At 50.8% G+C, this 69197-nt stretch overlaps 9 protein-coding genes across 9 annotated transcripts, besides 1 other annotated feature; 6 read left to right on the top strand and 3 right to left on the bottom strand.

The window, feature by feature from the left end:
- Positions 1-1191: 1191 nt before the first annotated feature.
- Positions 1192-6573: a repeat region.
- A 7502-nt stretch (positions 6574-14075) lies between these two features.
- Positions 14076-16331, top strand: ETH_00013805 (uncharacterized protein; the record flags this gene model as incomplete). Its single annotated transcript, XM_013378127.1, has 1 exon — positions 14076-16331. The coding sequence occupies one exon, from the start codon at positions 14076-14078 to the stop codon at positions 16329-16331; it is 2256 nt and encodes a 751-aa protein (XP_013233581.1).
- A 6186-nt stretch (positions 16332-22517) lies between these two features.
- Positions 22518-26507, top strand: ETH_00013800 (uncharacterized protein; the record flags this gene model as incomplete). Its single annotated transcript, XM_013378126.1, has 1 exon — positions 22518-26507. One exon carries the CDS (start codon positions 22518-22520, stop codon positions 26505-26507), a length of 3990 nt encoding a protein of 1329 aa, XP_013233580.1.
- A 2611-nt stretch (positions 26508-29118) lies between these two features.
- On the bottom strand, positions 29119-32856 carry ETH_00013795 (uncharacterized protein; the record flags this gene model as incomplete). The annotated part of the gene is made up of 1 exon (XM_013378125.1): positions 29119-32856. The coding sequence occupies one exon, from the start codon at positions 32854-32856 to the stop codon at positions 29119-29121; it is 3738 nt and encodes a 1245-aa protein (XP_013233579.1).
- A 6224-nt stretch (positions 32857-39080) lies between these two features.
- On the top strand, positions 39081-41664 carry ETH_00013790 (sugar permease, putative; the record flags this gene model as incomplete). Its single annotated transcript, XM_013378124.1, has 3 exons — positions 39081-40233; positions 40374-40860; positions 41184-41664. 3 exons carry the CDS (start codon positions 39081-39083, stop codon positions 41662-41664), a joined length of 2121 nt encoding a protein of 706 aa, XP_013233578.1.
- A 1589-nt stretch (positions 41665-43253) lies between these two features.
- Positions 43254-47206, top strand: ETH_00013785 (uncharacterized protein; the record flags this gene model as incomplete). Its single annotated transcript, XM_013378123.1, has 8 exons — positions 43254-44029; positions 44146-44334; positions 44488-44584; positions 44667-44870; positions 44989-45132; positions 45581-45742; positions 45917-46023; positions 46162-47206. The coding sequence occupies 8 exons, from the start codon at positions 43254-43256 to the stop codon at positions 47204-47206; spliced, it is 2724 nt and encodes a 907-aa protein (XP_013233577.1).
- Positions 47207-47783: 577 nt separating this feature from the next.
- Positions 47784-48293, bottom strand: ETH_00013780 (uncharacterized protein; the record flags this gene model as incomplete). Its single annotated transcript, XM_013378122.1, has 1 exon — positions 47784-48293. One exon carries the CDS (start codon positions 48291-48293, stop codon positions 47784-47786), a length of 510 nt encoding a protein of 169 aa, XP_013233576.1.
- A 1031-nt stretch (positions 48294-49324) lies between these two features.
- Positions 49325-52961, top strand: ETH_00013775 (tRNA nucleotidyltransferase, putative; the record flags this gene model as incomplete). The annotated part of the gene is made up of 5 exons (XM_013378121.1): positions 49325-49622; positions 49954-50068; positions 50543-52301; positions 52523-52582; positions 52851-52961. 5 exons carry the CDS (start codon positions 49325-49327, stop codon positions 52959-52961), a joined length of 2343 nt encoding a protein of 780 aa, XP_013233575.1.
- Positions 52962-54657: 1696 nt separating this feature from the next.
- ETH_00013770 (uncharacterized protein) lies at positions 54658-59818 on the top strand (the record flags this gene model as incomplete). Its single annotated transcript, XM_013378120.1, has 8 exons — positions 54658-56034; positions 56295-56353; positions 56652-57030; positions 57213-58526; positions 58730-58802; positions 58943-58998; positions 59249-59285; positions 59439-59818. 8 exons carry the CDS (start codon positions 54658-54660, stop codon positions 59816-59818), a joined length of 3675 nt encoding a protein of 1224 aa, XP_013233574.1.
- Positions 59819-59928: 110 nt separating this feature from the next.
- On the bottom strand, positions 59929-61283 carry ETH_00013765 (uncharacterized protein; the record flags this gene model as incomplete). Its single annotated transcript, XM_013378119.1, has 4 exons — positions 59929-60080; positions 60261-60346; positions 60469-60696; positions 60844-61283. The coding sequence occupies 4 exons, from the start codon at positions 61281-61283 to the stop codon at positions 59929-59931; spliced, it is 906 nt and encodes a 301-aa protein (XP_013233573.1).
- Between the last annotated feature and the right edge of the window lie 7914 nt (positions 61284-69197).

Below are 69197 nucleotides of genomic sequence, written 5' to 3'. Positions count from 1 at the left end.
CGGTTTGATTTTGCGGGCCTGTTTCCCTTCGCTCAGGAAATATTAGCCAACCTCTTGAAAGGCGATGCTTGCATATTTGGAGTTGCTAGAACTCAAAAAAAAATCTATCTGCTACAATGGCGGTCAGTAAAGGTACCGTGAAAAACACATGGAACTTTCCATACTGGTTTCAGCGAGATACTGGCCCGCAATTGGCGTTTTCATACACCTAGCCCTTCTATTGCATAAAGCACTTCCCTGTGTGTAGTGCGCAGGCACTACAATAGGGCTTACTGATGACCTGTAGAGGATAGCTAATTGTTGACCTATCAGCGGTTAAGAGGTTGAGACGAGCGCTGTAACTTCATACTAGTAAGATAGAAAAGCAATTTATTGGCAAACTAACATGTATAAACTAGAAATGTCTACAAATACCCTAAGATTGGGGCTGCCGACAACGTCGGCACCGGTGCGGGTCACATCATCACCGGCCCAACACAGCAAGAACCATGAGCAGCGACTCTTATGAAATATGGTTTATAGAACTTAAAGCAAAACGACCTTTTTAATAAATTGGTAGACGTTACACGACAGCTGCGTCGATAGTAGAGAGGATCTCATAGGACGCCGAAGTTGTGGGCCCGGTAGCATCGTAATCGCTGCAGAGAACGCGGTGTACTACATTTGGGGGCTGTTCCCGGAAATAAAACTATTTTTTCCGTACCTGGGGTTAGAAATACTTTGCTTTAATAATTCGCACCTAGTTCTCTTAGCTCACTTAGCTCAATTAGGGATGTGTAGTGCGCGGCGCCTACTGCTGCGACTACGCTGCTTCCTGCCCCTCTAACAGGTCTACACAGTACGCCTAGTATAGCCCCATTTCTCGGTCTCTATAGCCTTATTCCATCAAAATACGACAATTTTAAAAGTGTTTCAAATCCGTCTCCTCGATTCGCCTCCTTTTCGGAGCTCACCTCCTAGGCCCTATGTGGAGGAGGTCCCTGTTGGTGCCGGCGCTTTCGCCAGCCCCAGTCTCCACACAATTTCCGCATATTTCACGTATTCATTAGAACTAATAGACGGTTTTTCTTATTTTTATCCCCTTAGGTGGGTTCTGTCCTCCTCCAGTGTCGCGACCCCTTGTAGGTCGCTAGCTAGCTATCATCTCTAGGACACAAGCCAGCCCCATTGTAGTGCCTGTGTACTACAACTTCTCCCCCTGCCGGACTGAAAAGACCTATCGCAAACACATTATTATTTTTGCCTTTGCAGTCTTCGTGCCCTTCTAAAACTGACGTCGTGAGCGCACGCGGTGTGCAGCGCTCACTCCCCCCTCCTCATTGAAGGGTGCCCGTGCTGTAGGAGCCGGAACGTGGCGGACCCGTACGTCTACGCCTTGAAAGGACCCATGTTGTTTCGAGCCTGAAGACGTCTTCGCTGGCGGCGGCGCCAAGCGCGAAGCGAAGCCGGGCAGCCAGTAAGGTGATGAGCTGGCTCCCATGTGGCTTGATCTTCAGGGGTCCCGCGCCACTTCACGAGGTGGGCTGCATCTCCCGAGCCGCGTTGGTCCATAATATAGTCGACTTCGTATTCCGCTGTGGGACTGCCTGCTGCATCGTGGATAGGAGGCCAGGCAGCATCGGCTGCCGAGGGAACCAAAGCGGGAGGGCGGGGGCGGTGAGGAACTAGCTGCTAAACGTGGAAAACGTCATGGCATTCATATGTGGGAGGCAGAACGAGACAGTAAGCGACAGTTCCTATGCGTTCGATGACTTCGAAGGGTCCACAGTAGCGGGGCTCGAACTTAGGGCAGCCGTTGAAAGGCGGGAGGTGCTTGCTGCTGAGCCAGACCTGGTCTCCCACCGCATACTCCACTGCTCGGCGCTTCGTGTCTGCGTAGTACTTCTGCTGCCATTTTGACTTCAGGATGTGACTCTGTGCTCTGTGGCAGAGCTGTCGGAAAAGCTTAGTCATCGGAGGAGTGGGCGTAGGAGCTAACGCGTCGACGATATCAAGGTCCGCAGCAGTCAATGGGTTCTCTCCAATCATGACCTCGAAAGGAGAGAGCTCAGTGGATGAATGACTTGTGGTGTTGTAGGCAAGTTGCAAGGCCGGAAGCAAACGCTCCCACTCGCGTTCGTCAGATTGGATATAGGTACGAAGCATCTGCTCCAGTGTGCGGTTCACCCGTTCAGTTTGGCCGTCGCTTTCGGGATGGTAGGGCGAGGACATGCACCGTTTGATGTTAAAGCGGCGGCAGAGCTGGTTCCAAAGATCCGACTGGAAACGGGGGCCGCGGTCCGATATGAGCACCGCTGGAAAACCATGATAGCGGATAAGGCGGTCTGCGAGAAGCTCCACAGTGTCTGCTGCTGTGAATGACTTCTTTGCAGGAACGAAATGAGCCATCTTGCTAAGGGAGTCGACCATGACAAGGATCGAGTCGTGCCCTGTCGTTGTAAGGGGAAGATCTGTGATGAAATCGACGCTCACGTGCGCCCATCGACGAAAAGGGATGAGCAACTGTTGAAGAAGGTCTGCAGGCTTCTGGTTAATGGACTTTGATGCGCGACAGTGGGTACATGACTCAACATAAGCGGTAGTGTAGGCACGCATTCCAGGCCAGTAGTAGTGCTTGCTGAGAGCCGCAAAGGTCATTTTCTGGCCTCGATGGCCGCCTCGATGGCCGGCTGTGACATGGCTGTGATGCGAATGCAGAACGTGAGTAAGGAACTCAGGGAATTGTGGGACGCAGATGCGCCACAGTCCATGAACGCGGATGTGCAGGTAAGGCTCTACGTAGCGAAAGGTAAACTGGCGATTACAAAACTCGATTTGCAGAGCTTCTTCTGGTTGGTTTGCCGCGGCTTCGTAGGGAACGCGAAAGACAGGACACTTCGAGTACGCTTGCGGCCAACAGCGCACATCAGGGGGGTCAGCAGGTGGCTTCGTTGTGAGTGTTGGAGATTCCGGCTCTGGGTTGGGTTCCGGCGGCGCAGGGGAAGGCGCAGGCAGCGTGCTGCGTCGTCGAGGGCGACGCGGGCGAATTCTGGCGAGCTCTCGGTAGTTGGCAGGCGGACCGCGAGAGCGGGGAGCCGCGCTCGCTTGTCCTGTTGCGAGCATCAGCGGTGCCGATGGTGTGTCGTGCGAGCAGGTGCTAGGGAGGCCGGGACGGCGAGACAAGGCGTCAGCAACTTGATTGCGCGCTCCCTGAACATACGTGATGTGCAAATCCGGGAACTCCGCAAGGAAGTCTAGCCACCAGGAGGTGCGTCCGCGCAGAGGCTTCGATGCTTGGAGTGGCTGGAGATGGGTTAGAGCTTGATGATCAGTGTACGCCGTTACCTTGGAGACATGGAGCAAATGCGACCACTTGTCTAGCGCCGTGACCAACGCCAAGAGTTCCTGATCGTAGATCGAGTATCTCTGTTGCGTGGGGTTCATAACTTGGCTGAGGAAGCCGATGGGTTTACCGTCTTTTTCGAGAACTGCTCCGATTGCATAACCAGAGGCATCTGTGTATAACTCGAAGGGTTTCGTCGTGTCAGGGACTTGTAATGTAGAGAAGTCGATTAAGCGCTGTTTGAGCTGTCGCACCGCTTGAGTGTGGAGCTCTGTCCATTCGGAACTGACGTCTTTACGCTTAAGATCAACCAGCGGCCGGGCAACGTCTGCATAGTCCGGTCCCATAAACATGCGACAGTAATTTATGGTACCGAGGAACTGGCGCACTTGCGTTTCGTGCTCCAGCACCTCTGGCCAATGCCGGATGGCTGCGATTTTGTCTTCTGCGGGTTTGATCCCCGTAGCAGAAACAGTATAACCCAAATAAGTAATTGTTTGCCGTGCAAACGTACATTTGCGGACTTTTGGGTAGAACTGGTGTCGAAGAAAAATGCTTAGGACTTGTCGCAGAAGAGAGACGTGCCCAGAGAGGTCAGAACTATAGATAAGTACATCATCTAGGTACGCAATAACGCCCTGGCCCAATAAAGGTTGTAGGTAGGCATTAATATTGGCCTGGAACGTAGCGGGAGCACCCTTAAGGCCGAAGGGCATCATGCGGTACTCGAATAGTCCGAGAACGGACCGGAAAGCCGTCTTCCACCGGTCTTCCTTAGCCATACGTATTTGATGGAATCCTGCTTCAAGATCCAAGGTGGAAAAATACTTGGCGCCTCCCAGCAGCTCCAGAATGGTTTGAATGGGAGGTAGTGGAAAATCAGGGGCTATCGTAAGGGCATTTAGAGCCTGGTGATTGACAACCATACGCATCTTCCGCTCCCCGGAGCTATCATCACGTTTGTCCACCGTGATCGTAGGAGAGCAAATAGGCGAATAGGTCGGTCCGATCCAACCATTATCCGATAGTTTAGCTGTCTCCTGTTTGTGGAAAGTGAGCTGATCTGGGGTCATACGGTAGATTGCAGATCTCGCTGGGAGTTTTCCAGGCGCCAGGAGAATATGATGATCATGATGGCGCTTCGGAGGTAAGCCTTTAGGTAAGGTATCGGGAAAAAACGCCCGATACTCGTGCAACACCTGGGCAACCTCACATGGAATATCCTGCGCCTCTGTCGAATTTATCCATTCGTCGAATAGAGTGTGCTCGAGTTTTGCCATAGGCCAGGGAGACTCCACTCTCCGCTGCCACCGAGGCGGTTGAGGCCAAAGGACTACGGCAACCGGAGGACGTGGGTTGACTCCCTATCAACGCGCAACAAAACGCGCCTTGCCATTCATCCGAGAGCCTTAAGGGCACTGCCGAACAAGCTTCGGGCACAGCCAGTATGAGATGCAAACCGTGCAATGGAGTCCTGAGATCATTAGTGTCGTCCGCCGCCTGAAGAACGAGCGACGTTGTCCGCGCTTTCGCCTTAGTCTTCGCGTGGGGCTTATACCTCCTTGGAGGCGGGCGTAGGAATACAGCTGCCTCCTCGGCTGACATACCCGCCACTTGTTTGGCCAAGATCTCGTATGCTTGCTCTGCTGGGGTCCTTGGGTGGACTACGGTGGGACTATCACGTTGCAGCGTCGTTTCACCAGTCTGAACAACCGGTAACTCGCACCACTGGCCATTCACATAGGTTCGGAGCTTGTCTGACTGGAAATACCAGGCCACCTTGTGTTCCGTCAGCCAATCCAAATCCAAGACTAAGTCGTAGGGAACGGGTCCCACTAAAAGGTCCCAGGAAAAACGCGTATGTCCGCACCACAGCGTCAATCCCGTCGCTACCCGATCAATGTGTAATTGTGCACCTGTTGCAATGGTGAACCTATGTTCTTTTGGTAGCCTCCGCACTTTCAGCTGCAGTCGTTCGACTAATTTAGGATTAATGAAGCTTCTCGAAGCTCCAGTGTCCAAGAGGGCCTCACAAGGACTCCCTGCGAGCTCAACGCGAAGTAGCGCCGTCGCTCCCGCACAACACAACGCTCCCCCTTGACCGTAAGACTCTTTCATGCAAGTCTCCCTCCACCAGTGTGGCACAATCTCTGTCGCGTCTGACCTATTGCCGTCTTCTGTTGCCTCTGCAGACTTCCTGCTGCTATTCTTCGTCGTGTCCGGGGCCTCTTCACTCAGGATCGACTCTGACCCAGACTCCCGTCGCGTATCCGGAAATGGCTGAGTCCCTTCCGCGCGCTCATCGCTCTTATAAGTTCCTCCCGCAGTGCGGAAGAGTTGGTTTCCCAACTCATGGGAGACTGGAATAGCATTAGGGCCTGTCGCTACCGCACACATCATCCCTTTGCCGTGGCTACGCGGCCTAGAACGCTCGTCTCCACCCACGCCTAGGCCCGCACGTTTGATCGTTCCGTCTTCTCAGTGCTAGGACGGGTGGGCGCTCTACTGCTCTTCTCTACCTGCTCGGGCCGGCCTCGTTCATTCGTAGCGCAGTCCCGAGCATAGTGTCCGACACCGCCGCACTTCTTGCAGATTTCCCCCGGACGTCTGGTACGTTCCCCTTTGCTAGGGCAGACACGTGCCGGATGTCCGCGACCCTGACACTCAAAACAGTTAGCGTGGGTTCCCCCAGAACGATTTTCAGATTACTGGCGCCCACTAGGTCCTTTAGCTTGGACGGCCGCCCTAATGGCTCGACTGGTCCTTTCTCGGAGTTCCAGCACACTCTGCTTGGGCTCGTAGAGCCGCGTTGCGGCCGTCGCCGCTTGTTCCCACGACTGATATTTCACTTGTCCGTTATTGGTTATTTGAAGATGGAGGTGTGTCGGTAGCCCGGTGCAATAGTAGTCCGCGAGTTCGTCGGGGGGCAAGACCCAACCCCCGCTCCGCCACAGCCGCAAACTGGTCGGTGTATTCCTTCGGGTTACCATTCCACCGTACTTTAGCCAACTCCGTTAACAATTGACTCTGCGACATTGTTCTGTCAAACCGCTCCAAAAGCCTGCGCCATACTGTCGCGCAGTCGCTTAGGTCGATAGTTCCCCGTAGATACATCCAATACGTTAGAGCCGGGCCCACAAGGTGGTCAATAAGCATGCATTTCCCCACTCGCGCGGTTCCAATCCCATCTGGGTGTACCGGCGCTCGATGCGCAGCAGAAAAGCCTGCATAGTGCTGCCGTCTTCAGGTAGGAGTCTCCTGCGGTGTGGGACCGATGACGCGTCCGTTGCGGAGGTGCACCCCTTACCGAGCAAAGATTTCTAGGTGCGAGGCATTAAAACATGATATTTCTTCTACCAAGTCCGGAAAGAATAAAGATTTCATTCCCGGAACGGCCCCCAAATGTAGTGCACGGCGCCTACTGCTACGACTACGCTGCTTCCTGCCCCTCTAACAGGTCTACATACTGCGCCTAGTACAGCCCCATTTCTCGGTCTCAACAGCCTTATTCTATCAAAATACGACAATTCTAAAAGTGTTTCAAATCTGTCTCCTCGATTCGCCGCCTTCTCGGAGCTCACCTCCTAGGCCCTATGTGGAGGAGGTCCCTGTTGGTGCCGGCGCTTTCGCCAGCCCCAGTCTCCACACAATTTCCGCATATTTCACGTATTCATTAGAACTAATAGACGGTTTTTCTTATTTTTATCCCCTTAGGTGGGTTCTGTCCTCCTCCAGTGTCGCGACCCCTTGTAGGTCGCTAGCTAGCTATCATCTCTAGGACACAAGCCAGCCCCATTGTAGTGCCTGTGCACTACAATTGATGCTCGCAGGAGAACAAGCGCACGCTGCTCCTCGCTCTCGCGGTCGCCCTGCCAACTACAGGGAGCTCGCCGGCATTCGTTCGCAATGACCCAGACAGCACAATGCTACCTTCATCTCTGCCGCCTGAGCCCAACAGAGGCGGAACACCCTACACCTACGACGAAGACGCCAGCTGACCCTCCCGATGTGCACGCATGGCCGCAAGCTTACTCGAAGTGTCCCGTTTTCCGCGTTTCCTGCGAAATCGCTGCAAAAGACCCAAGAGACGCTATACAGGGAGAGCTTCGTAATCGCCACTTCACCTTTCGCTATGTGCCGCCTTACTTGCATAGTTGTATTCATGGACTATGGAAATTCTGTGTCCCACAATTCCCTCAGTTCCCTACACTGGCGGCGATATTCAAGATAAGAATTAATTTTAGTTTGAAAGGTACTTGGAGAGCCCGTAAGGCCGAAAAGCCTGACCTGCTACTCCAGTAACCATTAGACTCAGCAAAAGGCTCTCTTCGACCGGTCTGCTTTGGCTACGCCAATTTTGCTAAAGGCCTGCCTGATTCGAGTTCAAGTGTGGAAAACATTAAACATTCCTGAGGATCTCTAAAACGGCTTAGATCGATGGTGAAGGAAAATCACGGGCAACTATTACAGCGTTTAAAGTCTGATAAGTAACCACCGTATGGACGTTTCGTTCATCAGCATCATCATTGTGCTTGCCAACCATGGCAGTGGGAGTACATGTGGGAGATTATATCGGACCTATTCATCCTTTAGCAAGCAGGATGGCATGAGGTATGTGAATGCTTGTCCGTCCAGGTAAAAATAGTATTCTATGACCATGCGGGCACTTCCGGTGTAACCATGCGGCTAGTTCGCCGGGGAATTCCTTGCTGTGCTCTTTCAGGGCCTCGACCACTTTCATGACGAACTCTTTGGCTTCTTTGGATCGTAAGCATCCGTCAAGCTACGTATACATGTGAGTAACTGCTGCCTATGGTGACTCTTTGTTCTCTGCATTGCTCTTTGGGGAGGCTGTAACTGAAATATGAATTTTATTGTACTATTGGGGTCCCGCTAGAATACGCGACCAGTCTGCAGAACAACAGTCCTTGTTGTTCTCCATACAGTTCGAAGTGTGTTGAAGACTTGCTATTTGGTGAGGCTAGCATGGTGTTTAGGGCCAGTAACGCTCCAGTAACGCCTCCCCTCAAGTTGCTGTGTTGGCTTGCGCTTGTCACAACAGCTGCACATTATTGCTGATTCTGCGGTGTCATTCATATCATTTAGGGGTAAAGCGGAGGAACGTAGTCGCCGCTTCTGCCGACATTCTGGACAACTGTTGGGCCAGCGTCTCGACCTGCTCTACAGATGTCCGAAGTTAGTGCCTTCTGAGGTCATTTTTTCTGCTCTATAGTCTTGTTTGATCTCTTCACTACTACATCATACCATCTGCCATCCATCTAGGTTTGCAGCCTATCGGACTGGTACTCTACTCTATGCTCTGTCAGCCAATCTAATCCCAGAACGAGGCCATGAGGTATTGGCCCCACGTGAAAAGTCCCCCATAGGCAGGCGATTCCATATCACATAATGAGCCCTCTGACGATGAGACATCGATAAGCAGCCACTCTCTCTTAGCTACCATGGAACAGTAGGCCCTGTGCAAATGGAGCACCCGCTATCTTAGCCGCATATGAACTATCCGGCTGACAAGGCTTCGGTATGCTCCTGTGTCAAAGCTCCCTTCACTCTTATGTCCGAGTATGTTGATGGGCACTGCTTTCATGCTCATGCTACACATTATCCCTTAACCCTTGATCACTCTCGCTGCACTTAGCTGCTCTTGCCATCGCTCGGGGGTGGCTTCGGTTCCCTTAACGTTAATACCACCATCTAGATTCCCTCTTTCATCTGCACCACTGCTCCTTGCATTTTCATTTTCTTCCCGCTTCTTTTGTGGTGGGGGAGCCAGCTTCTTTAGCACTTTCTGTACAGTCATGTGCAACGTGTATCTGGCAGGCTCCCCCTCCCGTTTGCTATGGCAACTTTTGCTTTCAGCTAGGGGAGACTTCGACAGCAAATGGCCCTGTTGCTACAATGCACAGAAGGCCTTCCCATATTTGGTGTGTCTAGGATGTTCACCTCCCTTAATTTCTATTTTCGGTCATTTAAATACTACTGCTGTTCTGTCCTCTCTAGAGTCCTGTGAAAACCACTTGTTGCTTTCTTTTACCGCAGTCACTGTGTCTGGTTTATCTGGCGGAGGGCATTCGTTGGCGAGATGGCAGTTCCCCTTACACTCGAAAAACATAGGGGGGATCTGCACACGCCTCAAAGGCTGTCCTTCTCTAGCGGTAGAGCCTGCAGGAATTTTCTGGGTTCCTAATTACTGCCTTACCCAAGCAACTATCCAACACGTTGTGACTCCACTGCCACACCTCTGCTTGGGCTGCTGATGGGTCTTCCAAGGACTTCAGACGTGGCCCTTAGGCTAGGTCTGTTCCTATTTCTTTTTAAATAATCCCAGGACACCGTTTCTTCATTTCCCAGGTATTCTCCTAATGCTTCTCGCCAACACAGTCGCTCCAGGTCTTGTTTAGTAAACCTGGCCTCTACGAAGTGTACTACGAAGTGTAGGAAGCACTGTTTTCCCTTCTCTCTTACTATTGGAGGCAATGCTACGGCTTGTTGCCTTGCTACAAATAGTGGCACGAATAATTTGCTTATGCGAGCTACGTCTTGCGCGAGGTGGAAGATCTTCGAGTTTGAGTCTATGTGGAGCCCGGCCTGGAGCGCGGATTGGAATTTTGGTCTCCTAAGCAACAACTTCTGTGGAGGCGCGCTCGAATCTTGACGATATACAGCAGCTATTTCAGTAACGTTTGCCTTACCTTCTTCGTTAATTTCACGTACACTTCGCACTCTGCGAAAGCCTGCGTCCTCCTCACCCACCATTTTGGTTCCGCGCGTCTGTAACTAATCGGTTCCTGTCTTGCGCGAAAGCTTAGATCCTGGCGTTCAAAAGAGTTATATACTTCACTGTGAGAGGCCTCTGGCTGGTACAGATTCATATTTAAACAACCGGAAGTGCCTCCACATTCTAATGAGCGAAAACCAGCCTAGTCCGTACATTGGTGTCCTAGCAGCCACAGTGGACACAACCGCCCACCGATATCCAAACCACCAAAAAAATAATAAAGTAAAATACAAGTTGCTAGCAACATTTTGTCGTTGCTCAGGAGCTGCCAGTGGTGCTATACGATGTCTGTGAGTGCTGGCTGGGCCAGGGAGACTGCCAGCTCTATCCTCTCATCTGAAGAGGCCTACTCTGGAAGTAGAACCACATTTCTCTATTTAATACTTCTGCGGTTAAGTTTTATAGCTACAATACTGGGTAGTGTAACCTTTTGAGGCCATCTCTGATCAAGATTTTAGTGTCACGCGCTCTTCGGCCTGGAGCCTTTGTGCAACTAAAACAGTATTGTCGTGACTGCTTAAAGAGCAGTATGCAGCCAACAGCATCTGCATATTAGTTTTGGCACGTTGTCCCTGTAAAATTGAAGTAATTAGGAGTCATGCCATAGATAATGAACTGTGCTGCGAGTTTGTCGCGCTACAGCGCGACAGAGTCGAAGACACTGCAGAACTTACTAGTAGGTTCGGAAGAAAAGCTCAATGCTCACAAAGCGCATGAGATCATTCTTTCCCGGGTATTTTGCGTTTCCAGTGTCGTCAAACTCTTTCCAAATGGAAGTATACTGGAGTTTGTCACTGAGTTTGTCAGTGACACGCAGCGACTCCGTCATGTTCAGCGCAAATGCCCACTAGGAATGCTGCATTATCACGGATCTTTTGCACTGCTCGAAAACTTTTGGTTGAAATGTTTCCGGTCTGACGTTGCAAAGAAAAGACGGCGGCTTTCATGCCCAGTTCAACTACGATAACCGAGGTACTAGCTTCTGCAGAAAGCCAATGAGACGGTGGGAATTCGCATACTCCTGCGTGGCTGCTTCCAAGATGTAAATATCCGACGTTGCTCTTGCCCATGACTCGTAGCTCTTAGGAACTGGCATGAGAGGCCAATCGCCAACTTTGCCATTTTACCTCTAGAAGTGCGTCTTCTAGAGGTAAAATGGCAAAGTTGGCGATTACGAGTTTTATATCAGACCGCATTAGGTCAACCATCCTTTTTCGCTGCTCCAGTAGTGCACTCTAGTGCTAGACTGCAGCATTTGGCATTTCCATATGCTTTTTGCACGTCGGATAAGAAATACACGGTTAACTTGTGGGTTGCAAGCCAGCAGAGCCCCGAAAGCAGATCCCTGTGGAGCGACTCCTGCTACGGAGCCATCCGCAAAACATTAACAACTGCATCACACCGCTAACCCGCTTCTACACAGCAAATATGATTCTTTAGCCAGTGGTCACTGCTGACAAACATGTTCTGAGGGACCGCCCCAACCTGACCTGTAATTGCTCTGTTGTGCTACTGCCAGCAGGATAGTAGAGCCAAGTGATACTGCGGCATTCAAGAGGGCTTCACAGGTGTTGCAAGCAACGTCAAACCGCATATCCGTCGTCGATCCCTTGCTAGACAGCACACCACGGCATTTATTGCGCAGCTCTTTACTACACAGTATCCAGCTTCACCACTGGAGTAGGCTATCTACCCTTCTGGACAACTGCTCACTGACTTTACGGTCCTCCCACTACTTCTCCGTTTGCTTGTTAATGTCCATCTGACCTTTCACAAGCCTCAGGAATCTCACCACCAGATCCAGCGGTAGAAGCGACTGAAGTGCACGCTGTTCATGAAAACTGATGGGGAATTCTTCTTTAGAGAATGATTCTTTGAGGGCTGCGACGGGGAAATGAACTGAGGGCGCAGTGTCGAATCGAGAGCCCGCTGTCACAGCTTGTTTCACGTACCTTCTGAGCCGTCTTCCCTTTTGTCCATCAGCTTTTCTTAAGCTATGATCCCCAGTTATAGGTGTGTCCCTCGCGATGGCCCATAACTACGCTCCATACTTGGGAGCAAGCTTCTCACTCGCCTTCGCAACATACACGGAAGGAGGTTTTGCCGACGGGGCGTCAGCATTCAAATCCTTCTTCCAGTAATGCACATCGGCGCCGAGTATTCTGGAGCACTGGGATACACTTCTACTGAGCGCAGATTGTGCCAGAAGCTACAGTAATGTCTACCACCATGAAAAAACATGATAAAAGCCCACACTTTGCAATCCTGAATAAAGTAACAAAGAATTTAAGCCGGTTTTTGTTTGTTAACACAAGGAGCTGCGGCGGCGGCCCTCTTACTAAGCTCTTAACTGCCCGCGATGTTAAAAGTGCTCCCATTACTTTTCCCGTGAGGGCTACCAGGTGCTACTTGAGCTGTTGGTGGGTTTTGAGCATGGAGCAGGAAGTACCTAGAGAGTCTATAAGGTTGGGAAATATGCAGAGAAGAAACCGCATATGATTTTCTTGCCAGGTCTGTATCTCTGTAGCACAGTATTCGACATATGTAGTGTGTTGCGGAAGATTTTCGTGCTCGGTCCGTATCTCTGTAGCACAGTGTTCGACAAATGTAGTGTGTTGCAGAACCGGTCATGGAATATCTAACAGTCAAGGGCCTTCTAGGGCCATGCATTGTAGTCTTATTCACGTAAATGGCTCACTTATGTTGGTTTTGTTGTTTAAATTAGTCGTGAGTACAAATGCGTGGCTAGCAGGATGCTGCCTAAACCACCAGCGGGTACACAACAATTGCATGTAAATTGCAGTCCTTAGCTCATTGCAGTCCAGCAAGTGACCTCCTGCAGTTCCCTAAGGGTTTTATCTTCTAAACAATGCGAATATTTCGGAGGGAACGCATTATTCACTTGTTGAATGGAAGGCTAGCTCGTTGGCCGGTATCGGTGCGGCAACTGATCGAAGCTTCAAAATATTGCCCAACTATCTCGATCCCACGCATCCGTCTTTGTCACGAAAATATTGGGTGCTCCGATATTAATCTAGGTTTCGCGAGATATTATCCCGATACAGTTCTCGCGAAACCTCATATCGCCGAGGGGAAGCTACTGGAGTGCTGTAGGCAAGCAATTGTATGCATTACCCGTCTTTAATGCTAAAGTTGTTCTATGCAGGCAAATTTTGGATATCCGCGATGCTGCAGCAAGTAATATAGTCTTCGATCCTGGTACTCTCCATTAGTATGGAGTTGTTTCGTTTCTCGGAGAGGACATCGTTCCTGATTCTTGTGGGGACGCCGACCTCATATTTTTCGCTGAACAAGACGCTGCCGGGAATTTCATGTATGAAACATATTCAAAAGTATTTGAAAGTGCTCTAATCTCTTGAAGTGCTTCATCCAAAAGCTGTTTTACGTACAAATTAACCGCTGGTGCACCTCGGAGGCGTATCCCTTTCGCTGGCTCGTGCTCCTGACAAAGGGGGCAGTTTGCGGAAGCTAGATGCGGCAGCTCTGCATGAACAGGAAAAATATTCATGCTTAGATTCCACACTGCAGTGCAAGCTTTTCGCTAGGCCGTGCATTGCTTTCTGCGGTCATTCAAACTTGACATTGCGAATTCCGAACAGCGTTGCCTTTGTCTGCCGCACTGCCGAGACAGGCCTCCAACGACAGCGGGCTGCCGATTCCTCTCAGACACTGAAATATCTTTGCAGCCTATAGCAGCTCCAACAACCGTATACTAGGAGACTGTTCATACTTCGTAGTGACTGATCATTTCGCCTTGCTGGCTTCAGCATCGACTCCTCCGCTTTCCCTGGCACATTGAGGTGGCTACGTGCTCATGCATTTGCGATTTGATCAGTTGCAATTCGTGTGGCGAAAATATTCGTGCATAAGTCATGGCTTGATGAGCAGAACCAGGATTAGGGCGCATTCTCACAAAGAACCTCCCCTGTTGCAGGAATGTGGAAGCTAGCATCCCCTGCGCATGTGATGTTCCTCGTTGCTCTTTCATCCACCGAACCATTAAGTTCCAATGAAATCAGCCCGAGTCCTGTTGTTCCTCCAGGCCAGGGCTACCTCGTGGAGACGGTCCCTAGTTGGCTTGTTCCGCCTGTAACACCAGACCAGTCGCAATATTACCACCGAAGCAGTTCCTCTCCTCAAGGATTATTGCCCTTCGTTGGAGGAGTCGCCAGCACCCTTGTACTTATGTACCTTATCTTAAGCTGTTATCTCCACATCCATACTGTTGCGGCTTACTTTACCCATGCCCGCTACCTAGCGGAAGGACCATCTCGAGCGTGTGTTGCTGGAGGGGACAGTGCCGAGGAATTCACGTCTCCGGAGGATTTAAAGGCGGTTTCCGCTGCAAACGGCCAGCTCTTTTTTCTAAGTCTCGCAGATGGCGAAGCAGCGAGTCTCACGCGGGAAGAGCGCTTGTCCGTTGCAGACGCCAAGTGTCGTCTGAACACTTCAGTGGACCGGCTTCAAGTTTTGGCCAAGGAACTCCCGACAGCTTTTGGAGACGAATTAGAGAGAAAGGTCAGAGAGAGAGACGAGATACGAGCCCACCTCAAACTCCTGAACTGGAATCCCGGCCAGGATGTTGCTACATTACTTTTTAGGTCCAGCTCATTTGGCCAAGGACGAGCGCTGTCACGTGACGTAGCTGCAGCTGTTGTTGCGGCGGAGAGAGTCAATAATCCGAAGAAGCGCATGCCGAGTGCGCTGACAGAAAAGGATAAAGAGACTGTACAGCTTCTAGTGCAGCATCTCCACAAGGAAATGTGTGACGTCATCTGTGTGCTTCGCGAACAACGCGGAATTGGGGCTGTCGAAGTTGAGCGTGCAAATGCAATTTCCGTTGACGCGGAATACACGAGCTTGCAACTACGCTCTGCCAACTTGCTTGACGTCTCAGCAACACTAGAAGAAGCTTCGCGGGAGGTGCGAGAGTTGGTCTCCCAGGGCACACGAAAACCAAAAAAGAAGAGCAGTTGGCGCGGATTTATGTCAAGGCTTTCCATTGGTAGTTCTAAAGCTGATTCTAGGCAGAATTTGGCAGAACAAGAGCCTCAGAACCCCTCCGCAGCATCGAAATCAACTGGTGTCCCAACAGAACACGCTCCAAAGAGCATGCAAGGCGGCCCTTCGACACCTCTCTTATCCCGCCAAGCGCCTCTAAGAAGATCCGTCTCTGCAACATCCCGTAAGCCGCCACCCGGTCCAGGAGGTCATGGCAACCGGAGCCGTCAGAAGGCCGACAAACCTCACCGACCCGGACCCTCTGCGGTACCGAGACGGCCACCCCTAAACGAAGACGAAGTGACGCAACAGATCAAGGATTTATTAGTATGGATTCCTAAGGCGCAGTCCACTCTCGACAAGACGTGCAGAGGCGTTGTTCTCGATGAATTCGATGTTATTGTGTCGCAAGGGGCCGAAATGTATAAATTTCTCGCTAGTGTCGAGGTGGAAGAATCGGTTAGCTCTGCAAGAAGATCAGCTTTTACGGAGGCGAGAGCGCGAGTGCACGGTTTGCTAGGAAGCCTGCATGAACAACTGTCAGATGATTGGTTGAAGAGGGTTTTGCAAAGTACCTATGCGGTGAAGTGCGCGCAGCGGGATTTGCTAAAAGCTACGATAAAAGGCTCAACAGATAGGATTCCACATGCAGGGGATCCTTACATGGGTAAAGCACTGTATTTCAAGAGTGCTGTGGATTTAGCAGCTCGGACCTTAGCATCAGTATCTGGCTGTGGTTGCGGTTTTTTGCCTTGCGCTGATGCGGGCCTTTGTGATGCCCTAGACGACCTCGAAGCTCTCCTCTGTAATGCGAAGTCGAATCTGGAGAAAATAGTGAACACGACTGCTTCCGCTTGGATATTGGCTGTACAAGGACGCACACAAACAGACAGGCCAGATGCACCTGACACACCACATACCTCTTCTGCAGAGCCGTCTACAACCAGTCAACAGGACAAAAAAGAACACCTACTAAAAGAGGCAGCAAATATCGTGGAGCTACTCGGAAGCTTTGAGAGGCCCACAGATACGCTTGCAGAACTCGAAGAGATCTTAAAAGAATTATGTCCCGAGCTTGCACAGCAGGAAGAAAGCTCCACAAGAAGCCCAAGCATCCGACGTCTCTTGCAATTCACTCTGAAAAGTCCCTCGTTGCGCAGGAGTAGATCGACACCCAAGTCACTGACGTGACAGCTGTGCCACCTATGCTCCAGTGCCAGCAGTCCTGAGGTCCTTCTAGGAACCATCCCGTTAGGGCCGAACGCCAATTAAAGCTTGTTGATTCCTAGAATGCGATGATGGGCTGGTTAAAGAAGCCAAATGGCGTATTTTTAACTTGGTTCTTTTTGTCTTGCGGCTGAGGCATATGTTCAGTGGTACACGGAAGCTCACACGCGTTGGACAAGGACGTAGTTTCTTTGTAACAGTCCCACAGGAGTGATGCTGTATTGTTGCATCACGAATTGGGTGGCGTTCTGCCGTGGCATCGGCTTTGCTGGTCAGGCTGGATTTTTTCGAGCACGGCAACAGTGCCTGTGAGCAGCGAGCAAGCCGAAAGATAATATGCAGGTCGTTGCTTCCTGTTGAATTGAGCCAGTTTACGTCGCTTTGTGGTTTTGGCTCCTTAGAAACTTTTATTGGACAGTTACTGGGGCAGACAAAGCAGCCGCCCCAACAGTTGGCTTGCCGGCAAACTAGGAAGTATTTTGGGTCCGACCGGGCGTCGGTTTCACATTCCTTGCAAAAGGCAAAGTAGAGTGTGCTTTTGCAAAGCAGAGAGTGCTTCTATAAAATCCTTGTCAAGCAAATTGTTTGTAGTGAATCGGCTGGATGAGAACCCAACCTTTGGAAAATCATTGCTTCGAAGTCCACTGCAAGCAAAGATTTTGAAGTACGTAGTGGCTGTTGTGCACGCAGCTACTGACATACCAGCCTTCCATAAACATGGAGAGCCAGTAGTGCCGTTGCTGCAATACAGCATTTCTGTAGAACACTCTGCTTACAGACAGACCTGATATTGATAGCGCAAGCGCGCTGCAGCAATAGCACCAGACTCCCTCGGCTATACGGTCGCTTCAAGACATTCATATGGGCTAGTTTGGGCACTCAACAGGACACGCCAGGTAGCAGCAGCGTCCGCTAGTCGTTGCAATGCACAAATGTTAAAATGTACAAATTGTCGTTGTCAGGATGGGGGTTCCAAATAGTTATGGGAACAGAAAGTGTTTGTTTCCTGCTGGACCCAGACAAATCCCCAACTACGTAAGTACACTTGCACTTACCGAATATGTGGGAATTTGCTAGGCGGCGTCGTCTCTGGACACGTACCTTACACTGAGCTGCTTTACAAATAGTGATGATTCGCCGCTCATGCAGATACTTTACGCGCAGCCCTTTACCCTTTTCGAAGAAGCATACAGCCTTGCATCGCCCGCATCATCTGTATTCCTCGCAGAAGCAAGTACTGAAATGCTTCAAGAGCAAGTACAGGAAACAGGGAGGCAGTTCGGTCGCAGCAATACGAGGGAAATGGGATAGTCATTTTTCGTGCGCTATGGAGTGAATCCATTAGCATGCCGTAATCGATTCGCGAGAGCTTCTCCCGAATTTCAATTCAATGCTTTTTTACATCCCTCGAGAAAGAGATTGCTGTCCAGCAACAAGTCCTTGGTTTGTTCAATCGCTTTCTCAACAATATTTGGGTTGCATATGCGCCCAGTTCCTCCTGACCTCCAGCAATGACAGCAGGCACGGTCAATTGAATAATCCACGCTGAGTTGATGCAAAGCTTAAAAGATTCACAAAACCCCAGCGCCTGAGTATTCCGAACTACACAAATATTGGCACAAATTGTGGCCACTGTTGCAACGCCTTCGGCACCTAACTTAATGCTTCAGTAGTCCCAAAGATGTGCACTTCCATGCATGTGTACATGCACTGACCAGAATGCGTGTGTGGACGTCCATACATGCCTTCTGGTGAATGTAGGCCTATATAGCATGGCATACGTCGATCATGAGGCTAATGATGTTTCCCTCATGGAGAAAAGTGATCCTCCGATGGCTGCTTGCCGCTTGGCGGGGAAAAATGGTCAGTTGAGCCACCTGCGTCGGGGGCATCAAGAATGGTGTTACGGAAAATCAGGATAATAACACTTGCGTGATAATGAAGCTTCCCATTGTTGTGCTGACGGCAAGGCTTGGCGTAGAGGAACGTCTAGCTTGACCCGACATGCACGCAAATTGTACGCTGCCTAGCAAAAAAGGACAGCGGCATTGTCACTCATAAGGAGATTCTTCGATTGTGGGAAGTTGGCTCGTCAGGCGTTCCGTAGGACGAAGCGGAAGCCGCTGTCGTCGACCCGGTAGCCGTCCTCTCTTGCTTGAAGATGCAGAGCCTACTGCACCAAGGATATAAGAGCGCTGCGGGCGCCAAGTGGCGTCAAAACGTGGAAGAAATGGGAATGGCCCAGGAGACGCATAAGGCGCTCTATCTCTACTTTGCCTTGCGTCAGTTTCCGGTGATTTTACTGAGGCTGGTCTTGGAGTAACGGAGCGCCCCTGCTCATGTGCAGTTCTTCCGTCGCCCAATGAAGCGGGCTCTATCTGTGTAGAAGGCGACGAAGAATGGCCTGTAGAACTTAAAATCTTGTGAAAAATACTTCGCCGTATTGGGGTGTGTGAGACCGGTGACGTGGATAGATTCGAGTGTAGCGACTCAAGAGAAGACTGCGCTTGGCATAGCTTGATGAGCAGACTTCCAACCCTAAGTGAACCCACTCCGGCAAAATTGGCAACCTGTTGCTGCAAGTCAACTATGTCACTGTGAAGCTTCGACACATATGGATAAGAAGTAGACTTGGGCATAGTACAGAAAATTGACGCCTTCCACGTAGTGTAGTCCACTAGTCGTGTAATGAGTTGCTGGTCGGCAACGCTTGGGGCTACATCCACGCGCCTTCCACCTAGAAGAACTGCATCTCGTGCGGCAAAAGCGCGCCATGCCGCTGGCGGTAGTATCCGTCCACTGCCTTCGCCTCTTGCCCTCAGCAGGAGAGCCCTTCCTTCCTGTTGATGACTCCACCCAAGAGCGGAGAGTTTCGTTTGTTCGACTCCTAGCCTAAAGACGAGACCCTCCTCTCGCATCCTACGTTCAACGTCAGACATTTTACCCGCCCCCACCAAATTCCCCAACATTTTGTCTTCAAGTAAATCCTGAAGAGACGTACTTTTCAAATCCTCCAGTTGTACCTCAAGTTTACGAACAGTGTCAATCTGTTTTTGCAATAACCTGGCTGCTGCGTCAATGGAAGAGGCCTCCTCTGGTCGAAGAAGGCATTTAATTTCATTTGGGAGTTGCAACGTAAGTAACTGCTGCTGTATAGCGGAAGCTTTTGTAGCAGCGCTGCGCTGCCCGCTCTCGCTTGGCATTTGAGCTTCTACAGGAAGAACGCAAGGGCTAGCTCTTCCGACTGAAAGTCGCCTGAACTGTACTTCTGGATTGAATCTTTCATATTTTTTTATGTTCCCGGCGCAGAGGGAGATGATGAAGACTACAGCGGCCATGGAAACGATCACTGTTAGAACGCTAAATGTCGGCCATGTCGGAACAGATATCCTCTTCTGCATCTCTCCATCTTGTGACCAGGCATGATCAGAATGCGGAAATCCCGAAGGAAGCTCCTGCGGGACTCTATACAGAGAATGCTCTCCATGTTGATCTGTTAAAGGCACAGATCCCCCCTGTGCTCCCGAAGTAGTCAGTGCAACAGCTAATGAAAGCACCCACATGCTTTTAAAAAAACAAATACAAAACCATTTGTAAGTATAAGCTTATGGGCGTAGGTGGGAAGGGTACTGATTATAATGTAGCCCGGCTGGCCGGTGCAGTACTCGTGACTTTGGGAGGCCAATACACCACAGAGCCAACAGATGCTATTGCACGTGGCTGGTCGACGAAAGCACCCCAATAGCACAAAACCAACCCAAACACTGAAAATAATAATGAACAACGTTCGACAGATGTGATTTTGGTGGTTAACTCGTTATTGGAGTCGAGAAATGTTGGAGGTGGGGCTAGTGATGGACCGAGCAAGCCAGAGGCACAGTGCTTCGACGCAGCGTAGAGGGAAGACCTCTGAATTAAGGGGACAGAACACAATTAAAAGCTTCCCAATGTATATAACTCAATCCGTTGTGTTTTTCAATTGTTTGTTAACGGGAGACTTGCAATCAAAAATGGCTCCTAGCAGTGACCGGATCTGTGGCATTTTGAGTATGCACCTAGCCCAGCTTTCTGAACACTCAAGTTCCGTGAGTTGGCTCTAGCCCTCCTAGCATTTACCGACTGTTAAACATTACAAAAAATAATCGGATTTCTACTTAGTAGGGCAGGAAGCTCTGATCGGGGAAAGGGCATTGCATACCGCGTTGCCCCTCAGGGAAAAGGGTAGCTGCCACTTGTGGGTTTGCTTTGGCGCAGTGTCTTGCAACGCTCAAAGGCCTGCCACATCACAGACTTTACTCACCTTTGTGGCAAAAAGTTCATGGTTCAATTTAGATTAGCCCTTCAAGGTCACTTTCGTGCCTAATCGCAATGCTTGGCACTATATTACAGGCTTTGTTGCCACCGCGTGGGCAAAACTGTGGGCATGTCGAAGCCCAATCTCTTACTCTAGCCATGCGAGGGAGCTGAAGCTCAGCTTTTCATTGTTAATTTGTGAGTATTTGACTCCTTGCGTGGTATCGGAATGTCCTTACCGTCGCGGGCAAGTACCACCGCCGCACGTGCACAGAGTTGTAACTAGGAAATGAGCACACAGAAACATGAACGGAGAAGCTCTTCTGTGGACAAAACGTGATGTGACCTTGTGTGTATAGCGCTGCTGTAATGTTGGGTCTTCCGTTTCCAAACAAAAGAGTGAGATGGGGGTCGCAGACCTGGAGTCGCAGGGGTTGTTTTCTCTACGATTTATGGCTGGAACGGCGAAAGAGAACAGCATTGAGGTAACTATGGCAGCTGAAAGCACAAAGTGAGCTCTCCATTGTGGTGTTGTGGGGGTGCGGAAAAACCTCATCGACTCCCTATGTTTCCCTCTCAGAAGGCGGTGAAGTATTTGTTAAGGCCTATGACTTGTTAGCATGGCATAAACACGGAGAGGTACTTACTGCATAAAGGGGCTGCGGCTGTCAACTCCTCAACTTTTGACAGGCTGCGCCTGTCAAAAGTTGAGGAGTTAGCATTGGACAGGGGCTGCAAAGACTGTGATCCGCGTTCCCACAATTAAGCGGCAGTCGGACCAAAAAGACTGCTGGAACTTGATGTAATCTGAGTGCAGCTTAATGCAGTGGATTTGAAGCTTTACTTCGGTTGAGACGGGAAGTCTTTGTCCGGTATTTTTCCGTGCTTTTTATGAGGCCTGTGGCGGCACGGCAACCGGCTCCTGCGGTCCCCACGTAGACCGGAGCAGAATGGGATCCGTAGCTGGAAGCAGACATATATCTGAGGTTAATTTTTAAAGTCATGGAGATGAGCTAGCAAACACAGTCTTATTCACAGCATTATGTCTTCACCTCATGCGCAGCGGCCTCTGCTCCCACAGTCAGCAACCTTCTCCAGTGCCTTACGAACCATTACCTCTAACTCGAAAACAAAATTCGCTGTTATGCATAGCATTGCTTTAAAGTTTCTTCTGTAGGTCTTCCATTGTTTCCAAGATGAATCCACCACAAAATACAGAGAGATCTTGAACCAGCCAACATCCCTTACCACGTGAGAGCCCCTCCAATGTCCCCTGTCTAATTATTATTCACAGTTAGTTGCACGCGACTACTTCTGAATGGGTCAGGCAACTCGGTTCTTCTGCGAAAAGGCTGATTTCAAGGGAAAGTTCTCTGCCGGGTTCTTCAGGGTGCACACTGCCTACACGGAGGAAGCAGTGGCATGGTCTTCGGCCCCATATTTGAAAAGTACTGGGGCTCGAGGCTTTAAAAACCATTTGCATACCATGTTTTTATTTTATAATGAAATTTCCGTAAAATTTCACTCATATGGAGGGAGTTCTTCCCCAAGAAGGCATGCTCACGAGCGAGGGCAAACCCCCCACTTGCGTCCCTCTTCTCAGAGCCCTCTTCTGTCTGGCCACTGAAACCTCCCGAAGGTTTCATCGCATGCTCTACTTCGTTTCACTGTTAGTATTATAGTTTAAGAATCGTTTCACTGGGCTGTTTCAATGCGTCATCTGCATTGATCTTCCCAATCGACTGTTTTGATGGGACAGGAAGGCAGATGAAGCGCCAACGTTCCGTCCAGGCCCCACCCTCATGACCACCTCAGAAAGAACTGGCAAAGACCTCTTAAACTTTTTCCATATTACCGATGACCATGTGGGCAGAACAACATTTTCCAGCCTTAGGCAACTTAGACATGCAGGAGAGCAGCACGACATTGACAGACAGCAAGGTAGAGGAGACCTCTGTCTTTGAAATCCCTGTGGGTCTTGCCGCACGACCTGTCGAATCAACTTTCTTCGCCGGACGGCGAAGAACATCTCATGTGCACAGTTTTTATCCCCCAGCATGGACGCTGATTCTAGGAGCCGTATTTTTATCCTTGGCAACTGTGGTGTTGCTCATCTCCAGCTGTTTCTGGAGCATGAAACTGAGTGTGGCAAAGCTTTCCGCTGGGAGGCTCAGGCTTCTTGCAGCTAAAGACTTCACCTCTTGTAGTCCCTCTGACGAACGTGGGGCGCCTCTTGACCCGCGGCAGTTGCACCTACTGCAAGACACCTCTGCTCAGCTTCAGCTTGCTGCGCTGCAGCTGCCCCAAACACAGGTGGGCGTATTGACGCAAGAGGAAGAAGAGTCCATTGCCAATGCACGCGAAACTTTGTCAAAGCTTCTTCAAATAATCTCAGTTCTTCAGCATGCCATTTCGAGGCTGGAAGAATCGTATAAGCTACAGGTGGCAACACTCAGTCGGGCAGCAGTTCTGGGTGATAACAAGCAAAGACAACTTGCAGAAGAAAATATGAAGGAACAAAAAGAATCTCTGTCAGCGATGAAAGACGACCTGCGGGCAAGACAAGAAAGGCTTTCTGCCTTAGGGCGGAGATCTAGCCAAGAAGAACGAGTACTGCTGCTGCAAGTGAGAGCTGCTCGCGCTGGGAGAAAAATATCCCTGAGCGTAGCTCGAGCCCTCGCTGCGCGGGATGTCGTCCTCGCGGAGGGGCAAGTTGTTAGCGAGAGACCCACCAATGCGGAAGTTTCAATTGCTAAAACACTAGTGCAAAGAACACTGAACGAGGCAGATGACATCACAAGGCGCATCAGCGCTCGCGGCCCTCAACTAGAAGACCTTAAAGGCCAGGCGAAATTGTGCCTGGAAGAAGTACTCAGCTTGAAGGCAGGGGCTCAGGCAATGGGACTGTCAGGTCACCTGCCTCAGCTGAGAGAAGCACAGCAGAAGTTACAGGCTGCACTAGAGACAGGCAGCGCACAACAGGTGGCAGAACCTGAAAGACGCCCTGCCAACAGCCATCCACTTCGAAGGCATGCGACGCTCCCTCCCTCATTTGGCGAGCAGTGGACTTATCCTGGGAAGCAGAGTCCTGTCAGTGCTCCCAGTGAAAGGTTAAGTTCCAAGCTCAAGTTTTCGCAGAGCCGTGCTGATGATGGGATGTCGTATAGTCCTTCATACAGCGAGCAATCTCGTGGCTCAAGTGGTCTGCCTTCTAAAGCAGCTCCTTCTCTTCCAGTTGGACACCCTGTCCATCCTCCAAATTGGTTGCCCGGCTTGCCTCAGAAACCGCTTACCGCAACCCCTGTAAAGGGCCTTCCTTCAATCCAGTCGTTGGACACCCCGAATGAGACCAGCCATAACGTGTCTAAAACCTATGCGGCTCGGCAACAGCGCCCATCAGGAAGCTCTGATATCTACCCAGCACCCCAGCCTACTCCGTATCCTGGCCTCCCGTCGTACCGATCCCCGCGGCTAGGAAGAACATCTAGCCTTCCATGCGACCGGACGATCCGAAGTCAGTCTGCCACCCCATTTCCAACAGCCTTGCCTCCGCGTCACGTTCCTGGCCCGCAGAGTCCTAAAGGCCAACCTCCTGAAGAGCCTCCATCAAAGCAGCAAAGCTGTGCTACCCGAGCTCGTCAGGAGAGGGAAGCCGCAGGCTCCCGGGACCCCCAACACATTTCGCAACCCCATGTTCCCCCCAAAAAGCCAGTTCTCGGCTTCGTGTCCTCGGATTTGCTCCACCAACCTTCATCAGGTATTGTCGGAACAATTCAAACAGCACCAGGGCAGAGTTCACTGCCTTTGTCCTGTCGTGACAGTTTCACTCGGCCATCTCAAGAAGCGAGGCCGGGTGTGCATCTGCAGACTGGTGGTCAGGAAACAACTGCCTCACCTTCAGAACAGCACTGCAGACATGCTTTGCTGCAGCGGCGAAGTTCCGCGCCCCCAGTGCCCGCCCGCCCACCGTCAAAGCAATCGTCTCCATCTTCATGTGCTCTGCCTTCACATGGTGTTTCTCCCTCGCCTCCAAAGTCCCTACCTGAGATGGCTATTCGTACAAAACGTTCTCCAATTGTAGAGGCTCCACAGAATGACGGCTATGAAGCGTTTTCACCCCTTTTGGGCTCGCTAGCTTCCGTTTCAAAACTCTTTTCCCCCGGACCTGCATATCGTAGAAGTGGCCCTGCTGCTAGCTCACCAAACGAGACCCGGGGGACGGCAGCTAAGCCTTTAACAGCTGGCACTCCCGCTACCGCCTCATCAAGCGACCAAGAGTTTGAAGGTTCATCAATTCCTGAGTCGCCCTCCACTCCGTCGAGTGGTTTTCCTTCTATGAAAAAGCAGTATGCTTTTGGTCCTGAAACGTCTCCTCGAACCCCCATTGATGCGTTTTATCCATCAGATAGAAATGAACGCAGAAGAGCAGATCCCCTCCCACCTCGCATTCCGTTGCCAGAGCTTCAAAAAGAACGCAAGGCTTCAAGTTCAGCCTTACGTCTCATGCCGAGCTCAGACCAGAGCTCTTTGTTAGAAGGCGACAGCTCTACTTCCCCACCGGATACTCCACTTACAGAGCCAGCCACGCCAGGCCCAGCTCTGCGCGACAGCCTTCCATTCCCATCGACGGATTTTTCCCTGCTTGAGCAGGATACATCGTCGCTCTCCGGTAACCTTCCTTCACCTACCCTTGCGCTCTATGAAATATTAGGGACCATCCATTCGGAAACGGCCGGATATGAAGTTTCTGAAGCGGGCCTTGTAGACGCATTTGATGCGGCCAGTGCATCTGGGTTTTCCTTACTAGACTATGCTAATAAGCTTCGCGGAGGCAGCCATCCCCCAAAACAAGAGGTTCCCTCCTCTACTTCCCCAGGATTTCACCAGAAGTTTTCAGATATTCAAACAACCCCACCGTCGGCAACGCTTTTAGGGCTGTCAGACCAGAGTGGGCCACCTCGTGAAGACCCGCCTCCACTGCATGGGCCGTTACCACAAAGCAAAGGCCTGCCTGACAAGCTCACTTCTGAGGAGAAATCGTTCCTCCTGCTCGAAGACTTATGGACATTCACCAGAGCTGCTGGAGAAGTAGCCTATAGAGCCCAAACGAGTCCTTATGTAGTGTCTGAAGCAAGGGATTCGCTTAAGAGAGGACTTGACTTGATGGAACGAGCCAGACGTGTTGTTTCTTTCCCGCTTAAGGACTCAAATGTTCTCAAGGATGTTCTGAAAAAACTGGAAGACTGTAAGAGTGTGTGCTCAACTTTATACGAAGTGTTATCTGAAAGCTGGATGTCTGAACTTGCCAGTGTGAACCAAGCTCTGACTGGAGCGATAGAGAGCGCCAAAATGCAGCGGTCGGGGAGGCAACCGGAACTTCCACGCTCCAAATATATTTCCCTACTAGAAAGGCTCCAGGAAAACGCAAAGAAATCAAGGAGATTACACGACGACATATCGCCATTTGACGTGCCCAGCATGAGTAGCAATATGCTTTCAACTTTTCTCGTTAACGCCCGTGAAGCTGCTATCGCTGCGGAACAAGAGGTGCAGGAGGGAGCAGCATTTTGCGCGACTTCGTGGACAAAGGAGCTTCAGAAGCAGGCTGACATTGCAGGAGGCGAGTCAATTTCAAGCGACCAAGTGCCTGCGAGCAGCGACGACGCACTTCTGGGGCTCCCGGGCTCATCAGAAGAGCCTCCCCTAAAAAGAGTTCTAGAAGAAGCTACTTTTATTGCTGGACGTCTAATGGCAGTGGTCGGCCATACGCCTCAGGTTCGACATCTAATACACGTGACACAGCAAATTCATGATGCATCTGAAACTAGTGATGTCCTAAAGGCCTGAAAACACTCTCGGATGTGGTCGCTGTTCCGAAGTACATTATATCGCAGGTTGGGGGGGGGTTTTTGTGCTGAAGCCCTAATAACCACCAGTCTCTTCAGTCAATGCCCTGGCAGGTAAAACTCCCCCAGTCCTGTGCGGCTTGTGCATCATTCCCGTAAGTGTCGTCGTCTCAGGGGAAAGCTTTGATCTGTCAGCTTTCAGGAAGGACAGCCGGTACTTCACACGGAGAAAACGATTCCTTCGTGCAAAAGCTCCTTTTGTACGGGCGTTCCGAAGGGCTAAAGTGCATCTTCGGATATAATATTCACATTCAAATGGGCACTGCGCTACAGATGAGTTTGCTCGGTATGCTACAATGCGGCCGAGTAAAACGCAGCAATGCATGTACGGAAAACATTCAAAGGCACCGATCATACTGAGCGCCTTAGATGGATATGTGCAGTAGATATGGCATGGTAGCGCACAGCCTTCCTGGGCATTTCGGTAAATAGGACCCAAGCACCAGAAGCTTGAAAGCGGTGCATAAGATCATATTGGTTGCTATTAACCTAAGTACTTCCGCTGGCGAGAAGTATTTAGGCAAATAGCCTCAGCGTGGGCGCTCCTTACCTAAATACTTTCCGCCAGCGGAGTGTTGTGCCATAATTTCCATAGCGCGGTGGAAATTTTGTCGCGACAACTCTGCTCGCCAGGACGCATTTCAGCTTTTCAAGGTACCGTTGTGGCGTGAGCCCCCGGAGACAAAATTATTTCACCCTGCACCGAAAGTGTGCGCTTAAGATTAAGAACAAATATATGCTATCTTGTCTTCCCTTTTCTTTGCTTCAAAGCAGAAACAGCGCGTATCGGCGTAGGAAAGGAAGCAAGTGGAGGTGCTTGTTGTAAGCATGCATCAGGCAGGCTCACCTCGTCATTTCACAATGTTTACAAACTGCAAAGCATTATTGCATTCAGCGGCGCTCCTATGAAACCTTGCACACTGCATTACTATTAAAAATTTGTGCCAGCCATTAGCTGTGTATCGACAACATCCATTAGCTCTGTCATGGGAGCACCATTAAGGGCATGATCAAAATGTTGAATCGCCACCTTTGCGAAACTACTGTCAAACATCGCTTGTCGAAAAGCGTTTGATGTACCTCTGGGCAGGTCGAATATGTTGCATAGGCGGACAGAAATTTCCCTAGGCATCCCACTAGAAGATTGGGATTTCTTTCAAAGAGACAGTTTCAGGCCCGTTTGCCCTATAATTCATTAGCTTAAGGTGCAAAAATAGGGGGCATGCCTTGAGAAATGGTGTAGCTAACCGGAACTGCCAAGCTGCAGCGAGCGAAGTTAATAGCTTAGTTGTGCATTCGGGCTGTTGCGCGTGAACGCAGCGTCTTTAATGCGTTCGGAAGACATGGTAAAATAACTGTACCAGCTGGCTTTGACACTACTGCACTTATGGACCGTTGGTGCGTCAAAATAACTCCCGAATTTCGCATTGAACCCACTTAAGTTTCAACAGTTTCATGGTCTAAAATCCGTTTCCCGTTGCAGGCCATAAACTCTACATGCGCATTTAGTTGCGAAGCACTTCATCAGGGCAAAATTGTCCAGAATCAATACGTCCTCATGGCCGGCAAATATACACGAACTGTGTGTCTGGTCTATCACTGCTAGTATGCTGCTTGAATTTGAACAAGAAAGCCCTTGCTGTAACCTACGTGTCACGAGAAACGGCTAGGTGGTTGATCGTTTCCCTCTCTACTTCATGCTTCGCCTGTCCATCAAACCCTTTCTGATGTAAAGTCGAGCTAAGCTGCTCATACGCATCGTAGGGTCAGCATACCGGCAAGGAGGATTGCCACAAAAGCATAAGTACCTGTTGCTGCTTCTACTCCGAAATAAACTTTGTGAACTCTCGCTCAGTGTAAAGGCATCTCTTAGCTACAAAATATCACAATAGCAGGCAGTCAAGCATTTTGGAAAAGCATGTGCGTCTTGCGTTTCCTATACTAGAGTATGTCCCGGGCGAAGGAGAGGTGCAATTGACAGCTGATTTTCAGTGTCTCACTGTGTAAACACATCGGCTACATCAAATGCATATTCGAGATGAAGCGCCTCTCATGAATCTCATAAGCGTTGCTTTTATTATTAAGGAGTTGTCAAGGCTTACTGCAGCATGAATCCCAAACAGGAGGCACAATATATCAGCTACGCGGAAGCCCACCTGCATATTTGACAAAATCGACCACAGCGTAAACGCTGTTGGTACGGCTAAATGAGTGTGACTTCCAAGTGAAACCCCTATGCATACTTTCTAATTAAGCAAAGAGCAGCTCTCATCAATTTCCTCCTACCGGCCCACTCTCCCTGGCAGCACATTGGACAGCTGATGCATCAACTGCAGAGTTAAAAACAACCTTGACCTAAAGATAGCACCATCAGTTGTATTCAGCACGGGAAAAAACGCCAAGCGTTGTCGTGCTGACTAGAGCTGCTCGAGAGCGGTCTGCATTCAGAAGACAAAAGCGTGCTTAGCAGCTTCGCGGAAATAAAAGGTCTTCTTGAAAATTTCTCTTCGTTCCCATCGCTCAAGCTAAGTACAATGTAGGCCAGGGGCGAGTCAGCGGAATTCGGTGGCAGCTTCCCTTTCTTTTACCGTGGCACTCAGCTTCATGACCTCTTGCTTTGGACCGACTAATGCAACCAGACGTTCAACAAGAAAGCACCCTTCCACTAGTACTTCTTCCACCGAAGGCGCTTGTGCGAACTCTTTGGCTTCATCGGGTAAGCGATGACGGAGTTCTGACTCTTCCTCCCCTACAGGTGATCCCGAGGCTGCAGGGCTAGGTTCGTGCTGCAGTAACCTTGTCCATGAAGCTGCACAAAACTCTGCTGCCTCTGATACCTCTGTCTGCCCTGCAGAAGCTGCGTTGTCAGCATCGTGAAGAAGCTGTGAAAGCTCGCGTGAGTCTAGAAAAGAAGCTTCCAACTTAGACATGTGCTTGCTCAGTCCCCTTGTTGCTCTCACAAGAGCCCACAGCATTTCAGCTTGATCCAGAAAGGAGAAGTTTGGAGATTTTCCATCGAATTCTCGCCGAAAATCTTTGGATAACTGCACTGCTGAATTCACGGCTTCCACAAGCTTTTCAAGCTCCTTCTTCCAGCGCTGGCACCCGTAGCGGAGGCTTGCACACACACGACGGCAATGGTGTCTCGACATTTCAAATTCTGACACCAGTTTCGGGTGCATTTCGAAGTCAACGGAGATTCGTGCAACCTCGTTCAATAATTCGAGGCCTTCAGTGAACAGGCCTCCTGCAATAGGCAAAAAGGCTGCGTCGTACTTCAGTGAGCTTGCAACGACATCAGCAGGCATTGTAAAATCCAACAACTTTCGGGTCATCACAGCCACCTGTTCAGATGTTGCTTGACTAAGTGAATTAGACGACTCTGCTTCTGTAAGCGATTGCCCATCCGGTGGCGGGGCTCCCTCCTCAAACTGCATATCTTTGCGTGGAGGCTCTTGAAGTTGCTCTTCTGATGAAAGAGAGTCCCGTCTTGGCGGCTGCTGACTATAGGCTGCGGATGATAATGGTGGCGGGCCACTTCCAGATGATGTTTCAGCACTCGTTGTGTCAGCGTTGTCAAGTGGAACCTGGGACAATTCATCAGTAATGCGAGAGCTGGACTTCGCTGAGCCTCGAGACACACTTATTTCTGACAGATCAAAGCTACTACCCTTCAACGGAAATGTCCCCTGTGAGGCAGCGGAAAGAGATGTGACTGAAAACGTCGGACCATGTGACTGGCGACTTGCTGACTCTGCAGGAGAGTGTGGCGGCGAAACGCCCCCTCCTGAAGCAGCCTCGCTGGCCGTGTTCGAAGATTCTGCAGGACCTCGAGAAAGGCTCTCCTGACCAGAGGGAAGAACCTCAGGCGAAGGAGAAGGACTCTCAGAAAGGGTGAGCGATTTGGTACTCAATGCAGCTTCAGGCTCAGGAAAGCTGCTCGAGACAACCTCGGCCGAGAGCCCATCTTCCAACAGGGAAGACTTGACGGTTGGTTGGGTGGCTTGACCGCTTTCAACAGCTGCATTTACCAATTCAAAATTGCTTCCCATTGTATGTGGGTACGTTTTGGGGGCAAAAGTTGAGGACATTTCACGGTTACTCGTCTCTGGCGCCTCTGTGCGTGGAAAACTGCCAGCGCTTGTTACAGAAAACTGTCCAGGGGGTGACACTGAGGTCATCCCAGACAAAGCGGAGGGAGAAAGCTCCGCCGCGGATTCTAACTGAGGAGTAGTTAGGGAAGATGGCGGGTCTGCAACTTTTGTGTGCTGTGAGCCTTCCCCATTCTGTAGGGTTGTTCCAGGAATTGGAGTGGGAACTGGCTGCCCAAGCTGCTGCTTAGGCTGCGGGCGTGCCTCAGCTGAAAAAGAGACCCGGTGTTGCACTCGAGGATGCTGGATGAGCTCTGGAGAAGGTGCGCGCGGGTGACCAGGAGGAGAAGTGTGTGGCAAGTGCTGCATGAATTGTTGGAAAGGCGCTGATGGTGCATGGGCAGGCGACCTTGGAGGCAAACGCGCAATGAAAGGTGCTTGCCGAGAGCTATCCAATGCCACACGAGGCGTGGGGCGTTCACTTTGAGTCGGAAAAACTTGTTGGAGGTATTGAGCGGCTGCGTAAGAAGGAAGATGCAGTGAGGTACGGGCTCTTGGCTGACGAGCTCGTGCGAAGAGCAGTTCTTCTGACCTGTTGCGGACTGTATACGCATCTGCATGATTCCACGAAGCGGATCGCGTGAGATCACGGTGTCGCCCCAATGAAACCTGCGCCCTTGACTCCCTTGTTCCCCCGTTGAATTGGAATTCAAGAAGTTGGCCAGGTCGTGTCCGGCCATGGCTGTTCTGTAAACTTTCGTGGAGGCCTCTGAGAGACGGCCGTCTCACTGAAGGCATATCGTGATGTGAGTGCTGCTCACTATCGTGTAAATGTATGTAGTTCATCGAAGACCAGCGTTCCATTGAAGCGGATAGCTCATTCTGCGTAGGGCGCTCTTGTTTAAAGGATCTAGATCGACCTACTGTAACCCTGTGCTGAAAGCCTACGGCCTGGGGTTGCCTGGTGGAAGACCACCCAGAGCGACGTGAAGCGAAAGCGTCCCTCTCAGTTGTTGGTGGCACGCTTATCCTCTCTCTTGGGCTTAAAATACTTGGAATTCGCTTGGCCGCATCCTTGTCTAGGGCAGCTTGCAGCTCATGCTGGTGCTGCTTAACTGTTTCCAGGAAGTCTGTAAGTCCCAAAACATTTAGCTGGACTGCCAACGCCTCCAGCTCTCGTTGAGCCCGTCTCGCGCGGATTAACATGTCGACCGTAGATTGTGTTGCATTTTCGATTGAAATTTGACAGGTCTTCGCCTCGTTGTTAACATGCTTTACAAACAAGCGTATGAGAAAATTATCTTTACCGGAAAGCGCGTTGATCTCTGCCGCCTGTTCTCCAAGAATAACATCTCGTGCGACTAAAGCACGACCTGCAGCTGCTGTCAAGTGCCTTCCTTGAACGAAAAAGTTAGCTCTGAGCAGGAGAGAGCGTCCCTCTTGTTTAGTAGTCCACCCGAGACGTGAGAGCCTCTCCCTTTCTGCACCCAGATGTTTTTCTGTTTGTTGTACTTCCTCGTGGCTCTTTTCTAAGAGTTTTTCAATAGAATTTCTATCGAGATTTCCTTCAACATTAGCAGACCCCAACGTTTGTAGCTGCTCAGTCAGTGACCGATATGAACTTTTCAGCCTCTTCAGCTTAGTTTCGAGCTGTTCAAGGCCCCTCAGCGTATTCTTCAGTTGGTGGCAGGCAAGCTTCACGGAATACTGCTCTTGACGATTTAAGCATGATGCATCTTTTGATGAGGGCTGTAACGCATGAAGCTGAAGCCGATACGGAGAGGAGGATGAGACACTGGGTGGCTGCTGGTCCTTGTTCCCTTCGGGTAACTCGCAGGGATCAGCCCCTCCAGCCGCTAAGCTCCTAACTCGCCCGTGTGCAAGAGGAGTTTTTGGTCCCTTCAAGCTCATGGCGCAGAAGAAGACGAGAAAGATCACAGCTGCAATGGGAACGAGCAAAGCGAGACCGTAAGGACATTGGCTCACGTGACGGATCGTTTGCAGAGGTAATGCAGCTGCTTTGAAAAAGCTAGTGAGGATGTTGACCTCTAAAGCAGGCGTTCCATTAGTGGGAGCGTGTAAGTCGGTTTTGCCATTTGCCTCGGGCAACGCAGTGGCGTCAGCACAAGCAGAACATAAAGCTGCGCTGAGCGCAGCAACCCAGGTATGAAACACTGGTGTTGTGGGCAGCCGCCGCATTCTTTTCACCTGCAGAATACATTAAGGTGTGCAATAGCATCTGTGTGCATGGTCGTGCACTGGCCTTCGCTCCAGTGTCCAAGCATTAACGTGGAGGACTGTACAAAAAAGTTCGGACACTATTGTTCACCACTTCACCTCAAGCTGAAATATGATTTGTTGCGGAACACGGACCCTGGTGGTACTTTGGTGACGCTTGAGCAACAAGACCCTGCGGAGGTGGAAGTGGGGCTTGGTGAGCGCCACGCAGTGCACAGCAGTCTGCGATGGCTAAATACAGCATACGAAGGAATGGTGATCCGAAGAGGGATACTCTTACGCTCTTAGCACATTAAGACGGCTAGCACCAGTTTGAATTTGGTTTTGGAGATTTCCGGCCTCCCCCATCTTAACACAGGCTTTGAAAGGCGGGCACAATCGCTTGGGTATGATCTGGGATCTGTATATGTCAATGCTTCTGCCTCATCTCAGGGGCATATTTGGTCATGGTATTTGGACCAAAATTAATAGCTCATCTTTTTATCTTGCACGAGTTTAGTTTTGCTTACGTTACCCTCCGTATTCTGGGGATTCTGCGTCAACTCGCAACGCTCTGAGGTCGCCTAATCCCACCGCTCCAGACAGTTATTCCCATCCGCATCACCAGCCCGCTTGTGATGTAAACAAAGTTGGCGCTGTATAGGCTATATTTTAGCCGTACTGTGATAGAAATACGGAATGTTTTCGTGACTGTTTCAGCGGACCCGGCCACCCGAAGGATTCAGTGCGCTCACTGCTGTCTCCTACCGTTTCGTGCAGCGTGCACATGAATCTAGTCTGTTCCATGGATTAAAATAGTTTGAAAAGGGTTCAGTTTTCCCTTATAATTGTGTTTGAGTTACCTGTGAAGGGAGATGCACGGCATTGGGTAAGAAAATTGTGAATGCAATGTGAAAATGCATTTCAAGAACAGGTCGTGTTCAAAAGGGGCAGCTCGCTTGATTACCACGCACAACCCCACTAATGCGTTGAGCAGTCTCATAAGCCGAGGGTACATCTATAAACGGATTGTTTTGGTTTTTTATTCGTTTTTGAGTTCTCGTCTTGCATCCTCTCAGTGAACTGTACAATCTTGCTGCACACTTCCCGCAGCACTAGGCGCCATGTGCCTTAGGGGGTCTAACTGGCTACTAAGAATGCCAATTACACCAATATGCACCCTTTCTAGCCAGTAAAACTACTTTCTTTTAGGTGCTGTGCTCACTGAATTGCCGGCGGCCCCAAGATCTCAGCTTGCTCCTGAAACCTGTGTTGAAACTGTTGCCACGTGCAAGGGAAACAGCTGTTTTCTTTGGCTATCAAAAGCCTCATTGCTTTTCAAATAATTTGTTCTGGTCTCCTAGCCTCGAATTAGCTTTATTGGGGGAATCTGGATGGAGTTCACCGAAGTTAGTGGGAAGCGGCTGGCGTGGAAACTCAGCTGCAGCAGTCTAGGCATTTTCCCGCTCCTGAAGCTGTCCACATGCGAAAGTTAGTGTTCAGTTCTTCCAAAAGAGCCAGATTTGTTAAAATGAATCAGCGTAATGGGTGCTTCGTAGGTGCAAACGATGAGCCACGTTCAGCCTTTTTCCTCGGAAGTGGTACCTCATGGAAGCGCCAACCAAGGCACACGAGAGCAGGCCTACAATGAATCGATCGGGGCGAAGTAGCCAAAAAAGAAAAATAACCCCGTTTTGTTCCACCAATACTGGAAGACGGTAAGAGTACTGCAGGTGGTGGAACAGCTGAATTGCTGGGATCGAATACTAAGGCATTCGCTTGAGGAAAAACTTAACGTACCTCCTGCACGGCCACTGAAGCATGATGAGGGAGGCTGGACAAAGTCGTTGACGAATGCTGTGGAGACTCGCAATGCTGGAAATCAATTTTCGGGAAATATCATCTAGCCACGCAGTGCGGAAAGTTGCACTATGATTTCTTGCATTCGTACCGTGCATGCATCCCTTTGCTGTGGAACAGCCATGGTCTTTTCCTCTGCTCAGACATTACGCCATTCAGCTGGCAGATGCTCCTCGCTGACGTATCATTTCTGAAGGTGTTAGCTGCATGCGTCTGCTAGGGCTGTTGGCACTTCGCGAATACTGTACAGCTCCTCAAGGCCTTCGCTCAGGATGTGCAATCACGGCAATCCTTTGAATGGTTGTCTTTCCCAGGATACTAGGGAACTTGACAATACAAACCCAACAGCAATGCTGCTTCTACGGCTCAGCTTCGCTCCGCTAATTCCACACATGCGGCATATTATAGTTTCTAACCAAATCTCCCTTTTATAATACAGTTAGTCTTTTGAGAACTTTGATATCAGGCATCAAGCCGCTGTTCCTGAACCACATCTCAGTAGGTCAGTGGTTCCATGCCGTTCTTTAGCCACGTCCAAATATAGTTGCTTAAATTCAAGTCGATCATATTCCCCAGCAGCTCATACTATCAATCCATGCGGCGAACAATGTTAAAATCATTTCTAAGAACGATTTTCAACGGCCCTCCCCACCGATTCACCACCAGGTTTTGGCATTTAAATTTACTAGTCACCTTCGCGCATTTAACACTTGATGTATCTGCAACTTTAATATCTAGCGATGCTCTGCTCGGCAAAGCACAGGCCGTGTCTGATTCTACAGTGTGAGTAGCATGCTCCAGAAAGAGGTTTGGAGCAATTGTGCTACGGACTTGTAGTAGCGTTGTGTTTAAGTATGAACATGCACTGCAGTTACTATAACTGTTGGGTTTGCATTTATCAGTTGTCGGAGTCTGGCACTTAATCAGTCCTCCTGTAGTACACACGACGCGAGAGGGGCACGTAGGACACTACAAGAGTTGATCAATAGGCTAGAAACGACGGTGGGATTCAAAAGAGAATGAAAAGTCGTGGGTTCGTTGAGGCGCATTTGGGAAAAGTGTAAGAGACGGGAGAGCCTTGGCAAAATGACGGCGTGCCCACGGACATATGGCTGCTGTCGCCCAATGGTCTTTGAGGAGCTTCCGCGTCTCATGGGGCGTTGGGTGAGGCTTCATCGCGGGTACCAAAGCGAAAAAGTCATCTTGTGAACTGGCCAAAATCTCGGGAAGCTCTCTGTGCATGTGTAGTACGTAGTGGGGATGAGATGGCAACGTATGTTTTATGCGCCTCGCGAGTATGAGACAGTAACTGTTGGCACCTGATGACGTGCCAAGAAGCAGTGCGACAATGAGATGCGTTCGACGTGCTGAGCAGCTGTAAGTCAAGCCGCCGATGTGTGGGGCATGCAAACAGTTATTAATCCCGCAGCCGTGCTGCGAATCTCCTTGTTGTTTGTCTGAAAATCCAGAGTCAACCTCTATGGAGCCAGAAATTAAAAATTGGAATTCAGTGAATTGTAATGCGGAATGCATGATATTCCTCTCATATTCTATTCTATTTCGCTCAGCAGCATCCAGCAAGAAACGGAACTGACCCGCAATGCATACTTCGCAACGCTCGATCTGGAGCATTGTGCGCTGTACGGTCTTAGTCCTGACGCGCCCCTGCGAGGCACATATAAAGAAAGAAGGGAAACAATTAGGAGATGAGGCTTGTATCTGCGAGAAGCGAACCTGCATTCTACGCGAGTACGGAGAGAGTGAAAAGCTTTTAGGCTGCCCGCAACATTGGAAAAAGCTTGAGGTAGCTCCGAGTGACCACTGGACCACTTGGCGCACGGAGCGGGCTCCCAAATATTCTGAGGACCTGGCACTGTGAAAAGCTCAAAGAGGCGCGGTGGTTGCAGCCGCCATCAGCAACCCTATTATGCTTGTGGGTGCTGCAGCCACTGCGCAGGAAGGGATACTGTTCGCAATAGGATTGATCAAAGCAAGCAGCTCTTGATCATACATTCAGCATTTGAGTTAAGCATGGTTCATGGCCTAGCGAAAAAATTATTCGGATGGAGATGTTGTTTGTAAGGACTGCAAGCCATCGCACTAAGGTTTAACTCCAATTCTCCCGCCAATTTTCCACATATCTGCTCAAACAGCCCTCGAGCCTTCCAACCCTGCATGTTTTGGTGATGCTTTCCTTTAGTCTTTAAAATCCGCTGTAGCATCCCCAGTGTGGGCGTTGCACAGTTAGACTCGTAGGATGGCAAAAAATTATTCCACTAGCTCTGCTGGCTGCTTGCCCATAGCCCGCGCTAGTATCTCTGTGAAGCTAGCTGAATGTAACTGGAGCATTCCCTGCCATCGATTTGCTTCTATCTGGAACATGACTACCGAATGATTTGGGTTACAAACGTGCTGAACAATGCCCCTCTTCAGCCGTGCCCGGCCTGTCAAGCCAGCCCCATTTTCCGTAGGATAGACCGAGTGCACCAGAGCACCCCTTTCCATATATTTCTCCAAAACCATTGATCCAAGCTTCACTTAGTAAATCTTATCTCGACTAAGCTCAAGAAAATCAGCACGTTGCCTCCCCTCTGACCGACAACTAGTAGCAAGACAGTTTATGTCTGTCTTGCTAAACTCTTTTGCACCGCGAAGCCCCGTTACTGCAGTGCTCCAGTCGGACGATCCCCTTGGTTTGGTTCCCATATGCAGTTCGGTTCCTGCTACTTGTCTCTTGAGTGGAAAATTTTGTGGATGCATGCTGGTGCCTTGAACGTTTGAGGTTATGAGGGCAGAGGCATCCGTCTGCCGTGCTCGACTGGCCTTCCATTCACTGCACGTTCACATACGTTCCCATAATAGTGTTACTTGGACGATTTCAATGTTTAATTTGTGTCTTTAGTGAGTAGTGATTGGTAGGAATCTATGTAGCCAGAACAGGAGAGGTATGAGCACTCCCTTGGGCTACCGCCATCATACATCCTTATTCCATCCTTAATCGCCCAGTCTTACAAGCATGATGTGAAGGGTAGCCAAAACTTCACGGCCAAAAATTCCCCTCTAGGACAGAAAAATAAATCCATATTATGAACTGATGCTTCATGGACAGCACATTGCAGAAAGTTTGCCTATGAGGAAATGACTTGTGCATCAAAACCGAATTACTAACAAATGCAAAACGCTCTGGGCTTTACTCACAGGCAAACCTCGCGACCGCGGTCTCTGACCGCCTTACAACTCGACATGGCAATAGGTGGTTCTCATCAGCCACAGTAAATGCGGCTGCGGTGTTGCACAGAGCGAGGACGGCTTACATGCTTGAGTACGCCTTGAAGCCTCCTGAGCCCATAGCACTAGGGTAGTATGTCGTCCTGTTCCCTTAAGCCTTCGGTCTTAGGTGTAAGCGTCTTCGTTTTCTCATGAAAACCTTGCCTTAATCTGTTCTAAGCTGCACTGGCTTTGTATTATCGCGCTGGCGTTGCATTGAGCTGTGTTTTGGGGCCTTGGGCGCCGAAATGTCGGGCAACAAAGAAGCTCGAAACCATTGTTATGACGCCACTGTGGTGTTTTCCAGTCCAGAAACCATGTAGGAGTACTCAGTTACTGCTTTAGGGACAAAAATGTACCTTTCCATACGGTAGCGTGTTAATGCAACAATCTCAGGCTTGCGTCTCCATATTGTCTACGCTACTCCCGGGTGCCGCCTTGCCTTATTACAGGTGTGACTACTTACGATTAATTTCAATAAACGGGATACGGACGTCATTACATTAAACGTGGTATTCCAAGGACGCCAACGACTCTAATGCAGCTCACCGTTTTCCGTAGGTGCAGCCCTTGCAGTAAAATGAGGCATGTTGTTCCCCCCAATTTCATTTCCCCCAAAAGAGCTGTTTCTTATCTTTCTTTAGCAAGCATAGCTGACAAGGCCTTTCGTCTTAATAACGTGGCTCGCATGCTGCACACTAATAAGTAGTGCGTGGGATGTTAACGGGGGTACTCATGATAAACAGCGGGAAAAAGGAGTAAACAGAAAAATAAAAAACGATGAAAAAAATAATATATTTTCGTCTGATTAGTACTTTTTCCTGGCAGTTTTGGGATCCGACACTAAGGGGGCCCCAGCTGGTACAAACCTCAAGACAGGTAGGCCCTGAGATTCACGGGTACGTGTGAAACGAGGGCCTGTAAAGGAAAAAATTTGCTAAACTAGCATCAAAACGGCTTTCTCATCTTGGTGCATGCTTGATACAGCGGGGAACGGTCCCAGTTTGTTGCTCTATCCAGCTCAGGGGCCCCCCAGCATCTCCGTCGAGGGAGCAGCAACAAATTAAGCAGCATCAGCAATGGTTGTAACAAGACAGGGCACCGTCACCTCTCCAGCAGGACCAGAAGCAGTGCCCTCAGGTGCAACTGCTGGTGCAGCGGGAGCAGGGAAAGCCCCCACTGGTCGAAGCCCCCGTACGGCCGCCGCCAAGCCAAACGCACCCTCGGCGAAAAAGCGGGGGACTCCCTCCCCTGCCCAGAAGGGTGCCCGAGCTAAAGGTCGCATGGCTGATGCTTCTCCCGACCATTCGCCGCGAGCAGCCGGAGGGAGAAGGGCGGCAGCACCACGAGTCCAGCTAGCCAGTAAGGCTGAAGTGCTGGGGGACTCCAGAGTCTCAGGCCGAGGTAGAGATACTACTACAGAGAGGCCGCTGTACAAGGGGGGCATTCTGGCAGACAGACTGCAGACGGGGCCCCTTCCCTTCGTGAGGGGTATGAGCAACATGGGCAACTCCGACGATGAAAGCGAAGCAGAGAACGCCGAGAAGGCTGACGCACACAGTAAGAAATCAAATGTCACACCTCGTGAGCCTTATTCCAGCTCAAACAGACGCACAGCAGCAGCTGCGACATCAGGAGTGACAAGGCAACGCAGCAGCAGACGGCTGGTACATGCGTCATCGAGGCCTGAGCAGAGTGAGCGTGGTGAAGCAACCTCAGACTTAGGAAATCAAGCACAGAGCAGCCGCGAAATCACCCGCAGCAACAACGACAGCAGCAACAGCAGCAACACGAGCAGCAGCAGCCGGCTTTCTGAGGGCAAGCTGGCTCAGCTGCTGCTAACGTACTTTTGCTACGCTTCTTTATATTTGACCCGCAAACCGTTTGCATCGTGCAAGAGAGAATTGGAGCTGCAGCTAGGGTTCACTGCTACAGCGTTGGGAGGTGTAGACAGCGCTTTCTTGGGAGCTTACGCGGCTTCACAGCTGCTGCTTGCCCCCGCCTTGCTCGGGAACCCGAGGGGCCCCACGTGCACCACCATCCTCTCAGCTGCGTATGCTGTAAGCTCATGCTGCTGCTTCCTTATTTACCTGCTCCCAGATCAGCACTTGTCTCTCCTATCTATTTTGTTGCTCTGGGGCATTAACGGGGCTGCCCAGGCTCTGGCGTTTCCTCTCACCGTGGCCACTTTGTCGTCCTGGCTTTCCAGCAGGGAGCGTGGGGGGATCCTCGGTAAGAGCAGAAGCAACAGCAGCAAATGTGCCACTTTGTGCTTCTGTAGATTCGGGTCCCCTTAACTTGGTTTTTGTTGTAGCGGCTTCCCTTCCTCGACTGTTCGTTCATTCCTTCTGCGTGTCTGCCTGGCTCATTAGGCGTTTGGACAACATGTCAGCAAGTCGGAAGCATCTTCGCTAGCTACCTAACGGCTGAATTGTTGTCTGCTCAGCCTGCTAATGTGCTGGCTGCTCCGTTTGAGGACTTATTCCAGGGGCATTCCAACAAGGAGACCCGCAGGTGGCGTCTTGCTTTCCTCGTACCCGCGATTTGGGTGTTCGGCTGTGCCATTCTTCTCGGACGGTGCCTTCGCAGAGCCCCTGCAGGCCCCGCTTCCGTGAAGGCTGGGTCCGCGCAGCAGGTTGAGGAGCAGCAGAAGGCCTTGTTCTCGCGGGTACTGGGATTTGCTACTTTGCGGAGGCTCTGCGCCGCCTACTTCTGCGTAAAGCTCGTCAGATACTCTCTTCTTTATTGGCTCCCCTACTACTTGGAAAAACAAGCAGGACTGACTGCGTCTGCGGCAGGTGTGACCCAAGGGTGTGAGACTGGAGATTTAGGATACACAGTGCAGAAGATTTGGGATACGTAGTGCATGATAGGCTGGGGTTGAGGGCCAAAGGGTCGAGGCGGGAGTGTGTACGCAGCCTTCTACTGCATCTACTTCGATGTTGGAGGTGTCTTTGGATCAGTTGCTGTTGGGTACGCTGCAAGTCGTCACGCAGTAGCACAAAACTTGCATTTTTGGCCAGGGATTCGTGATTTGGGATGTAGGGCATGCTGCTTAGGCCTTCTTCACAGGGACGAGTGTTATTTTTACTTAGCTTTGTGTGCGTGAACTGCCTCCAGTTGTAGACTCAAGCTGTGGCAGTCTTTTTTTGGTTGGGCCGGTGTGGTTGCTTGTGCCTCAGCTGGCTGTCCGACAGGTACCTGCGGGGCCGTCGCCTGCTGCTGCTTTCTCCTCTTTGTTGTGTTGCTGGAGCTTCAGTGGCGTTGTTGCACTACTCTATTCTTTGGGGTCCCCCCGAAGATCTTTCTCTTGTCCCGCAAGCAGCATTGCTGCTTGCTGGAGCAGCCATTGCAGCTCCGGACTCAGTTCTAGGGGGAGCAGCAACGGCTGATGCCTGCGCGGAGGAGGCAGGAGCCTCCGATGAGGTCTTAGCAGCTGCAGCATCTTGTGGGCTTCAAAATACGGGACTCTTCCCGGCCCTGCTACAGGCACAGCCAAAAGCTCAGAAAATATGGAAACAGACAGATGCAGGCATAGACGAACGTGAAGGCACAGAAATGAGAAGAGCACTTAAGGGCGAAGTCTGCAGAGGGTTGTTTCGAGTCGGAAACGTGATAGCGTCAGAAGAGGTGGACGTATTACACAGCTCGCTGTTACCGTAGTTGCATCAGCTGAAAGTTTTTCTGTCGCCATGCGTGCTTATGATGAATTTGATTCTGCAGGTATAGTTAACGGATCTGGAAGTGTTGGCTCCATTGTGCAGGGCCTTCTGACTCCAACACTTCTTTCTCTGTATGGGTATGTGCCTGTGGCATCTAAAGGCTGGGTACTTTGCGACCCATATCATCTTCTGTCAAACAATTGAGGCATTTAAGCTTCGAAGCACTACGGTAAAAGCACTCTTGCTGTACGACAAATAGTGTTTGTCTTGCCCTTGGCCTTGCAGGTGGGGATATGTGTTCTACTCCTTGGCAGCAACAGCAGCGCTTGGCGGTGTCGCACTTATCCCAGGAGCGATAAATGATGTCCAGGTACTGAAAGACAAAAAGCTTTGGGCCCTCCGAATGGGCCCTGTGTGTAGGCATCCGTAGATCGAGCTGAGCTGTGTAAGCAGCAGTCTCAGTGATGTGTTAGCCCCACACCGCTGCTCCGCTGTTTTGTTGCTTGTTGCAGGTTCTCCGTGTTGAGAAAATTTATTAACGCTCTGGTAAAAGCACAGCAACATCTTCGTCGATCCCGCTCATCATGGAAGTGTCTGACCTGTGGTGTCTGGACACTGCGTGAGATTTCTTCGTCCAGGCTCCTTCAGTGACTTCCGAAGGAGAGATATGCCTTGCGTGCTTAGATTGCCCGCACTACTTTCTGTACTTGCAGCTCTTGTGATGGTTCCCGCATATACAGCTTCTAGCGCAACTCGACTGTAACTGGCTGTTTCTGCTCCAAAGATGAGAACCATTTGCACCTGAAAAATGGAAGTTACTCAGAAGGGCTTCGCTCTGCTGAAATATGCGTTTCTGCCCTCTAGATGCTGGTCCAATGTGCAATGCTGCTGCTGCAGCTCTGTTCGGCTGCGCCGGAACTGGGACCGGTCACAGCCACTGGATGGCGGCCTGGTTGCTTTAACTTCTTCTCGTTTTCAGTAATAAATCATATGAACTATTTAATGTATTCTTCAAGCAGAAGAACAGTGAAATCCGGGGATACCTTGGGTTACACCTCATAGTCCCATCATGCGCTTCAGGATGGCAATCCCCCGGGACGCAGGATGGGATGAACTCCCGTCTGCTCCTTCTTTATATTTCGAATAATCATTGTACAGTATTCGAAACACTAGGTTCCATCTTCGTAAATGGAGTTCGTCCATTATGTTGACCGGTTTCGGTTTCGCAACTGCAGAGGTCCACTTGGGGCTCCTGGGTGGTCCAGTGGCTACCCAGGCGGACTGACCCCTCTAGTTGAAGTTTTCGTGAAGGCTGTTTTTTTATTGTGTGTTTGTGATGTTAAGTCAGTAGTCCTTGTGTAAACGCCCTGTTGTCAAGCGCGTGTGGACAGCAGCGGCAGCTGCTGCTGCTGCTGTCTTGGTACGCGTTAAACTTTGAGTTCCTTTAACTGCCGGGTGCCAGGGGATGCTCTGTCAAGTAAAAAGGCGTCTCCTATAGGCATTTGTGTCTTGGAGAGCCACTCAAGTGTGTTGGTGCGCTTAACGTCTTTTCCGGAGGCCACGAGCCTCGCATGTGCGCTGTACACAGGGATGCACACCTTCCTACGGATACGTCCCCCTTCCCCCTCGTCTTCGAAAGCTCCACAATGCATACAGTGTGTGGATGTGAGTCCTTCTTGCCCGCTGCTGTCGCGGGCCCAGTCCATAGCAGAAGTAACCGCTGTAGAGGGTGCACAACAGTTCCATGGATCGCTCCCGACTGGATCAGCCGTGGAAGGCATCATAAAACGAGGGTATACCGGGTCACCACGGTCCCTTACATGCACAGGAGATAAGCTGAATGGTCTGAAAGGCGTCGTATCGCTTGCCTCAGGGAGGAGCCGGGCCCATACAAATCTTTCTGAGAAAGAGGCAGAAAACTGCCTTAAGAACTTTCAGAACCCCCAAACCAGAATAATTTGTACTCATATTCCTTCTGTGCATCGTGCAGCATCAGTTGTAGTGCTGCCACCGCTTGGGTCCAAGCCCACTAACACATGGAGAAAAGCTGAAAGACCTGCCTCGAGGGTCAGCCAAAGCAGGCCACAACATGAAGGCTCTCAAATTTCATCTGTGCAGTATGGCTCGAAAGTGCAGAAGCCCAAGTTGACCACCACAACCGCTTCTGTGGCAGCTCCGCCACGCCACCAACGCTCAGAGCAGCCGGCATTTTGTCCCAGATCTCCCTCGGGGCAAAAGGATTACGAGGGCCCCTTTCGATTCGGAGGATTGCTGCTGCAGGACACATCTCAGGAAACAGTGTTTCAGTCTGTAGGAAGACCCGCAGCAGACGCTGTGCTGGGGGGCGCCAATGCTTGCATCGCCATGTGAGCTGAGGCTTAGCGTTCCAGCCCCAGTAAGCCCAACGGTTTAGGGTCCAGATTACACATCACACCATGTAAGGCATGAATAGTCATCTCCTTTCAGTTTCTTTGCGACGCAGGTATGGAGCCTCGGGCAGCGGAAAGACGTACACGATGGTGGGGCCCCACGGAAGGAACCCTAGTCATTTTCACCGGTGCGCCAGCAGCAGGGGTGTTGATGGCAGCAAAAATTGGGGCCTTGCCTTGCGAGCACTGGAGTATGTGATGAATGCTCTTGTAGCTGGGGAGAAAGAAGGGATACCGCAAGGGTAGGCTTTCTTCCTTCAGTCTGCAAAGCAGAGCCCGAAAAGCTCCATTTTCCAAGCTCGCTCATGCACCACTGCGCGCTTCTGCAAGCTCTGGTCGCTTGCCTATTTGCTGGTGCGTTACGAAGTCCCAATATTGCGTTGCGACATCCTTAGGCTAGTGACGTTCTCTGCTGCTGAGGTCTACTGCGAAAAGCTGAGGGACCTTTTGAGGCCTCCTGGCGACCTAAAAGAAAATGCAGCTGTTCAGCAGGTGGGTTCGTACAGGTACGGGCTTGTCGGAACACAGCAAATTCTGACCGTCAGCGTAGACTGTCCTTTCTGTGTGTTCTTAGAAGGGGTATTCTTCGAAGAGCTTTACTGTGCCTCAGTGGCGTAGTGGAGGCTTTTCTGCTGTCTCATCCGTTCGGGTTACTACGGCGGAAGATGCTGTTGCCGCTGCATTAAGGGCCCTCAGTCGAAGGGTCTGTCGTGCTACAGCTGCTAACCGTTACAGCAGTAGAAGTCATGTTTTACTTTGTCTTTCCGTGAACCACCCGGTAAGCCGTTCAAAATGCAAGGAGCCCACAGAGGTAGGGTCCGTGGTGCACCTACTGGGCGTTTTGCGGCGTCCGCCAGCGCCAGCGTAATTTGGCAATAAGCTGCGTGAGCGATCAGGATACACAGAAAAAGAAGTCTTGTCTGTACCTGGTGGACCTCGCTGGTGCCGAGCGTCAGCCTTTGGAATGCTGTGATGCTCCTGACGGCGAAAACTCCTTATACCCCTCACCGGCACCGTCAAAGGCCCTTCTTGCCCAAGAAGTGAGATTCAGGACCCCCAATAATGGGCACACTACGATGAATGACTTGTCTCGAAAGTAATCCTGCAACAATAGATCTATTGAGCCCCAAAAAAGAAGCGCTTGGCTAGAAGGAAGCACCCGAGTCACGTCGACGCAGCACTGGGGGCTTCTAAAGTGTAGAATCCATCGGTGGGCTTAGGGAAGGCCCGAAGAAGATAACTCAAGACCTTCTGAACGAGCCTTTGGACCTTTTTAATAACCGTTTGGCATTGTCACATAGGCATTTTATGGTGTATCATGTGCATTCCTCCCGTTTCCTGGTGTCTATTCAGGCAGCATCGATAAGCAAAAGCTTGACAGCTTTTATGGCCGTCGTCGCAGCGCTGGGGAGACACTGTGCTGTTGCTAGGCAAAAGAGCAGAGCGCCGGGCTGCTCTGTCGATTGTCTTCTTCCCCTGCGGCTGCAGGTGGGACCGTTTAGGATAGCAAGTGATCTGTCTAGCTCAGCTGGCGTATTCAAGCTGATGAGTAGTACTGACAAGAGCTCATTGCAATCCGGGCTCGGAACTGCCGAGGAGCCTCTTGAAGGTCCCTGCTCAAGCCGGTCTGAAACCAAATACGGCCCCCATGTACGCTTCAGGGATTCGTGTTTAACGCTAGCTCTTAGAGATGTACTGGTGAGGACCCTATAGCAAAGGCTGGCATGGCTGTGAGCAAATCACTGTACATTTTTTTAAGCTCTCAGCGATGATCTCTCCGAGTATTTCTTGATTGGTTTGTGGCCGCTGATGCTGCCGCTGCAGGATGGCTGTGGCCACGTTTCCATGGTTTTTACCGTCAGCAGCAAAGCGGCTGACAGAAATGCTACACTGCAGACCCTTCGCTTTGCTGCTCTTGTCAGCAGACTGGGGTGCGTACCAAAGCGTGCACAGAAAGCACTCGCGGGAGCTCCCCAAAGCCAGCAGCAGGCAGGCTCACACGCAGCATCCGAAGCGCGTGACAGCCCCATCTAGCGTTTCTTCCTGCTTCCCTTGTTCGCTTATTGCAGACCATTCTGCCTCAGCCCCTCCAGGAGGCGCATCAGCAGCAACTGGGTCCCACCTGGTACTGCAACAAGACAAAGAAAAGGATGCGAGCCACGAGGAATAGCTGCCCTTGGAGCAGCAAGCGATTCGGCTAAGGCAGCGACAGCGGCACCGAGTACGAAGCCACCAGGAGCCTCCTCAGCGACAAAAACAGTAGGAGAAGGTACTGAGGCAGTACGAAAACCAGAAGTGGCGGCAGTTGCATCACGATTTGGCGCAACTGTAGCCGCTCGGACAGCACCAGCAAGAAGTGGCGCAGCAGCAGGGACTCGGACAACAGCAGCAACCAACATAGCCCATGTTCCCCCCACGGAAAACACAGCTACAAAACCTACCATTAAAACGCTCGCCTCGACCGGCAACAGGATGGCTGTGCCAGTAGTCAAAGATGAACCTAAGGCGGAGCGCCCTGTCAGACTGAGAATTGCCAGAGCCAAAGTATCAGCAGCGGCAAAGACAGGAAGCTCACGGTGGGCTACGGAAAACCCCCGGGGTTCTTCCGATCCCTCCCTAAACTTTGTATCTCTCAGCCGCGAACAGCCTCCTTGTGGAACAGCACAACATCAGGTTTGTGGTGAACACCGAAATGGCTTCCCTGGAGTCTTTTGTATGGGGCCGCTTACGGCTCCCCGAAAAGCGGTCCAAAGAGATTCAAGTGCAAAAGCTCCAGTGCAAATAGCACCTAAAATGGCAGAGCCACAGGCTTTGAAGTCCCAAATAGTGACTTCAAATGGGCGACGCCAACAGGATACTTCCCCTCTTACCACCGAGGTAGATTTCCGAAGATGTCACTCAGAGCCTGCCCGCTGGAGAAAAAGGGTCATTTGCTGCCACTGCTGCTGCTCTTACCGCTGCTGCTGCGGTGGGTGGGCATACCACTCTCAAAATCGAGACATCAACAGGTGCATTGCTGGCTATGGAGACAACCGTGGAGCAGCAGCAGCAGCGTGGGCTGTGGCTGCTGCAGGCACGCCACCACAAAAAAGCTGTGCCCCTCTACATAAGTGATCAGCACCCTCAAACTCTAAACCTGAGACCCTGAAGCGTAGACTTTAAGACTGGCGTTTATGTCACAAATTAACTGATTGGTTGGCTTTGTGTATCGTGGAAAAGCTGCCGTCCGGTGAAGAAAAAACCAGCTAAAGAGCGCTACTACCGGGGATGCAGCTGCGCAAGCAGGGAGCTCTAGAGCACAAGGCTAAAGCAAGATTCTGTAGACACGTCGTCCAGATTATTTAGGTTCTTGTACTGAGTTGCAACGCCATACAGGCAAGCGCCTCAGCATTGGTGAGAAAGAAAGTCCCTTGAACACTTCCAGCGCAAATGCTGAGCAACCCCCTCGTTTCTCCAAAGCCCAGCCGTTGAGTGGGTGTTGGTCTGCATGAGGCCCAAAAATTCAAGAGAGCTCCCCCATTAACCTGCACTGTCTGCGCACGCGCAGCACGGCCAACAGCAACACCTCCCGTATAGGAAAGCCACGCAAACCGTAAGGCATTGTTGGGAAAAGTTAAACGAAAAATGAGCGGATGCTAGGACTGCCTACAATGCCTGACCTGCTTCAATATTACTTGCTAAGGCCTGAGGTTTACCTTTCGCGCTGCTGCCGCCTGTGCTGCCGCAGGAGAACGAGTCCCGCAGCAACTGCTACCAAGAACCATGCTAAAGAAAAGAGCAAGAACTCTCCTGGGCTATCAACTGCATCCGATGAGCTAGACGCATTTCCTGCTGATGCGGGCACTTCTGCTGCTGATGGTCCCAGCAATTCTTCTGCGTCTGCTACTGTCGCAGGCGCCGCTGCTGATGCTGCTGGTGCTGAGAGTGACGCTGCTGCTGGTGGTACTGCTTCCAGTCCGGCTGCTTCTGCCCGTTCTGATGCATTTATTGTTGGTGTGAAGGCTGTTGTTGTATGCGGTGGCAGTGCTGCTGCTGTTCTTGCTGGTGGCACGACTGCTGGTGGCGCTGCTCCTGGTGCTGCTGCTGCTGGTAGATCTGCTATAGCTTCAGCCGGAGCTGCTGGTGCAAGTAATACTTCAGGATCGTTTGCTCGCCTCACACCTGTGGGGGCAGCAGAGTTCACTGTACTTGCGGCTATCATATGGGCCTGCGCAACTACGTCGGCGAAGTTCCCATTCAACATTCACATATGACCCTCTACAAGATATGCTCAAGCTCTTGCAAAACTTATGTGGGGGATGCCTGTGCTAGTAGCCTTCAGAATGCAGAAAATTCATTTGCAGTTGCTCTTGACACTCGTGTTGTGTCTGTGGCGGGTCCTGCTGCTGTTACTTTCACACAGTTGCAACCAGTAATGCCAAAGACAGACCTCAGAATTGCAATATGACAGCTTTTGTGAGTTATGCGTTCGCACTGCCCTCTTGCACAACAAAGCTAAAGCATGTGATGGGGGGCCCCCCGAATGGAGCGAGACGGGGCCCCTTGGCTGCAGCTGAAACCACAAGTGTAAAATGCTGTAATGCCGGACGAGTTTGCCCGTACACCATCTTTGTAGTTTTGTTTCGTCCCCAAATCTGAATTTCTGTTCTTCTCCCTGCATCCACCTCTGCAAATCGTGTTGCCGCATGCATCTCAGCAGCGAGCAGGTAGGAGGGCCCACCAGCAGCATATGCTGATGGTGCCACTCATCGTGATGCACCACACTCTTCCTTAAATTTAATGCTGCATGCATCTATGTGGCTACAAGCCCTGCTTTCTCCGTTCTTATTTCCAGTGTTAAGGCTAATCCATATCCGTTCCATTTCCCCGCCAATCGAAGCAGCAAGGCCCATATTCAAAAGCCATCTGTGGGAGTCCTTATGCTGTAAGCCCATCAAGAAAGGACACTGCAGTTACCACTGCTTCCGCTTACTGGACTTGGTTGCTCCCACTAGCAACGCCCAGAGCAGCAGCAGCGGCAGCAGCGGCAAAAGCAGCGGCCACGCAAAGCAGTGGATGCGCAGGGAAACCCCTGTTTCTTTCCTCTATGCTAGCTCGGGACATGTAAAGATATTTGATCAGGCACCTATAGCCGCAGCAGCAGCAGCGGTAGCGGCTGTTTCAGGTTCTCTCGGCACACTGCATCCTGTTTTCTGCCATTTCTTTCACACTACTTTCCACTGGAATCGCACCATGCCTCGCTCTAGCCTTGATACTGCAGGAAAAGCAAGAGCAGCGGCATCAGCATCTGCCTGCCAAGAAGATTCAGCAGCTGGAGTGCCGCCAGGAACAGCAGAAGCAAAAGAAGCCAAGAATGCCGATGCGGAGGACTTACCTGATCTCGTGCAGCCATCCGCAGAGGCAGTGGCAGCAGCAGCAGCACGGGCCGCTGCTGCTGTTGCAGCAGGGGTGACGCTGCAGCTCACACCTGCAGAGGAGGACTTATTTTCTCTTCTCAACCAGTGCATTGAAGAACAACAATTAAATATCGGTAAATTCATTTCTTGCATTCAATCATGGCTCTGCCCCTGCTGTCGCTGAAATTGCAGCGCGGCTGCAGTTGCTGCTTCATGATTAATGATGCACATGTATAGTTGTGACTGCCTTTCGAATAAATACGGCCGTTCTGTCCACTCACAGATGTCGTTCATTGCAATTTTGGAGCTGTCTGGAGCTCTGCAGCTGCCGCGCCTTTTTTTCGTGTTGCCGCATGAACCATTTTTGCCTTTTGGGCGTTTTATCGTGCTGCATGAGGTAGGAGAGGCTTACACGCACCGGGGGTCGCTCTGAGTGTGAGCCGTTGTTTCTGCTGCTTCCTGCAGAGCTGAGAGCAGCAGGAGGTTGGGTTCGCGACAAGTTGTTGGGTTTTCCTTCAACTGATATAGACATTGCCATTGACACCACCTCGGGAGCTCGTTTTGCTGCAATCCTCAACCAGTGCGCTGCTGCTTCTTTTGCTACTGCTGCTAATGCTTTTGCTGCTGCTCCCGTTTTTGTTTCTTAAATCATTTGTTTGCACCGTCATCTCTTGTACTTGGTTTCTCCCGGGTATTTGTGTCTTTGATTGCATACATCTATCTTGGCTTCCTCATGTATGTGCTTGGTGCCTCTACTTGTGGTCTGTTTTGCGTTGTCACAATATGTCTGTGTCCCCCTTTCTACTTTTTAGCCGTTTCTTGCGCTTGCTTTTATCGCCTTAGCAGTTAGTGTTATATTTGTGGTCGTGGCTGTATCAAGCCCGTTGAGTCGTAGGCCACTAGCAGCTTGTGTATGTGCCTCCTCGTCAGATGCAGGCTCTTCAGCATTTGTGTCCCGAAGGGAGATGCTGTTCTTTAATATGCCTACTGGCAACTCAATTTTTTTTGTCTATGTGTTTCTCTCTGCTGTGTCTCTTCTGCTGTTTCGCACCAGGTGGCTCGTTTCTAAGGGCGAGCCCCCACGTAGTTTTGGCATCATTTCGAAAAACGTGGCTCAGAGCAAGCACCTGGAAACGGCGACTTTGCGTCTCCGCTCTTTCGCTCTAGACCTTGTCAATCTGCGCAGCGAAAGTTACTGCAACAGCAGCAGAATCCCCAGCGACACTGAGCTCGGGACTCCCCTCCAGGATGCGGAGAGGAGAGATTTTTGCTGCAACTCGCTATTCTACAATCTCAAGACACGGCGTGTAGAGGACTGGCTCGGGTCGGGCCTCAGGGACATCCAGTTACGCATTCTTAGGGCCTCTAGCCCTGTACCAAGAGAGACCCTTGCAGAAGACCCTTTGAGGCTGCTACGCGGGATCCGGTTCGCTGCAACTCTCAGATTTAGTTTACAGAAGGACCTTGCGGTTGCTGCGGCAGACCCGCCAATCCGCGAGTCGCTCAAGGCAAAGGTCGCCAAGGAAAGGGTTGGCATTGAGCTTAGGAAGATTTTCTCTCTTGTGACAAAACGAAGCGAACAGAAGCTGGAATCAGCAGCAGAAACAGAAGCCGCATCGACCGTAGCAGCAGAAATAAACGGACACCAAGGAAGCGCTGCACTGGAGGCGCTGCTAGAAGGCCCGCTCAATGGCGCCGTGAGAGGTGTACTCCTCATGCAGCAACTACAGGTTTGGGAGACAGTGACGTGCCTTCCTGAGGGCCACGAGATATATAGACAGGAAAAGAGTCCCGCAGCCATGGAAAGCAATAAAGCTCGGGGATCTTTGAAGGCTTTGGTTGAGCATCTCAAGGCATCACAGGAGCCCGTGGACCCTGGAAAGGAGACGTTCATGAATGGCCCTCTCGGGGCTTCCTGTCTTATTGCTCTGCGGCACATCCTTGCACGGCGTGTCTTGCTTGAGCAACTTCAGCATAAGGACTCTGGAGCAGCATCGGCAGAAATGACAAACCTGTATGAGTCCCTTTCGAAGGGCTTAGAGCTCAAAGAAGGAGGAGACAATCTCCGCCAACTGCTGTTTGCTGCTGTGCTGCATCCGGTCAGGGACTTTGTGGCTGTTTCTCCCAAGGTGCCTCGCGTGCGACCCCTAGCAGGGGATGTCGTTTCCTCCGCCTGGAAGTTACCTAATGCAGATGCTGCAGCAACAGAAGGCCTCATCGTCCACTCAGCCCTACTTCGCGTGGCAGCTGATGAAGAGGCAACCATGCGCCAGAAAGAACGCCAGCAACATGAGCAGCAGGAACCACAGCAGCAACAGAGAGTACGGTTGGGCCTTCTAGTGCGTCAAGTTGGAGCCACTTGGCGCGAGGCCATTGCACTTGCTGCAGCAGAGGCACTGGGCTCTCTCATTTGCAAAGACACAGCAGCAGCGATTTCCGCTTCTGGCGCAGCAGTGACGGGAGGAGAGACGTGCACAAGCTCATATGCAGAAGTGGCAACAGGAAAAGAGACAGAAGCACATCACGAGCGACACAGGAAGCGAGCATGCGGAGTGGAGAGCTCCCACGAGCACAAAAAGTTGTGTGGGCAGGAGGGCCACGCAGGGCATCTTTGCTCAGAAGCAGCAGCAGCGCAGTCAACACGTGAAGACACGGCTCCTGAGGTTTGCTTGGCAACCCTTGACTGCCTGCTAGTGGCGAGAGAGGAGGCAGCAAAAGAAACGTTGCGCCGCCTGGTTCACCTGAAACAGACTGTTGAGGCGCTGGGCCTGCAAGATGCGTGGCAGCTACAGCCGCTGTGCAATGGAAAGCAGGTAAGCCATGGTGCCGCTGCATTTTTATTTGCAGGTAATTCTGGCTAGTCCTCATCTAGCCATGCAATTTATGCTGTTTTGAAACGGACTACGGAACCATATGAAGGGCAGCCTCCTGAGCTTACGAGAATGTAGTGGCAATTGAATTCAAGGCGAGGGGCTTCTACTATTCAAACAGTCTTGGTTACTGTTCTCCTTTCTGCTTATGCTTTCTCGCACAGGTAGCCCATGCTCTTCCTGGCGCATCAGGGCGCGAGCTGGGGGCTGTCATGGATGAGCAAGTGGGTTTGGCTAACATTACCCAGAATAGGCCTTGACACAATGTAACGAAGCTCTGTTGACTTCCAAAAAGTTTGCGAATTGGGCTACTCGATTCCTTCACAAGTGTATTCATCAAGCAGAGTACCAAACTGGGCAGTGATGCAGCAGCTGCTCTTTTTTCCGAGATGCTTCAGGGTTCCATGAAGCTTAGATGTTGGTCATTTACGGGGTAAGCAAGATCTCAGAATTAAGCGTCTCCGTGCTGGATTGTTGTGTTGGGTGTTGTAGCGCCTTTGGCAGCTGGCCAACCCCGGCAAGTCTGCAGAGCAGTGTTTGGAATACCTGCAGGAAAAATTCCCGCAGTTCCGAGAGGTGCAGAACAAGACTGTGGTCGCGTAGCGTCACGCCTGTCGTCTGTATACCCCGGCCTACCAGAGAGCTAATTGCCTGGGGATTCTCTTTGTTTGACTGGACGGCCTGCATCCCCTTTCGTGCCTCAAATACGTGTTTGAGGCATTTAGAAGACTGCAGGGGGCCTGAGGGAGTCCTTTAAAGTCTCACAGAAGCAAATGCTCCGTGGGACTTCTGAGGGGTATGTGCTTGGGTGTATTTGCGAAGTATTTGAGACCTTTTGTGCTTTCTCGAGGCTCATCTCAAATTGTGGTAGACTTCAAGCTAGTGGACAGCTGGTGGAAGATTCATCAATGCGACGCCGCAAACGTTTCCCCGAGCTTTTAGAGGAGTTTTGGCTGTCTTTGAACTGCTGCGACCTAGTTGCATATTGATGCCTTACAATGTGGGATCACAAAGACAAAGACAGGGCACACTGTGGATAGTTGTTAACGGGGTCCCCAAGAAGCAGGGGGCCTGAGGTTAGGCATTAAGCTTTACGGCAACTTCCGGCCCCAAAAGGAACAGCTACGCACATCTTCAGCAGTTTAGTAGCTGAGCGAGAATATACCCAGGGCCGAGAACTTCTGTAGATCAGGCACACCACAAGTAAGGGGAGCCAAGATTGAGGGGTGAAAGTTCAGTGTCTGAGGGTCTAGTGTGTGTTTAAGCTAGGCTGTAGGTAACACAGAAAACCTTGTGGTATAACGAAGCTGGTGGATACAGCCTACAAGCACATCGTAGGCAGGAGGCGCCGTTACGTCGCCGCAAAGTTGCACGTGATCCGGTAGCTAAGAGGCGGGAGCGACTCAAGCGGCGGACTGTGTAGAATTTTATCGCGCAGACGTAAGGCCTAGTCTGCAATTTGGTGTTAGGACCAAGCTTGTCTGGCGTTGGTGTTAGCAGCGGGATCATGCTGTTAGATGAAGTCTGCTTTTTCTGGACCTGCTGCATCCTTCTGAGTCACTTTTTGGGGCTGTATTCAGCTTTTCCACTCGATTCTGCACGAGAACAAGTGCCGGCGCCCCTAGTAGTGGCCAGTACAGGCATTTACTATTTAGCTCTCGCACCACAGGCACGTCGGCTGCGCCTGAGGCCCGCTGGCAGTGGACCGCTGGTTACGAAGGGAGCCCTACGGTACAAAAAAGCCACCTGCTGGTACCTCCTACATCTGCTACCCGTTAAACACTACCAAATTTTGTGTTAACGAGCTGCTGACCATCTATTGAGAGCACCTGCTGCAGAACGCAAGGCACTAAGATTATTTAAAATCATGAGTAGTTTCCTCCATGCCTTTTATGTATTTAGTCTGAATACTAATGACTGCTCTTACTTCATATGAACCGTGCGATACTACCCCTTGCACTGAAGAGAAACTCCGGTTCTGACATGGCTGCGCAAGGGCCGCGCCCTTATATAGTAACACGGGATCTCTGTCTGGGGGAAGCGACAGCGCCGTGGACACTATACTTCCTCAGCACCAAATTGATATTTAAGGCTATACTTGGATTTGAAGTTTACGGATTTTGACTCAAAGGATCCCCGTTGATGTCACTCACAAACACAAGGGCCTCTCGATGCAGAGCCCACACTGTTGAACCGATGGCTTTACCCACGGATGTGCTCACCGTGGGGTTCCCTTATTAGATTTCAAAAATTCTCGACCTCCAGGGTCCTAGACCTACGCAAGTAGAAGGTGGTCCTAATGGTGCTGCCCAGTCGATGGGGGGCTTCGTTGCCCTTCGGAGGTATCACACTTTCGCCGTTGACTCACGACTTCCGGGATCTTGTGAACGTGAGAAGCTTTCAGATTTTTCATGCAAGGGGGAAGGGCACGGGAACTCTTCGAGGGGCACGTTCTTCAGAGTCCGACGGTGCTTCGGTCGGCAGTGCAGTGGATCCCAAAATACGGGATAGTTGGACCTTTAATTCGACGAGACGCTCTGCTGGCGCTGACTACAACGAGAGAGCTTCAGGAACTGGGAGGCATGCCCAGGCGCAAGCTCGATTTCCCCGGCCTGACCTCGATGAAGCAGCGCTTAAAGCGGAACAGAAGAAGGCACAGTTGGCAGCGAACTGGCAGGTTATTACAACTCAGGAAATTGGACCACGGGGCCCCATGTGCACGCGACGGATATGGCACGCATCTTCGGTAGCTAGCCGCGGGATGCAGAATCATGAGTCTGCTGGTGAGACATACGGTACAGCGGCTTCCTGCACTTCTCCAGGGGAGCAGCTGGAGAGACTAAGGGAGCAAAGAAAGGCAGAGGCTCCCCCGCCACTGTGCATATATGATGCTCTAATGGAAAACCAACCCGAGAGTCAGCGTGGCAACAGCGGATGGGAAGGGAGAAGCAGCTCTCCAGGGGATCCTGCGGCAATTCCAGCTTTCTTTACAGAAGGCCCCACTGATTGGAGGCTGGAGGTGACTGAGGATTTCGATGCTGACTGGGCGTGGCTATCAGGAGGACCCTGGGCAAGAGATTCAGGGGGTCCTTTGGGAGGTCTCTCGGAGAGAATGGAAGACACGCGCATAAAGGTCTATGTTCCCGGTGTAGACCTGCCTAAGCCGATTGCCCTCCTCAACCGCCACCAGCTGCTTCAGACTCTACGAAAGCCTATGGAGGCTCTTGGTGCTCCCAGGCAGAAAGAAAATGGCCAGCAGGGCCCTCACCATGGCCACCTAACCCCAGCTGCGCCCCAAACAGACAGCTGCAAGGTCCCCGGAGAAGCTACGGCGGTGCCTGCCCTTCCACCTGAGGCGTATGAAGCGCTTGTAGAAAGAGCTAAGAGCATAATGCCCTCGTTTCGTCGTCCACAGCTCCTCGAGTTGCTTGAGCTGCTGCAGCAGCACGCTCATACACTTCAGCAGCAGCGGCGCGCCCACTTGCTGGAGGCGCGCAAGTTTTGGCTTCAGGCTACAGCGGTGGCACAACCACAACAGCCGCAGCAACGTGAACTTGTTGTCGAAGGGGCAAGAAGAGCAGAAGCAGCAGCAGCAGCTGCAGCTAAAGGCATTAAGTCGATATACCAGCAGGAGCTCCTCGACCTCGTATTCGATGCCACGCTTCCCCATTTGCCGGTAAGCTGCAGGCTTAAGACAGCTAAGCGTCCAAGTGGCTCCTAGATTGCAACAATTCAGTCTGGGGTCCTGTACCAGCCACGGTACTTTGTAGTGCTGTTCTTCTTTCAAAGAAGGTTCAAGGTCTGAAAGCCATTTCTGTATATTCGTCCTAACGGCGCTTTCGAGCGGGGTAAGGACAGCTTTAGAAATGATGCACATCCACGAAACGCAAATGGTTGAAAGTGTCTGTTTGTTCGTATGCTTATTCGCATGGCCAGCACATGCCACTGAAGGAGCTCGGAGACGTTGCGCAAGCTTTCGCCTCTTGTGCCCCTACGTGAGTGCTCACGGCCAAGCTAGGGGGCGTGTATTTGGGTATGTGGAGAGGGCTTCACGGTACGCACTAGATATTGAGCTTCACGGATAGAGATCAAGACTAGGGGGATGTCTTAGCACAAGGAAGATCACCAGAGGCTCCAGAGACAGCCCCTAGTGGTCTTTTAACACGCTTTTGCCCGAAAGATAGATTCAGCATAGGTGGCGGTGACTTGCAGTTGTGTTGTGACCATCGCAGTAAGTGTAGCTCACAAGGCAAGCTGCTGTTCTCGGCACTGTGGGTCCCTTCATGAGCTCAGGAAGGGCTTGGGCATGCTGCAGGTGATCGCGTTGCATGCAGTCGATAGAGCCTGCTCAGCCCGGCTGGGAGTGCTGAGCCGATCAAAAAGTCGAGCTTCTGGAATAGAGGACGTCCAGGGCAGTGACGAAACGCAAGGAGTGCTAGCAGTGCTGCGGCCGCTAGCTTTAGGCGTCCAGAGGCAGTGCGCCGTGGGGACCTCACAGCGGCACGACAACACTCAAGACTCAGGGTTTCTTGAAAAAGACCTGCCGGCCGCTTCAAGAACTGAAGGCTTCCTGGCTGAGGCAGGAGAGAGTCTTCCGGAGACTGGAGGAGGACTTGGGTTTGCGAGCCGGCGACTGCTGGAAGTCTTCTATGGCGACGCTGAAGCGCTTGCGGTAGGTCTTGTTGACCAGTAAAGAACCCGAGGCCCTAGATTTCACGAACGCAGTGCACTGGGCGTGGGGTCTTTGGCCCTGGCTTAGTAGCGTTTGCAGTATTGTCCAGACTCCTTTTTGGTATTTTCACGTTGGAGAGGTTTCTACTGCTCTGGCGTGTGCTGTTGTTTGCGCTGCTGCAGCTGCAGCTGCAGCCGCTTTCAAGAGGTCATCTGTTGCAATTGTTGGTTTGCTGTTTGTTCGTTGGTTCTGGGTCGTCAGCGGCACCGCTGGCAGTAGCCAGCCAATGCATAGAATTGCTGTTAAGAGGCCCCTCAGGGGGTCCTGCGGCAGCAGGAACCCCACATCGCCAAAGTAGCCCCTGTAACCTCCAAGAAGCTCTTTGGATGCTCATCAGCTGCGCTTACCGAGAAAGCCGGGAAAGTCTTCCTAGTTGGCTGCTCCCTGTTCTTAAGGGCATGCTGAAGCCATCATCTACAGCTGAGCTGAGCTCAAGCTCGCGGCTTGGTAGCTTTACTTGTGCGGATTTAGGAACTGGAATGCGTTCAGAGGGTGTTCGTTGTTCTCGACCACTTACTCCCCCAGACAGCTCCTTTAAAGCAATCATGGCCGAAGACCAGCTGCAGTACCTCCTTGCGGTCTTGGAGGGATATCTGTCACCAGAAGGAGCGCCTGAAGCTCTCTTTAAAGCGTTGTCGCATACAAAGCATCAGCCCCCCACAGCGGCAGCAAGCGCCGCGGAGCAAAGCCCTCTCTCAGAAGGGACTCGTGTCACAAGGAGATTTGAGGATTGGACTATCCAACTAAAGCTTTATGATTGTCAGGGAGCCTCTACAGACTTAGAGGCAGGCCAATTTGGTTACCTAGATGAAGGCGAAAACCCCAAGAGCCGATTGCAGCCAGCAGAGATAAGCGCAGCAGGATTCTTTGCTGCAGTCGAGGCTCTTGCATGGGCGGCCTGCCGCTTTCTTCGTCAACAGCCGCAACAGCAGCAAGAACAACAAGTGCAATGCATGCACAAGAGGATCGAGGGGATCCAAAGATTACTTTTTGCACTTAATGCACAGTTGGTGGACGCAGCAAGGCAACCGCTGATTTCTGCTTCTGCCCTAGTTCAAGGAGTTCATGCCCTGGCAGATGCAGCTGAACACTTGAAGATAGCTGCAGGGGGCCCCACTGCTCAGCAGATCTTGTCGCGCGAAATATCTGTTGGTCTGCTGGCTGCAGGGGGCCCTCTGTTTATGGCGTCGACTCGGTCGTTGCAGTGGGAACGTCTCTCGATTCGCTCTTTAGAAGCTCTTCTAGAGGCATCTTGCTGCTGCGTAGTCCGTTTAGTCGGAGCGTTTGAAGCCTTATCTCCGACGGGTGACGTCGAGCAGCGGCAGCACGCCCACAATTTAGAAGCAGCAGCTGCCACTGCGCTTGTCACAGGTGCAGCAGAATGCCTGCGAAAAATCCGCGAGCAGCTGAAAGCCCAGAACTCGTCTCAAACACAGGTTCGTCTCCAGGCCTAAAAATGCCGCAGCGAAGCTCCCTCAGCAGGCAGTTGTTACTGGAATTACTTGCCTGTGCCTGGGATGCCTGTCCTACCCGCATAAGTTATCTAGGCTGTTACAGGCGCTTTGCACTGATCAATATCTCCCATTTTGTGCCCTTAGTTCGATTCCCTCTGTTGCCTATTGCTGGCTTTGTGACGAAGGCGGATTGCTACGGTGCCCTTTCCCTGAGAGCACAGGGGCAGTGGCTACGGGCTCTAGGGGCTCTACTACGAAGTAAGAGGGAGGGGGATTTTTCGGCAGGATATCTGAGCGAAGGGCGAGATGGCAGTAGCTGAGAAGAAGATTTTGCCTCACTCTACGGAGCGCCGTACGGATTTGAAAGGCTGCTTTTTCCCCTTTGTGCGCTACTGCAGGAGCTCTCGAAGAACAAACAGAAGGGCAGCCGGGCTTTTCACGAGTTGGACTGGACGTGAGTCAAAATTGTTTGAAAGGGACTGTCTTCGCGTCACGAGAAGTACTGCGGCGGCTCAGTACAACGGAGAGTGTAGCCCAGCAAGCCACAAATATGTTCTATCCAGCAAGCCATAGCTACATCACATATACGAAACCGCGCAACATACGCAAAGAAGTGGCGGCAATGCAGTGGCAGAGCAGCTGGTTTGCTGCCCTGCTGTTCCCTCTACGCTGCCGGTGTGCCTTTGCTTTTGCTGCTGCTGCAGATTCCTGAGGAAGCCGCAGATGCAGCAATGTGTGTGGGTAAGTGGCCCCTCTAAACTGGTATTTCCAGTTGCGCCCCACAGGTGCTTGTTTTGACCCTTGAATCTTGAATTGTGGCAATGCGCTTCAGAAAGGCCGCATAAATATCTGCAGTCGCCTTGGTAAGCGTTTTTCTGTTTATGTGCGCTGTAGCCGCGTCGTGGGACTCCCTCAAAGCATCTAAAAAGATGCTGACTGCAGAAGTCCACGGACCTGAGGACCTTGTAAATGTGTTGCATGGATTTATGTCGTGCGCGGAACCGCTAATCCACGGGAAAGTCGCAACTCCGAAGGCCGATGCAGCAGCAGCAAACAAATTGGTAATAGCACAAGGCCTCGATCATATGTTAGACCAACTCTGTCGCTTGAGCTGGACGGAGTCGGATCTTGGAGTAGCAGAGCTGGCTCGGCAGCTGCTCCAGCTGCAGCAGCATGCGAAGTCGACGGCCCCTCAGGGGGTTTTACATGATATCATCAGAAGAGCAAGCACAAAAAAACTGAGGCCTGAGCAGAATCTCAGCACTGGCCGCTGACCCTGATTTCCCAAAGAAGTCGCGGAGACCCAAACCTTCCTTTTGGGACGCATCTAGGGGGTCCTTGAATCCACATACACGCAGTGCGGAAGGCAAGATGCGGCGCCGTTCTACTTCTTGGTAGATACTTTCTTTTTTACGGGGTGGAATGCAATGCGTGCCCCCTTCCCCGTGTAAGGATTTGCCTTGATGTGTCTATACAGCTCCATTGTGAGGGTCCCAACTGCCCTTTTGTCCCAGCCGTGCACTGTGAGCAACAGCCCTGCGCACATACCACGAAACTCCACAACAATGTACTGTCTCATTCATATCCTAAAAGTGATACTGCCAGCATTTTACTTCTGAAGAGAGCAGTAAAAGTGATGCTAGGATGGTGGGCGCACTGTCCTACAGCAAATAGTCCGGCTCTAGCATTACGTGCCAGGATTTGAGGTGGACTCACCTCTTTTGTCAACAAAAATTCTAGCCTTCGTTGCATACTGCTCCATCAAACGCCGCAGCGCAAGCGGTTTTACTCCCACCCCAAGCCTGCACAAACCGCGAAGCCGTACAAACTTCTAGTAACAACGCAGCAACTGAGCCGCCAGCAACTGATGCTGAGCACTCTTGCACAAAAGACCGGCCCCAAATCTTCAGTGCTCCGCGTTCACCTTATCATAAGGTCCGGCCATCCCGGGTCATAATAGGCTTTCACCCCTCTTCCGTCGAGCACCAGCTGCGTTGCAACTCCTCTTTCTCGCTGCTGTAGCATGGATATAACAGCAGCAGCAGCGGGCTCCCCCACCTCTCGCGCCGTGGCGGAAAAAAAAACGAGACATTTTTCGGGCCTATTGGGCACATGGTGGTGGTACATAGACACCCCCGGGCGCCCCAGCGGCCTGCACACAAATCCCAGCTCTGGCGCACAGCCCAGGCGTTAGTGACTTCCCCAGCATTTTGGAAAGCCTGCAGGCTGCAGCAGTCGCCGCTTGTGAAGACTACCTCAACTTTCGTCTTTCTTAGAATAGCTGTAAGGGGTAGCGCACCTTCGTAGGGCACCCTCAGCGGCAAGCACTCCAACCGTTTCAGGCATCTTGAGCGTCATAGCTCCTTTCTTGGGTATCTCTTCCGTATCCAGCCTCTGAAGCCGAACGTTACTCTGTGCGTCTAGATCGGCCTCTCCCCTGTAGAAAGCTCCGTACCCATAGCTCCCACCAACGCCAAAGAAGCGGCGCTGGCCTTGCAACTCCGTCATATACCCAGGAAGGCATATTCGGCGGGACGAAACCCTACGAAGAGGCAGCTGCTCAGAACCATTTGGACCCACACTCAACCCAACAGGCACTGCAGCCGCTGTAGCTCTTGAACCAGCCAGAAGGGGACCACACTGGGCACTGGCAAGGCGAGGGAAAGCGCCACAAGAGCTCCACACAGAAGCCAAAAGCGGTCTCCAGTGGCAGTTTGCAGTGCAAAAAGGCCACTGCATTTTTTTCAGGAGAGCTCAAACCGCTTGGAGCTAAGGAGGGCCTTCAGGCGGGCCCCTCTGGGAGGGGCCCCCAGAAGCTTGGCACCTAGGAGGAACACTAACAAGCCTTGCAGTATCCCATAAACTTTATTGAAGCTAGAATGCGTCGTCTGAAGGGCTTTGCAATTCTCTCTATACGTATGACGTTTACCTGTCACTCAAGCATGCGGCTCCGCAACGTAGCCAGTCTCTGGCAGCCCCAAATGTTGATCGCAGCCTTCTAATCTTAAAATTGAAAGAAATAAAAATTATAATTCTTTATTCGCGTATATTTTATATGTGTTATCAATGGGAATTTAAGGCGATATGCAGGCAGGCGTTTTGCGGAACTACCCTGCTGACGGTGTTAGCATTTGGTGGACACATGCACATAACCCCTCACCACCTATAATCTGACGTCAGATTAATGATGATGAGGGTTTATGTGCATTTGTCCTCTATGCACATAAACAAAGTCTCGCTGTTTTGAGCGACCGAGTAAGTTTTCAAGGCCTTTTCAAGCCATGCCACGGCCTATTCACCCGAGGGTAAGAAAGCGTTTGGCCTGTGATGCATTGCTGGGCCCTGCACTGAAGCACGAACGTGTCCAGGAGAAAAGACTATAACAGTTTCAGGGCGACTCAACTATGAAGCTGTAGTTGCTTCCTCAGGACGAAGAGCTCTGTAGATGTTTTGTCTATCCGCTATCTGCTACAACGCCAGGGCTTGTGGCTGGCAGAGACCCTGTGGCAAGCAAAAGCTCTACGAATCTTGCCAAGTCTGTCACGGCGACGAGCATTTGGCATTTGTTGGAGAAACACAGGATTTCCAGCTCTCCCACACGAGTAGCTTGTTTCTGGCCGTGTTCGAGAGTAACTGGGAATCTGTTCGTGGTGCGGCGTAGTTGGCCAGTTTAGCGCTACAGCTGGGAGCAGGCAGAGTTTCGCTAAAACTGTAAAGGGCAGGAGACGTTAGTGATATTAGTGATCTATTGGATGTTAAGGCTAACGGCGGATGCAGCCGGATGAAACTGGAACGGCGGGAGTCAAGAGTGCCTAAGCTACACCAACATGTGTATATAAGCCTTAAATAGGCGTCTTAACCTTTGAGAGGTTAATGCCTTATTCTTCCCGCACTGTAGACAGAGTGAAGTGGAATTAGTTTCGCAGTAGATGACTGAGAAATTCCCAGGAAGCTTTGGAATGCTTGTTTCGTCGAGTAGTGCGCGCCAGCCAATGCTTTTTTTGTGGGGCATGGATTGCTGCGCCATTGACGCATCTTTGCACTAAGCGTGGAACACTGTATGAAGTGCGCGCGGACAAGGTTCGTGACCACTCTCATTGGCACCCTCTTCGGCTAGTAGAACATGCGTACGATGTTTGTGTCTTCAGTGTTTAGAAAAGTTGAAATCATTAAAGTTAACGCTTATCTTCGAGGCGGAGAGCTTGAGTTTCTTGAACGCGCGTTCCTGATCTAAACATATGATGCTATCTTTCTCCCATTTTGTGCCCGTGTAGGTTGTGAATGATAATTACGAGAAATAACTACCTTCAGCAAAGCCCATGGGTTGCACACGTGATCACGGTTATCACGCACAGGATCGCGCAGGAGCGCGCTTGGAGCTTTATGCCTTGATACGTTAATCAAGTAGTTATACACTGTAAAATGCAGCTTATATGGCACAAACGAAATATGATATGCAGGGTATGCGTCTAGAGCGGTTTTGAAGTGACGAATTTGAGGGCAATTTTAGTATGTGAACGAATACGTATTAAAGTAGCATATATTTCGGCGCAATTTTCGAAGGAATCTTTTGTGAAATTTATCTGGGATTCGCTACAGACCCAGCATTCAGCACAATGTGCCACTATAGCCTGCGCATAGCAGGGACCGCAGCTAATTTCCCAGTACTGCATTCACGGTACCAGGTCATACACAATTTTCGTTTTCATTCTATCCTGGACTCCGGGGTGATTTCACTTTTTAATGTAATCCACATTTGTAGTTGTTATTCCAAGCCAATTTGGCCGGGGTAAAGCGCTTCAGCCGTGGAGATCCTGTTCCAACGCGAGAATGTATCAAAATATGTTCCATGGACGCCGTTGCTGTCCTCCTTCGTTTTCTGCTCCAATACCATCTCCTGTAACTGCTTTCGTCTAAGGTACTTGAACTGCAGTTCCAGCATGACTTCAGCCGTGTCAGTTTGCTCCACATGCGTTCCTCAATTGGCAGTAATTTAAACTTCCAGTTGAGGATGCGCGAAGCAGACGTTGTGTTTTTAACAAGCTGCAATAGAAGGCGTGTAATTTAATGTGGCGTCACAAGAGCCCAATTGTATTTCGTGCTTCATGAGGGTCGGATGGGTAATCGAAATTTTCTAGTATACTAAATGAGAAAATGCCAAATAGTCTTCAAGATACGATAAATACTTTGCACTCTGGCCATTTCATGTTATCTCTGTGTATTGAATCAGGTTATGCATATCGTGGCGTCTGGTACTCGGCAAGCAAAGACCGCCATCGAGATAGGAGAGTTGTCCGCCAGCAAGTTAACCATTAGCCTGTCCAGTGGGGTTCTTGCCTTAGTTTTCAGGGGATGCTTGGCTCTGAAAAGCTTGCCACTTTTAAGTCCTGCTGTTCCCATTGCTGTACTTTATTACAATCTGGGAGCCAACCAACACAGCCTACTGCCACGTTGTCGCAGTGATTACTGCGGCATGAAACGACGCGGCAAGCCTGCTTTCTTCCGGGACTCTTCTCCCGCTTGTTCCGTTTTGCTAATTCTCGTCAGAGAAGAAGTGAAGCCTCTGCCTTTAAGCTGCGCTTTTGGAATCAAAGGGTCCTCTGCAACCCCGTGTCAGCGTCCACGGATTCCTTAATTCTGCAAGAGTGCCACGATCACCTTATCCTCCATCAAATTTGTAAAGTTGAGCAGTTTCAAGTGTGAGTCGAAGCACCGCATATGTGGCGAGCATTTGACCTTGCAGTATTAGCAGTCATTTCAGCGCTTAGATGTGAGCATTCATTTTTTACTTAGTGCAGTGAGGTCTTCAGTCTTCTGGCCAGTTGGGCGACCCTTTGCGGGCGATACTGGGTTGTCCAGCCCACCAAAGCCTCCAAATCCAGGGAATGTACTGCATTTTCAAGCTAAAGTGAGACAAAGGCGAGTAATGTCTCACAGACAGTCAGCATGGGCTAGAAGCTCGTTCCGTCTTTTCCTTTAGTGGTCTCTTTTCACACAGCCGCACCAATAATTCCAAAATTTGATCAGTCTCAAATCGGCTGAACCGGCGTCGTAGATGATGCCAAGCCCAAAAAAGGGCTGCACTACAAAGCTTCGGAATAAAGCTTCCTAGTTCCCTGGGTTTAAGATTTGGGCATATGCAAAGATGGGCAAGGACAGCGCTGGTCCGTAAGGAAACAAGCACAGAATTTGCAGCTGTTCGGCAGAACTGAAGCGGAAAGCAAGCAGCCGTAGCATTAATGGCAGCCGAAGCTCACGTCATCACATTGTTTCATGCTGCACGCGGAGTGTAGTTCTCAACGAAGCTTCTGCCACAAGCTTCAAAAGCATGAATTCCAGCTCGCTGTGAAGCGTTTATTTTCATTGTGCAGCCACGCGCCATCTGCAGAGGAGACTTCGCTTTTGCAACGGAACTCTCTGATATCCTTTTGTTTGTTTAAGCTGCAAGAGTTGTGCAAGCGCGTGAATGCAAAGAGCGGAATAATATAAGGCTCTAAGCGAGGCAATAGCCATGAAGAATGCGAATCAAAATCGACAAATTTCACGAAGAAACCATGCGCAGCCCTTCACCTTCAAGTGGCACTTACGCTTTCCTTTTCCTACCTGCGTTCACACCTCAGTTTAGTGTGGTATCGTCCAGCAGCTGAACAAACTGAAAGGCACTAAATTGCTGGCTCCACCCGCTTGCAGAAGGAATGAAAGAAGCGGCATGTTGCACGAAACCGACCACACGAAGGACGCGATTCTCCCGAGCAAGCTCTTCTCTGCTTCTCGATCCGCTTTCCCCCTTTTCACTTCGAGCTTCAGAGGAAGTACTGGAAGATCTAAGTGCTGTCAGTGTGAGCAGGCGCGGGAAGTACTGCAAAATAGTAGCACTTTGAGAAATGATTGCAAATTTTGTCGCGGAAGGCACGGACTCAGCTTTCCCAGATCGTGCCTTGCCTGTCGTGAATGCTCACAATTTGTCCACTTGCTACTACAACGTGAAGTATTTCCGCTCTACGCCTCGCTCAAAAACTAGTGCCATCTTGTGTTTTCCCCCCCCAGCCAGCAACTGAGCTTAGGATATGCAAAAATGTGCAGAAAGGCTTGCCTGTCATGCGCAGCACGATCTGTCCTTGCACAGGGCCTCCAGAAGAAGAGGTGATATCAAATGTATGCGTTCTTTCACTCAGTGCTGTATATCCAGCAACTCAGGACAAGCATGACATTCCGAAGATACAAACTGAGCTTACGCCGGTCGCCATGCATCACGGTGAGCTATGAACTCGGCAAAATGAAGGGATTGAACGAATGAGAGAAAACTAATGCTACAAAACAGTCAAAAGCAGCTCGCCCTACATTGCTTGCCTGACTGTCCAGTGGTTGCATTAAGAACGCAAGATTCCAATTTCTGTGCAAACTCCTGTAAGGCCTAGGGAAGGCACAACATAAGTGCCGAACTGCCGAGACTGGGAATGCAAAAGGCTGAGGAAAAGGAGGGAATAGAAATGGCGCAATGACAGAGGTGCCAATATCATTCATGTCGCGATGTTCCACCGAAAGGAACGTACCGGCAAGCTCGGCCAGCCTTTTTGTGAACGCTGCACAAACAAACATGCAAGCAAACATGAGGGGCCACCAACGAAACATGCAGCTCCGTATTTTACTGAGATCTCTAGGCAGTGGGAAACCTGTATACGGTCATCTCACCTCTTCGACAACGGCAAAACTAAAGACGGAGCCCAGCATTACTGTCTTGAATTGTTCTGAGTGTCACATTGCAAAAAGCTGCGGTACCATCTTTATCTTGCTTGTTTTAAGGCCCATTTCCCCATTAACCAGGCAGCGGGTGCATCGCTCTTCTCCAATTCCAGAACGTTGAAAGGTATTGATAATGCATTAGCCAAAATGTTCCGATATAGACCGCTGCACCGAGAACAGCGGCATGCTTCGCCGATGTTTCACTCGAAAAAGGTTCGACTGAAATATCGGCGAAGCCAAAAAAAAGGGGATCTCAAAAACTTCAGCAGCTTGTTCAGCAAGGTTAGTTGTTTACAGATTACGTGCAGCCGCTGGTATTTGAAAAGCTCACTTCGCCGTTTGAAGGTAGACTCTTCAGACAACTTTTGAACATACACCATGACTTCGTTCAAGACATATTTTGTCTGCAAGCCAACGCAAGTCAGTTACCATTCCACTGAAAGGCTTGGGCGCCTACTGTGGATGCAAAATGTGGATAGGCAAAGGTACGTATCCAACGTCCCTGATTACGAGAAAACAGTTTGAAAGGACACAGAACCAAGTTGCAACCATGCAACAGACGCACCCATTCATCGCTTAGCCGTGGAAATTCCCAGCGCACTGGACGAGGCGACGGGGGTTCCTCACTATCCTCATGACTGTTACGGTTTTTACGAAAAATTGAAGTGAAAGCGCTCTGCGCATTTGAAAGGGCTCTTCGCCTTGAACGTTTCACACTTCGTGAGCTTTGATCGGTCCCACCACTTGCTTCCGCCGTCGCATGCTCGCTTCTACCTCCCTGCTCATTTCCATATGTGCCTTGAGGCCCACCGCAACACTCTTCTTCACTTGATAGCAATGCTTGTCCTTCTGTTGCTTGCTGGCTTCCTGCGCTTTTTTCACAACTATGGCTACCTTGGGTTGAACTGTGACATGCGTCATCATTTGTGGGTAATTCATCTACTGCCGGTGTTTGAAGTCCACCTCCTACGCTCTCTTCAGTGCCAGTGCCGCTCGGGCCTTGATAGCTGCACGCCTCTCCATGTAGCGCCAAATCAGCTGCGTGACTCCCAGCCTGTGGAAGTGTGAAAGGCATATTAAAGTCTGCAGGTTGCATGCGCTAGCGAAAGGGGGGACGCAAAAGCCCACAGCGAGCCGCTCATTCGCAAGACGTAAACTGCCATGTTCAAAGAGTAAAAAGAATGGAACAGCAGCCATCTATCAAGTACGGATAGTTGTCTCGTTTGTTATTGGAAAGGCTGCCAGGGATGGATTATCATCGAGGCGCGCTCGTTGCAAAAGCCTTACTTGGTCGGAGGGCATCCTAGGCCGAACATTTAAATGGTTCTGAGTTGTGATGTGAATGGCGCAGCGAGTAATGAGGAATGCCATGGCGCTTAGGTGCAGCAGGAAAGCCGATAGGCGAAAAATGATATTCAGTGTTCTCGGTCTTCGCTGATTCCTTCGGGCGCCGCGCATCGTGCCAAGATCTGGCACGACTGACCCAAAAGAGTTGCAAGCGGAAACATCGAAAGTCTCATAGGGCATGCCTGTGAGCGTGCCTGTAATCATTTTGAAGCAACCAGGTTGGCCCACCAGCCCACTGGAGACACTCCCATACAGGATGACTTTAAGAGAAATCTTGCACGTGTGAGGGCAGAAAAGAGCTAAAAAGGGCAGCGAATAATTAATTTGAGCATAATTATTCAAGGACGCGAGGTGGCACTCGCTGGAGCAGGTGAACTTGGGGTTGTTTGGAAGTCGTCGATGCGCAGTGGGTACAGCAGGCTTTTAACTTGAATGGAACTTGATACAATCCAACCCATATATTACTAGGTAAGCCGCAGAATATTGTGCTTTCTTTTGAAAGGTTTGGTTTTGGGTGTTGCACTGAGCCAGTGGATGGGATGTTGGTGCCTTCCTTCCAGAATATATCTGCCTGTTGGAAGAGCGGGTCGTTCTACAGCATGTTTGAGCACTTCGTGCAAACTACTCAGAGTTGCCGAAATTTTAAAGCGGTTTAGATCCTATTGCCTCCAAACAAAAAGCCCGCTAAATGAGCTTTTTTACCCTACCAACTCATAAATGGATGATTGATTGCGGGACATTACAAGGCAACGTGAACCTCTTCTTCGAGCTCTCACTTTTTAACTCTGGCCGTTCACTGTGTGCAAGTCCGTCGTTATTTTCTCTTCTTGCTTATCTTACGTTCGACAGGGAAGGTTTTTCCTTGTTTCAGGTTAAAAGCGCCCCTCAGGATGCCAAGTGAGTGTTCTCAAGCGGACCACGAGGAAACGTGAACCTCTTCTTCAAGTGCTCATTTTTGAACTCTGGCTGTTCAGTTGGCGCATGTCCGTCGTTATTTTCTCTTCTTGCTTGGCTTATGCTCGCCAATGAAGTTTTTTTTCTTTTCAGGTTAAAAGCTCGCCTCTCAGGATGCCAACTGAGTGTTTCCAAGCGCACCGTGGATGTAGTGGGCATCGCTCTCTCCTGTTCTGTAACTTCCTTGCCCACGAACTAGGTGAGCCTCTAACAAATTCTCCGCCTTCGATACATATCTCATAAAACAGAACTAAAAAATCAATGATCAGTCATCCCTCAAAACTGTCAGTCGAACCGTCTAAAAATGCCGAGAATCGCAATCCGTACTCTCTTGACCAGGTTGGGTCAATGCCTTGTCCCAGTACCGGGGCCACCGCCAGCTCCAGCGTTAGGATAGAAACAAACACTCCAAGTCTACACATGCTATATCGCGTATAAATTGCCTTGGTTTATTACTAGTATTAAGTTTTCTATGTTCTTTCGATATGCTAATCTCTAGGGGTCTCCAGCAAGCTCCATTGTAGTGCCTGCGGACTGCAATGGGCCCTCTTACAGATACAGGTACTGTAGTTCAAGCACCGTAAGCTTGCTGTGAGTTTTGCGGACCAC

The sequence above is a fragment of the Eimeria tenella genome, genomic scaffold (genome assembly GCF_000499545.2).
Source record: "Eimeria tenella Houghton genomic scaffold, Eth_scaff74, whole genome shotgun sequence".
Classification (NCBI taxonomy): domain Eukaryota; phylum Apicomplexa; class Conoidasida; order Eucoccidiorida; family Eimeriidae; genus Eimeria; species Eimeria tenella.
Note: the sequence above shows the minus strand (reverse complement) of the source record. Positions and strands in the feature narration are given on the sequence as shown.